We start from the raw sequence: 72,089 nt of genomic DNA, 5'->3' as shown, positions 1-72,089 counted from the left end.
AATTGCTCAGAAATAATCGTCAGGTTAAATTCAAACACATTATCATCCATTGACAGCTGTTTCGGACTGTAGTAGGTGGAGGAGGTTTGAATGGCTAATGCTGAGAGTAGAAGTAGAGGAGATGATCCTCTGTGTGTGGAGGCCCTGGCTTGACCCCCGGTTTACTGGGGTTGATACGGTGCATGGCCACTCATGCCCCTGGACATTATGCCACTCTGTTTCTACAGGATGCATTCTGAATTGATTGATGTTTGCAAGGACTGTGTCCACCTTGCTGCTACTCCAGCCACCAGAGTGCATAATTTTATGACCTTTCTTCCACCGAGGCCTCACTCAATCAAGTCCAAGGGGAACCTTTTGGGGGTGCTTGTGCAGGAAAAGCCTCATGTAGAAATGCCATCAGGTGGTGCAATTGCCAGTGTCCACTTGGACAAATGAAAACAAGGTGAAGAAATTGGAAGAAGTGATAGAGACTGAGACGATGACCTTCAAGCAGACAAAAATCTTGGTAAACCTTCTCCCATGGAGCAGGGTCAGGATGCAAGTCAGAATCTAAAGTGCCGATAGAAGGCACAGACAAATGGTGTCTTAGATTTTTGCGGCCCTGAGGGCTTTTAAGTTTTCTTCTTTTTTAAACGTTGATACCTTAAATCTGTCTAAAATCCAATGTGCCCTGCTTAGTGTTTTTTCAGGGGCTCTTCTCACTGACACTGGGCCAGCTGGTATGATAAAAGTCCTTCTTTTTGAGGACTTAGTTGAGAAGATACAGGTGGATATAGTATTGGGGCTTTGCAAATTCATAACCAAGGGGAGTCTAGTAACCATAATATTGCTCATGTAATTGTAGATTAATGATACCAAAAAAGAAAAAAATAGATGTTGCTCATATTGAAAAGTTAAGTCATCCTCTTTAGGAATGCAGACCCTCCTCATGATGATGATGACAATCTCAGTTACCAGTCAACGTTTACGAGTGCAAACTGGGTATTGCCACCTGCCGCTGTACAGAGGAGAACATTGAGTCTCACGCCAGTTAAGTAAGCTAGTAATAGCAGAATGAAGATTCAAGCTTAGATCTTGATTGATTGATAAAGATTGGCTATCACAGAGGTTGATACAGAGATGGTCACATGACCCAAGCCTGGCCATTGGAAGTTTTTAGGATTAATTGGTAAGAGAAATTTTCTCCTGGGAATCCTGAAAATTATGTAGCCTAAACATTCTGTGATAAACTCCTAAAAGAAACTTGTCTAAGAATGAAGGCAAAGAAGAGGAAAACACAAGAAATAGAGAAAACTGGATCTCTGAGGACTTCAGCACCTGGATATAGCTATGCCTGAAGCCAAATATCCCTGGGTTGTTTAGTTACATGAGACAGTATATTCCTTTTTTTGGTTTAAGGCTCTTTGTTGAGAAAGGTAGTCTCATGAGCTCACGTCGGCAGTCTTTCCACTGCCTGCTTGGCTGTATGAGAATGGGTCTTGGGCCTGGAACATTTCCTTGCCAAGAGACAGAGTCCTCAGAGCTGGTGCTGGGCTTATCACCTTGTGTGGGAATCACTTTTTCTGTTTCAGATTTGATGTGTACCCCTTTGTTCTGCTTAAGCGTGTATCATATGGTGCCTGGCAAACCTTACTATATCTGTCCTCTTTGTGGAGGGGACCGAACCCTTTTACTGCAGCATAAGAGGGGTGCATGCAGGCCAGTTGCCCTGTACCTTCTGCCAGGAGGGACCTGCTAGCCATGGGGACTCACACCCACTATTGGAGATGATCTTGCTCTTTCCCTGCTCTGTGCGAGTAAAATGTTGTTCCATCTAGTGCTTGACCAAGTTTTGTTTTCCTGATGACACCAACACCAAGAGGCAGTGGACAGAAGTATTTGGACTTCCGCTGTTAGTGATAGGCAACAGATGCCACTTGCTTGACATTCTGAAATAGTTTTACGTCTTGAAACTGAAAACTGAAAGGATCTTGACAATTCTGTCTCCATTGCCAAACTTACTCTGAGTCCCCCAGGTAAACCCAGTAATTTCTCCTACCCTTCACTCACAGCTGAATTGACCACCATTATTGCACCATCACAATAGATGGTGGTTGCTTTTTTTACATTTCTGTCCTTCACAAGATTGCAAAAATCCTGTAGAGCAGATAGATACAATGTCTCTCTTCCTCTTCGTGTGTGTGTGTGTGTTTAAATTCTTGCCTTTAGGCCCAAACTGACTCCAAAAATGCAAAGTAATCTATAGTATTTAAACAGGAAATTCTTTAGTTAGCCTTATGCATCAAGGTGCAGGTTCTCTAACCCCTCCCATGCTTCTCAAACCTTAACGTGCAAACAAATCATCTAAGGGTCTTGTCAAAATGTATATTCTATTTCAGAAGGCCTGGGGTGGGGCCAGATATTCTCAATACCAATAAGCCCTTTGGTACTTTGAGAAGCTAAATATCGGGAATGTGTCATGAGTTCTCTCTGGGAAGATGTCAGGTCAGAGCATGCCGGAACATTCTGATAAATCCCTGACTTGTTAGATGGTAAAGATGTCTTTTTCAAGAGCTAAACTCAAATTCTAACTACTCCAACAGAGATTAACTTAATTAAATAAGACTTGAGGCACACAAAGCCATTATTTATTATTTTCTTAGTCAACCAACAAGTACTTTTTGAGCACAGGTTTTGAGCCTTACCTAAATTAGCCAAGAGCTCTTGGCTAAATATCATGGCATACAAAAGAAATAGGGGACTAATTCAGTGGGACCAATCTTTTCTTTCCCCATTGCCTTGACAGTTTTTTTTGCTTGACACTGTGGGACAAAAGAAAGTTCTGGAGCTTGTCATCCATTCACATCTTGATTTGAATTAGTTTATTCTGCTTTCCCTTCTCTTACCCATAAAAGACCTACCAAATATGGGAATGGTGATTTGGCTCTGGTGGCGGAGCCAATCCTAGAGCAAGGGGATAAATCTAGGGGAAGGCGGTGGTGATTCCTGCTGGGCAGAGTTCTTATTGCTAGGTTTCCTTAAGAGGATACTGTGTGCGCAACCGTGTTGCTCAGTAGAAATGTCACCAAAAATAAGATGACATCTATTTACTTTGAAATTTTATATTTGGACCTTAAGGATTCCTGAAATGTTAAATGATTTCAGGGAACCCTGTGATCACTTGGTCCAACTTATCACTTTATAAAGAAGGATACTATATTGCTGCGAACACACTTCTCGTGAAGTGTGGGACCAATTCCTCCCCGTCATAGTTCTTTTTATAGCCCAAGAAGCAGTGAAGCAGGGGTGGCTGTGAGCCCATGCTCTCCTGGCTGTCAGGCTGTTTGGGTTTGACTCCTACTTCTTCAATTGCTAGTGGGCTTTGAGTGGGTTTTTTAGTCTCTCTGTGCCTCTCAGTTTCCTCATTTATAAAATGTGAGTGGTGTAGTAACTACCTCAGTGGGCCTATTGTAAAGATTAAATAAGTTGATACAGATAAAGCAGTTAGAAAAGTACCTATCTATAGCAAGTGCCCAGTAAATATAAGTGGTTATTTTTGTCCTCGTTAGTGTTGCCTTCTATGATGTGATTTTAAGGCTACCAATAAGGTACCTCTGTTCTATTCTAGTCCTAAACCTAGAACTTCCCCTACCCACTTGCCATTGCGTCATGCTCTATTATGTAAGTTAAGTCTCTCGCCATATGCCGGTTCCCACCCCCACCACCAAAAAAAAGTACACGGTACACAGTTGACAATGTGGCCTAACATTGCCAATATCCCTGAGAGAGGAATCATAATTTACTTCCTCCCTACATTAGGAAGACCCAACACTGCATCCTTTCCCAGGAACAGGTTTAGAAGGAAGAAAGAGCATAGGCTTTGGGGGCCTGAAATGTCAGGGTGGGAGGGGAAGGGGTAGCTCTGAAAGGCAGAAGGGATTGAGGGTACAGAGGGCCAAGCTCGTTAGCTCCGTTAGAGTAGTCAGGATCCATTCTCCGCCTTGTCCCCCCCAATTCTTTCTCTGTGACCACTCACATGGGGCTGTGTATCCAATCTGTGATCCCTTTAGCCCACAGAAGCCTGAAAAGCTGTTGATAACTTCTCCCCATGCATGTGGGAAAATGGAGCCCAGGGCTGCAGGTTCTGGAGCATCCCAGGGAGTGATTAGCTTAGGCTAGAGCTGCTCAACTTTAGCACCATTGATGTTTGGGGCTGGATAATTGTTCTTGCGGGGCTGTTGTGTGCACTGTGGGGTGTTTGGCAGGATTCTTGGCCTCCACTCACAGATTCCAATCGTATTCCTCCCCACCAGGTTGGGACAGCCAAAGATGTCTCCAGGCATTGCCGAGTGTGTCCTGGGAGAAAAACTGCTCCCAGCTGAGAATGCTTGGCTGAGGCCTCACGAAGACCTGTCAGTTTTATTCTCTCTTGGTCAAGCCAGACTCAATCCATGTCACTGGGGATTAAGAGTTTCTTGGTTTCTACCCTCCACATGGAGGGAGATTCTCTTCAATGCCCCACCTTCTTCTGGATAAAATCTACATGGGGCTCAACTTACCTGCTCAGAACACTCTCCTCTGATAGGAGAAGGATGTTTTCTCCTGGCCAGAGGTGGCCAGCTGAGATAGAGAAGGCTATGGTGGGTTGGGGGACAGGGGGAGCCCTTGGTGCCCACTGCCCTACTTGTCAGCTGGGCCCATTCAGATTTTGCCAAACGGACAGGGTCATTCCCCAGGCAGGGGAAGTTGGCTTCAGCAACCTGAGGTGGGCAGTGGAGTGGGGAGAACAGTATGACCAAAACAACAACGTTTGTAACATAAACCTGTAACACCTGCTCTCTAAGGACAGTGGAGAAGTTCATGAACATGAATTTATTTTCTGGGTTTTGTTTTTATTTTTGTTTTCAGCTGAGGTGGGTTGTAAAGTTGTTCAGAACGAGTCTTTTGGAGTCAGATACCTACGTCCAAATCTTCCTTTACTACTTTCTAGCTGTGTGATGCTGAGCCAGTTTCTAGACCTCTCTAAACTTCGGTTCCCTTGACTGTAAATGTGAATGATAATAATACCTGCCTCCAGGGTTAACAGTACTTAAGCCCCACGTAAAAGTGCCACAGCCTGGGAAATGAAGAGTCAGTGCACCTTAGGCTTCAGTCCACAGGCACCCATCGGCTTTGTTCCCGGATTGCCCCACAGTCTTTCTCTGCTTTTTAGCGCAGTCTCCCAAGTCTCTTCCAAACGTGTATTTCTCAGTTCTCCAGGGATTCTGGGCTATCAGTCCGTGGCTGAGCCTGAATAAGCACCTGGAGTGCAGGGATTTGATTAAGTTGCGTCTGGCAGCAGAGCCAGGCTTGGAGTGGGCTCGTGATGCAGCGCATCTCACAGGCCGGGAACAGGAGGGAGGGGCTCTCCTCTGGGCTCTTCCGGAGCTCACAGTCCCCACCACGTGGGTGTTGGAACAGGAACCCCTGGTGTCGTACAATAATTGGTGATCACCTTATCACAACTGCTACAACTTGCAAAGGGGATGTCTGGAAGGCCGTCACTGGGGCCCTCAGTTTGTATGAAGACAATCAGCATTTCAAGATGCACCATCTAGAAAATTCTCTCATTATATGAATACTGTAAATATTTATTTAAGCTTCCTCCATCTTCCCCGGCCATTTCAGAAGCAAGGAAGTTGTTCAAGAAGCCAGATTTTTACACATAGTATACATAAAGTTTGCTATGGGCAGTGAGAGAGTAAACATTGCCGCCCTGCAGTTTAACTCTTAGTTGAAATTACTTGTTTGTGACGGAGATGGCATTTCAGATTAGAAATGGAGAGTTATGGCCTTTAATTTTCCCAAAGTCACGGTTAGTAAATGACATTGCAGTCAGATAGAACTTGGTTTAAATCTCAACCCTGATGGTAGTTATTTGTGCAATTTCAGCATGTTGCTTAATGTCTCCAAGCCTTGATTTCTCTTTCTGTAAAAGGAGGACAGGGTTGTTGTGATAATTAAATGAAATAAGGAATGTCAAGTTCTGAGCAGAATGTCTGGCGTGTAACATGGGCTCAGTAAATTGAGTTATAATCATAATTATTTGGTTACCTAGATTATTGTTTTACAACTCTTATCTGTTCTCATGACCATTCTTTTACCTATTGGCATCAATGGACAATAAGCTGTCTGTGTCCAGTCAATACCTAGTAAAATGCTTGATATTTGGGGAATTGGCCAAGTGTTTGAGTGAATGAATGAATGAACAATTGAATAAGTGATGAGATTATGACACAGGAGATTTTCATTGATCAGTGAATTTTTAAGTTAAAGTGCTAGGAAAATTTGTTGAAAATATCTGAGGCTACTGAGTTGTAATGGTGAAAATTAGATTTAAAAAGGCCCTTGGGCAGGAAGGCAGCCAGGGTGCAGGGTGTCTGACCCACATGGGCACTGTATGCAAGAGACTGATGGCAAACCTCGGCTGGAGGTCAATCAGAATGGTTCCATGAGTCGGTAACTTTCAAACCAGGCAGTTTGCAAGGAATTGGGAGGTTTCTTTCACCCTCCAAAATCTGTCCCGAGTTGAGTTTCTGTCATTAGAGAGTGATTCCTTCGGATTAAGTAGTGTTTAGGGTAGTCTGCAATTAAAAATACACAAAATCAAAGCAAAGAAAAAAACCCCAAAGACCCAGTGTGCATATTTCTTTCTTTTTAACCACATTTGAGGGCAAATCTGCATAGGTGGTCCTTTTCCATTAAGCCATTCAGGGACCTGGGTTAAGGCGGTTTGTGGAATCACCCTGGGGATTATCTCCCATCTAGCCCTCCGAGTGAGTAAAGGAGCATGGAGGAGAGCTGTCTGGGAGCTGTTCATGAGCCAGACTGCCACTGATCTTACCACTCTGTTGCTGTCTCATTGGCCAGACCTCAGTCACATGCCTCACCTGACTGCAGGGGAACCTGGGAAACAGAGTGTCTGGCTGGGCAACACTTTCCCGAAACAACTGTGCAATATAAGCAGAGGAACACAGACTTATTTGGTGAACTATAAACTCCTTGCCATGCTTTTAAGGAGGCACTATCTCTGGGAAGTGTAAATTAGTTTGTGCCAGAAAAAGGAGATCCTCCACAGGAGGGTTTTATCCCAGAAAAGGTTGGGGAGCAGAGAAAGGTTCAGTGCTACCAAGCTGAGCTGTTCAACTGTGGGAAAGATAACGAACAGGCCTGGTCTCTAGGGCCCTAGACTCCTGGGTGGGAGAAGTGAGGCTTTAGAAGGGAATAAGAGAAATGTTAGAGACAAAGAATCTCTGAGGTCACAGTTCTGCAGAGGGTAAGAAATGGCTGCCCTACAAGGGAGGTGAAATGGTGCTTGTGGGCGGCCTCTTCAGTAAAGCGCTTACAAGCCATTTGTGGGCTTCGCTCAGGTGCCATGAACGGTGGAGGGGGAGTAGGGACATGCTTCCCCCTCACTGCTTTTCCCCCTCCGAGGAGAGTCAGGCTCATTATGTCTCTAGGTAGATTTTATAGTTCTGGATTTGAGCCTAAAGTTGCATGTGGTTTTCAAAGACTTATTTTATCACACTCCATGATTACTTCCATTATGTGTGGCTAACATTTGAGTCTTTTCAGATTTAGTAGGGATATAAAAGGTTTAAATAAGTCCAATATCAGATGTGTCTGGGATTCCATTTCTTGCATGCAGACTGTAAATAAACGCTGATGAAAAATATTTCAGTTCCAATTTCTGCCACCCCAAATCCTACAGATACGCACATTAAAGCCCCGTAATCCCATAAAAGGCTTTTTACTTGTAAATAACACTATCTTGTTTTCCATCTCAAATTTCTTCTCCTGTAATTACACAATATTTGGTTTCCCCTTTTTAGGCAATTCAAATTAAAACTTATTTCATTTCATAATTACAAACATTCATTTTGAGTAAAGACTAATCTAACGGGAATTTGGTTCCCGTGATAGTGTAACCCAGACTTGGAATAGCAAAGCAATCCATCTCTTTACTAATGTCTTGGAATCTTTTAAGACTCTATTCCAGCTAAACATTTGCATTTGGAAAGTTTTATCCTTTTTTTCCTGAAATAATAATGCTCTATTAAGAGCACTGTGTCATTTGATTTTTTAAAAAATAACAATTTAAATCAAAGGCTTCAAGATATAAAGAATTTAAAGGGTGAGCCATTTTACCCTCTTAGTTCTGGGTTATTTTATAACTCCCATGAGTCCTGGAGTAGAGTGTTGCTTGGAAAATGTTCATTATTAAGTTCATTTTCAACCATTTCCTGAAAAAGGAGAAAGAAAATATTCTTTGGGTATCATGATAGGTGGTAATTTTGAAATATTAGATAAAATGTATGTTATTATTATTCTGTGAGTGGAGAGAGGAGAAAAAGAGCATACTTACTGGACACAGATGGGTAGTTAATACCTAGAAAAACACAGTGTTTATTAACTAAAAAACACACTGAGAAAATGCCAGATGGAGTGTTTGCAGGGTGATCACTCTTTATCCACTGCAGGGTAAAACCCAGTCCAAAACACAATGGTTCACAGCAATGATTTGTCATGATCTCGCACAGTTCTGGGGGTTGGTGGGCTCAGCTGGGCAACTTTTGCTTGTTGGGGTCCTGCATGTGATTGCAGTCAGATGGTGGCCAAGGCTGGAGGCATCTGGAGGCTCCCTTGCTCACACTTGCAGCTCTCAGGCTGGAATACCTGTGGGCGTTTTTGGCATCTTTCTTGCCAGCAGCCTCAACTCCAGTCCAGCTCGGGCTTCTTCACAGCATGGTAGTCTCAGGGTGGTCAAACTGTCCACACGGCAGCGGGTTTTCCCCTGAGCGAGTGCTGCCGGAGACCCAAGCAAAGGTGGCACAGCTGTTCCTAATTTGGCTTTCAGTATCCTGCAGGATCAGGGCTGCCTCTGTCTGTTGGTTGTGAGTGAATCATGAGCAAAGTCCAGATTCAGTGAGGTGCTTACTGGAGGTCTTGCATAGGGGGAGGTGTGGTTCTCTGGGGGGTCATCTTTGCGGACTGCCTACTACCATCACCAGGTCATTGAGGAGTTTGCCTAATTAGGTCATTTTGTGAAATAACCACACCCCATCAGATTTGAGTTGGTGAGAGCCAGGAGGCAGGGGGGCTGAGGGAGGCTCTTTGTTAGGAGGGCTTCACATGGTTTCAGTGATGAGTGTGTGGTGTGTGTTTGGGTGGTTTTGGGATTACCCTGGTTATCTCTGCAGTTTGATTGAGGCTAAGTTCAGGACAAAAGAAATATTAATTGCCCACTCTATGCCAGGTTCTACACTACATGCTTTAAACATTTAATATCGTTTTTGGGAAGCTATTAATGTCGTGGTTATGTTCAAATCCTTGGTGGCTTTGCTACTCACAGACCATGAGATTTCCAAACAAGGGCAAGTTACTTAACTTCATTAGGCCTCAGTTTTCTCATGTGTGATATGTTTGAAGGTCTTTGGTTCATCAAAACACTTAGCTCTCTTTGTAGTTTTATAATGTCCAATTTATTAATCTTATGAATTTACTAATCAATGAATATTTAAAAATACAAAAGCTTATTACTTTACTATTCACACAATGAATAAAAAAGTCATGAATTTAACAAATGACATTTTAAAAAACATGTAAACTGATTACTGGTTAAATCTAACGTTCTGCAATATTTAAAATTACAAGTCTCATTTGTCATATTCTTATAAACGCTTAAACACTTTAGAAGGCAGACAATACTCATACAGTATTAATGTGTTTATAGTACTAATCAGGACCCTTACACCAAAATCTGGCATAAAAATGGTTGCAACTCTATTTTTATTCTATTTATTTTTTCCCTGGCAGAATGATTTGTTGCGTTTACTCACCTGGAGATTCAGAGTGACCTCAAAAGGTTGAGGATACACGTTGACATTCTTTGTCTCCCACCCCCCCTTCCCTTCCCAGTCCCTCCTCCTCCAGTCTAAGTTCCTAATTCCTGATTTTTATTCTACATAGCACTTTTCATCAGCTGATATGCATATTGCACTTACCTGTTTAACATCTGTGCACCCACGCAGATTTTAAAAAATCTGTTTTGTGTTCAGACATGCTTTGTCTGTTTTGTTCATTGTTGTAGTCTCACTGTCCAGAACAATACGTGGTACATAGGTGTTCCTTCCAAAGAATGAATAGATAATGAATTCTGGATCAGGATATTAATTAGCCTGTGAGACTCTGGTGTCTCTGATGTAGAGATTTTGAATTGGCTGTCCTGTTGACCAGGCTCTGTGGTTATTTCACAAAATGACCTAATTAGGCAAACTCCTCATCTATTTTATGGTGAACTATTGAGATTATTAGCTTTGACCAAGGTAATAGCTTTTATTCTTCTTGATCAAGCATTCCTTCTGAACCACACTGGTTTGTACCTTATCTTTATAGAACCTGGTGAGTACATGTTCGAGTTGTTTGCTCTGAACTGGGGCCTAGTCCATGTCAGTCACATCTAAAGCTATGGGTCAGTTTGGTGTCCTAATATGGCAAGTTTTGTTCTCATTGACCATTAAGACCTACACTATTAAAACCTGTATCACAAGGTTGAAAGGATTAAATGGGGGTAATCCATATAAAGTGAATAGTGTAGTGCCTGGCACATATTAAACTCTCAGTACTATTATTATTATCAATAAAGGTATTTTAGTTATTGTCCTTGCTAAAAAGAGAGCCATTTGTTTTCTCCACCTGTGTTTATGTGGAATTCCTTTGTCCCAATTTGAATGGTGGAATATGTGCATTGTATATTTGCACCTGTAAAAACAAGCACAGTATCTCTTATAACAGATTTCAGCAAATATGGGAAAATGAATAATGAATACATCCTAGAGTAGTAAAGAGTTATCTGCTACAAACTTTACTTCCTTTCTGCACATCTCCTTGACCTACAGATGGTTGGAGCACAAATGCAGAGGGGACTAATATTTGTTGAGCACATAGTGTGCACCATTAATTTTGCTGGGTGATATACAAGTATTGCTTATTTGTTCCAACCAGCAGTCAGCTGAGAGCTGATGGTTATTTTTTTGAGATATCGGGTTTTTACATGCATTTTTTGGATATGAAAACTGAGGCTTAGAAAGGTGAAGACACATAGTTAGCAAGCATCAGGACAAGAATTTGAAGTCACATATGACTAATTCCAAACTATTTTTGTTATTAAACCATGTTTTAAGGTGAAGACACATAGCTAGCAAGTATCAGCACAAGAATTTGAAGTCACATATGACCAATTCCAAACTATTTTTGCTATTAAACCGTGTTTTAAGGGGAGGACAGCATTCCTGAACAACGTGATAATGGCTTCTTTGAATGATTTTATGACTTCATCAGTTGAATTATTTCCTCAATTCCATTCAGTAAGAGTTTATTATTGAGCCTTTATTCAATTTTTATTGAGTAAATTTTCCAAATGAAAACTTGAGTCCAATATGGCCAGATACCTAATGTCAAATATGTGGAAGCAAATGGCATTTATTTGTTGACTCTAAAGTTATTTAAATATAGTAACTGTCTATTATGTTACCATAATTATGTTAGTATTTCAAGAAGGTACTGTTCTAGAAATGGAAATTATAAGTACATATTTTAAAATTAAATGGATATTGTAAAATCATCTTCCAAAATGATATTGTAATAATTTATACCTCAGAATGTTTTTGCTTATATAGATGTCTTCAGCTTTTAAAGTTTCTACTAATATTTTAGGCAAATATTGCTTCAATGTGCATTAACTTGTTAATAAGTTTGTGTCTTTTTTGTTCTTTCTTGGCTACAAAATTTCATGGTTCTGTGAACTCTTATTCATATTTTTTGCCCATTTTTATATTTAATTTTTTTCTTATTTATTTGTAGGTGAATTTGTACTAGAGATATTATTCCTGACCAACATATGTGTTACAAATATTTTTACATATCCTGTCATTTGTCTTTCAACTTTGACCACATTATTCATTTTCCTAGCAAAAATGTTTGGTAAATGTCATCACAAGTGAGAATATAATCTGTTAAGATTGTTGGTCTGATAATAATGGTATTAAATAAATGTTTAGTGAGTGAAACAATATTCACAGAACTAAATTGTCCTCTGGAAAAAGACAGGGTGGAGAAGGATAGGTATGGTACAGGAATGACAGGTGTTTTAGGAGGTTGGTTAGAGAACGTCTCTCTGAGGCAGTCAGCCAAGGCATGCTAGAAGGTCCTGGATCAGGTTAGAGAGCAGCAAGTGCAGGCGGATGTGTGTGCAAGGCAGACAATGCCTCAAGCTCAGGGTGGAGAGACAGCACCAGGCTAGATCCTGGAGTCTACACCAAGATCTAGTCTACTCTCTGGGCCACACCAAGGAGTTTGGATTTTATTCTACACACAAGGCAAAACCACTGGAGGCTGTTAAACCAGAGAATTTCCAAACGTTGAGAAGATCACTTTACTGCTCGGAGAATGGGTTGGAGGGTAAGAATGGAGTGGGGGAACCAGGACATTAGTCAGAGGAGAAAGAATCTTTATTGAATTATGACCAACAGAATTTGTTAGGTACTAGGGCAGACACATAAGCTCTTCATCTGCATAACTCCCATTGTGTCCCTGGGGTCTCAGGGTTCGGGAGGAGATGCTATTTCACCTAATTGTAGGATGACAGTGTTTATTTTGGTGATTTTGAGAGTTGAGTGGAAATGATCATGAGAAGCAGGCAATCATATTGCGATTTAGTTCAGCAGAACTGTCCTAGATTTATCCATGTCAAACATCTGCAGTTCTGGGTTTGTATTAGTTTACGGGGGCTGCCATAGCAAAGTGCCACCAGCTGGGTGGCTTAAACAACAGAGATGCATTTTCTCGCATTTCTGGAAGTGAGGCACCTGGGTTGCCTTCATCTGAGGTCTCCCTCCTTGTCTCGTAGAAGGCTGCCTCCTCTGTGCCCTGGCCTTCCCCCTGTGTGTGTTTGTATCTTCATCTCCTCACCAGGACACCAGTCATATGGGCTTAGGGCCGATCCTAATGACCTCGTTTTAACTTAGTCAGCTCTTTAAAGGCCCCATGTCCACACAGAGGCATATTCTCAGGTACTAGGGGTTAAAATGGCAACATACAAATTTTTGGGGGGAGGGCACAATTGAGTCATAGTAGTTTCTAAGAGGAAATCTGTGTTTGGGGAAATCAGGCACGATAATGCAAGTCAGGATCTAGTTCATTACTTCTGGCATGTGCTGCAGTGGTTGCATTTCTCCCCAGTCTTAAAGAAAAAGACTTGGTTTCCGGTTATCATTAGTGCCAACTGTGATGACTTAAACACCTCCTCAAAGACTGTTTAGCACATTCACTAAGCCTTGGTTAGACCCCCGAGTTACCTGTTTTTAATATTCATGTGATTTGTGCCCTGTTTCTTTCCGAGTAGTATTTTAACTTCTCTTCATACAGGTAATTTTTTGGGGAAAAAATGTAATAAAAACAAATACAGATACTGTTATTACTTTGCAATGTGCGGTCATGTGCTTTCCGCATTTTCTCTATGTTATCTAATTATGGGAGTTAATTTCCATGCACATTTTGTAGCTGTGATGGTTAGAGGCATTACTTTCTCAATTCAGGGAACCAGGGAACAAGCCACAAGTCATTCTAAAAAGACCAGCACCTCTCTTTCTGGACACAGCTTGAGCACACAAAAAGATTTGTGGGGAAGAGGTGGTCAGTGAGAAAAGTGGCCCAGGTCAGTGAAGGATGGGGAAACCTCACAAGTCTTCCTGGCCCCTTGGCTACATGCTCACTCACAGGTAGCAGTTTGGACTTTTCTTTTCCTTGCCAGGGTGAGAGATTCATCCCTGGATGGATGGAGTTTAGTTGGCATCTTGATATTAAAATGTCTTATGCAAAGTTTAGATAAGCTGGTTACAAAGCTTTGAGACTAACAAGGCACATGCACATTTATGAGTCTGTGTGTAATACGGAGTCCCAAACCATGAAAAAGCTCTCTGTCCCCTAGGTGAATTACCATGATCAGAACTCAGAGTGACAGTTGGCAGCTTTAGGAATCAAATTTTGAAGCCAGAGGGTTTTTGCACCTCGGTGTTGGGCCAAGCTCTAGAGAGACCCAGAGATGAAATGGTCTTGCCAGCCCATCAGAGAATTTCATCTGGTTACTTAGAAGTATGTGGGACCTTTAGCTTCCACCACCTTAGGCTAAGCAAAAAAGAAACACGGCTTTGGACTCAGACACTGGCTGGATCACTGTTAATGTGTGACCACTCTGTGCCTCAGTTTCTATACTTGAAAATAGGAATAACAATTCTTAAATGGCTTGGGTCATAGAAGAACTTGACAAACACTCATGGACTGAATGACTGACTATTCCTGGCCATACCTCATATCAGCCCACCTCTTTCCCACTTCCTTATCCTCTTTATCAGCATGTCTTTATCAAAAGCATTCCTTAGAGATGGTTTTTAATATGTTGATATATCATCAATGAATCTGGGACCCTGTTACTTGTCTTAGGGCTATGTTTATGCCACTGTTTCTAGGCATGGAGAGAAAGTTATATGACCTCTTAAAGGTGTTTGAAGTATTATTAAGTGGAAATAGTTGGCAAGGCATTGGTGGTACCACTGAAAGTATGCCTTATAGGTGGCCACATAGCTCTGCTTGAGCATGACGATAGTGTTGGCTGCTATCATCATTAGCATCATCATAATTTTCATCATCATAGTCATGTCATCATCATCTCTTTCTCTTCCTATTTCTTCTTCTCAGTCATGATCATTTGCCATCATGTGTTCAAGTCATTCTGTTAAGCAGTCACAGGGAATAAGTGAATGTTTATAAGGGTAACTGCTTTCAAAACCTCAAAACTGTTGAACTTAATAGGTTGGCACTGATACATTCCATATCATACCTGTCAGTCTTCCTGTCCCAATTGTCTACACTATCACTCAACCTTTGGAAATAGCTTGGTTTTTATATTCAGACAGAAACGATTCAAACACTGGCTCTGCTACTACCAGTTGTGTAATTGGACAAGTTCTTTAACTTCTCTGAGCCTCGGATTCCCTATCTGCAAAATAAAAGTAATATGCACATACAACATTGCCAGTGTGTTGAGGATTAAATAAAAAGAATGTTTAGAGCATTTGGTACAGTTCTAGAAACATGAAGTATTCAATTAATGGTATTTAGTACTGTTGTTATCAATTTTGATTCCAATTTCATGTAAGTAAAAGACCCTAATGGTTGTCATTTTTATTGTTACAGGAACCCTTTAAAACTTAATCTTCTATCCATCCCTGTACCTTTAAAAGAGTCTGAATTAACCAAGCCCCAGCTGCTGACACCCAGTAAAAATGAACCTTGAACCCACAGCTCCAGTATCAGGAGCTGCCTTGGGTCTGCCCGTTTCTATCTTCCACTTTGCACCCCCACATATGCTCTGTTCCTTGCCTTCTGGGTTCCTCAGTTTGGCATTGGGCTCCCAGCTCTGTGCTCATCCCTAAGACCTGGTCCTTCCATTCTACCTCCGGGGGAGTCTGAACATGACTCACTTCGTCTTAATGATTCCCCTGTGCCACCTCCATGGCTTCTGCTTTTCCCTTGCTTCTCTTGGGCTCCAGTCATCATCTGGATTTGATTAGGAAGTCCTTGATCCATGAAATTGCCTTCTTATCTATTATCTGAACATGTTCATTTGGCATGAAAGTCCATCCTAGGTCCTAAGTTCTCCTCCTTAGAGAAGATCCTTCTTCTCTACTAGTTTACTTGGCTTATAAGAGGATTCTAAGATCAGTTCACCTTTTTCCCATGGTCAGAAAGTTCTAGCAATCTACTATTCTCATAATATTGCCAATGTTTTGTCCATTCTGACTATAACTCTTTGGCAAGGTTGCTTTACAGGGCAGGCCTAACGATGCGGAGCATCATTAGTCCAATGGGTAGAGCACGCTGAAGCACTGCTGGCATGACCGCCCCGGGTCTCTGCCAAAATGTCTAGAGAGGAGAGACCACAGTTCTTGCCAAAACCCTAAGTCTCAGTGCTGGCCCATGAATCCCTCTAGTAAAAGATTTAGCCAGCCCTCATTTTAATTAAAAATTTGATTGTATGGTTGCTTAATGCCTTCACTATTTCTTACCAGCTTGAATTCAACAAACTTCGAATACCAAGGACTTCTTAATATATATATTTCGGCAAATTCTTATCAACAGAAGCCCAACAGCTAAACATTCAGGTTTAGCTTTCTAAACTGTGACCTTCCTCTCATACAGAGGCTTCCTGATAACCATAAGTGAACTGTGCTCATGTTGTTTGTATCTCTTGGGATTGCACGAGATTTTTTTATTCTGTGCAGAGAAGTGGACAGGTAGAAAGTTTAAAAAGAAAATGCACATGTGCACTTCAGGAAAAACACCCCACACTTATCTTAGGGTCATTTCATCAGGCAAAAAGGGTGCCTTTTAGCTGCTTTGATGCTTTCTGAAACCTTTCAGGCTACGAGGAGAGTAATTCTGGTTTGTGTGGCTGAAACACTGGAGAGGATGATTGGTTTCATTAGCCAGGGAGGAGTGATAATAAGCAGCAGTCCTTCTCCAGTTATTGGGCACTTTATATTAATAATTCATGATAGCTGGAGTGTTTAGGTGTATATTTCAAACTCAGTGTAAAATACCATGCCATTAAGAATTTAAACACATTCTAATTTAATTATGGCTGAGAGCTGGTTCCAAGCGATCCCACGTTTTTGTTGGCTAGTTTCAATATTGCAAATTTTGAGTATGGAAAGATTTATTTTCTTTTACTCTTTGCTCTTTTAATTCTGGATTGTTAAAAACTTGAATCATTTAAAAGAGCACACATTTGGCAAAGGAAGTACTGTTGAAGTTGTGGAAAATTCTAGTTTTCTTCAATCCTATTTTGTTTTCCATTTTGAAATGTGCCACATTTTTTCCTGCCCATGATATATTGATTACTGATAAGTTCTTTTTACCTTCTTTTTGTCCTTAAATGATTTTTCCTTTCCTTGAATGGCTACACTCTTGCCACATAATTTTTATATCATAGACTAAAATGGGGAAAAAAATCCACCAGTTGACAAATTCATTAGAGGCTATGCTTTAGTTACTATACAAGTCAACTTGGGATATGACAAATAGAGATGGTGTCCTGGGTCCTGTCTTTTGGGAACTCTTGTACAGTGACTTAGCTACGCAGCTGCAAGGGAAGGGGAAGGAGTTAGCATAGGACGACTGGGAGTAGCTAATGTGTGGGCTCATCTCATGTGTAAACTCAATCACATAAGACTATTTCTACCCTATCCCACAGCTCCAGCATCCTTCCACACACTCTTCAAGATAACACCTTTTGCTGGCCTTTGATAATCAGTTTAAGTAGATCTAGCTTATATGAAAGTTCTTTAAAAAAAAAATAAAGTGGAGGAGAGGAGGATCCTCATTGAGGGATTTGCACTGACTTAAATGCCCTGAATTTGTTGGTCATGACCCTTCAGCTTTTAGGAATAAATTCAATTATCAGTGATGTCTAGGAACCTGGCAGAAGACGTGAACCTAATGCCTGTGCATAGGTTATATGCCTGATGGCACTTTTAGAGCCAGTTCTCATTAACTCCTTGCCATCTCTAGCCATGGGCACCTTGTGATTTCCAAATGTAGTAGGTAATAGACTCCCTAAGGGTAAACCTTTAAAATATACATTTGTCAAAAGATGCAGGATTTTGAGGAATCTCTAGTGCTATGATGGTTTTGAATGGTGAGGAATCATTTTCAGGAAGTATGTAGTCAAAGGGCTGTCCCTGAGGAAATAAGGACTCTCTCTGTAGTCCTGTGCTGCCCTCTCATCTAATGTTCCCCTCTTCCTTGCCTGCCATAGGGCATTGGGGTTGGGCACTATACACATTGCAGGCTTCCTAAGACTGCTGAAAAGACCTGTAACATGTTTGCCAAATAATTTTTTTCCCAAAACCCATAAGCAAGAGATAAAAACATTACATTTGTATTTAATGATTATTTATTGGCATGTCTCCCTACCCCATTAGGTATTGGAGCCCTTCAAGACAAGCGTGATGAGCTAGTGCCTGGCTTGGAGTAAGCTCATAATCAATATTGAATAAATGAATTAATAAACAACTTTAAAAAGAGAGATACATAAGCCAGATGAAACTGCCCACACGTGAAGTTGCAGTGCTGGTAGAGAGAGGTCAGTACCTGCGAGTCCTACAGGCTAGACTCATGACTGGATAAAGGTGTATCCTGATAGTATAACACTCATTACCCACCTGTATTTTAACTATTTATACTATTGATGTAGAGGACATTTTATCTTCTGCTTTTTTCTACTTAGCCATTTGTTATAAATATTTTCCTCTGTGGCTTCAAAGTCTTCATGTTTTATATTTTTTTAACAGATGGATACTATTCCACTGATCTGCTATAGGTTAATTTTCTTAGACTTTTATGTCCATGGAATTATTTGCATGAGATTGTTGAGTAAAGGGAAATGGACACTGTGGTGACTATATCTATTAATTGCCTTTCTGTGTTAAAAAAAAAAAAGCTAGCACAAATTTACATGGCAATCAGTATAAAGGAGTGAACCAATTTCCAGTCTGCCTTTACCAGCAACCCCCCACCCCCACCGCCAGAAGCCACTTTCACAATCCTACCTCCCACAATGCACCCTCCCCTCACCTCAAACACCCACAGCCATTTCCCTAGGCTTGGCTCTGAAGAATACCAAAATATTCGGGGGGAAAGAAAAATGCTTCAAATGTTTCCCAGATGTCTGAATGTGTGGCATAATTTGGCATCAAAATGACTGAGTTTTTATTTTTCAACTAGATGTTTGGCAACATGCAAACACAACCTTAATATAGTCAGTACATTTCTCCTTTTCCCCTAAAAAGGTTAAATTCATACAGTATTTAATGAGCACTTACTATGAGTCAGTTACAATAGTGGGGCTTAGAGAATGCAGGCTTCAGTAAGTTATGGAGCCACTATGAAGAATTTTAGGCTTTTATGAAGGGTAAGTATGCATATTGCCTGTTCAGGCAAATGTCCTAAAACAAATACTCATACTTTCAAATGAGGAGATAGTGTTTCTCACACACATCTTTAATTTGCAAATTTGGTGAAATAATTCCACCTGGACAATGTGTCACTTGTCTACCAAAATGTTTTTCACAAGTGGGAGGAGAGAAAATGGAGACATAAAGGAACACACCTATGTTCACGAGAAGAGGGTGAGAAAGAAATGTGCTGCTGCTTCTCAGGAAATCATACTCCGTCCTCCGGGCTGGGAGAATAGACACTCTTGTTCTGTTGGTGTGGATCCATGTCAAGGAGATACAGAAGAAGATCACATCCCCCAGATCTCCCGGTCAGGTTGTCTAACTGTTCCAATCGCATAGTCTCGGTGATAGAGGCAGACCTAGCATCCGCAAGTAAGTACTTTTCAGTGCTACTCTGAGCAAGGCATGGCGCCAGGGGCTGGAGATTATGAGTCTGCACCTGTGACATAATACTTTAGGTTGGCAACAAGGTCTACAGGGAATAATCTGATTCAAATATAGGACCTTCAAGGGATAAGATGCTTCAGGATTAAATAGTCTCATATTTCTTTGAGGATGAAAATTCCGAGACTCCAAGGAGGAGAGTGATTGGTTCAAGGTGACACAGCTCATTGATGTCAAGTAATAAGCAAAACACAGTCTTTCCAGTCCTAGGTCTCCTAGGTTACTATTGTCTTTTCTACTATACAATATTCCACGTTCATTTCCCAGTGAGGAAGAGGCAGTGGATGGAGGGGAAGAAGTGAATGATTGTCTGGAGCTCATTCATTATGGAGCAAACACTGTTTCCCAGACTGCAATCCCGTAGATTGTGAAAACGGCCACAGGTCTTCACTCCTTCCTGTATCCTTCCTGTTTACTAAGCAACTTTGCAGCCCCTCCTAGCAGGAGGTGGAGTCCATTTCCACACTCCTTGAATTTGGGCTGGCCCTGTGACTGGCTTTGGCTAATAGATGTGGCAGAAGTCTCAGCATGCCAGTGCGAAACTTAAGCCTCAAAAGGCTCGTGTGCTTCTGCTCTTTCTTGGCAGCATCTTGGAAATAGGCCTAGAATGGCTGTGGAAAATAGAAACTACATGGCCCAGTCATCTCCATTACTCCAGATGACAGTTAGACAACTCTCAGACCTGTGACTGAGACTATCCTAGATTAGCTACCTTCCACCTGACCACAGACATATGAGCGAGCCCAGAAGAGGTCAGCCACATCTGCCCTATGTCAACTAGATTGCCCAGCTGGGCAATAATAATGCTCAGTTTTAAGCCAAAGAGTTTTGGGTGGTCCTCTACTCCACAGATACAACTCTAATGGTGTGTAGTCACATGATCCTGCCTTTGCTGTGGAATTCCAAGCTGCATGTTTCTCAAGTGTCTGTCACTTGAATGGCAGGAAATATCTGGCACACTTTAATCCTGGCTCAGCCAGTCTGTACTTATGCTGAGCCCATGGCAAGCTCTCAAATGCACAGAGCCTGTGGCACCAGCATGGGCATTGCCCTGGTGGGGGCACCTCGGGGGGAAGCTCACAAGAGGATACAGTTAGCAGCAGTGAGAACTCCCTAATGAGGGAGCAGGCGGGTGTGCACTCTCTGGTGTTCGGAACCTTTGCCTCGGGCATCCCCTGTGGACACCAAAGGTCTGGCTACTCAGTGCTGGAGATGAAGCTTGCTGTGGATGGAATCGTGTACCATCAAAACTTGTCTATTGAGCCCTAATCCCTAATATGATGGTATTTGGAGCAGGGACCTTTGGAAGGTAATCAGGGTCAGATGAGGTCATGAGAGACCCATCCTCATGGGATGGGATCAGTGCTGTTTATCAGAGACACTAGAGAGCTCTCTGTCCCTCTCTCCCTCTGCCAATGAAGACTCAGTAAGAAGGAGGCCACCTGCAAGCCAGGAAGGTAGTTCTCCCCAGCGCCCCACCACGCCGGCACCCCGAGCTAGGACATATGGCACCCAGGACTATGAGATCATACCTTCCTGCCGTTGAAGCCACCCAGCCTTTAGTATTTTGCAGTGGCATCCCAGAACGAATACACAGCTGTTTCTAGTTAGGCAGATGTTTGGCATTGCTTCAGGGGAAACTAATCTGAATGATTAAATGCATTTTTCCCTCCAGATGTTTTGGTAATGTGAAGATGTAGCCAATATGAGCTTGTGGGACAGCCCCATGACTGTCCTGGGGGGTAGCTTCTGGACAAAGGGGGAAATTCTGGGAGGGGCCAGAGGAAGCTCCCTTCTCTTCCATGCAGAAAGCACCCGTTTCTTTTTGGAAAGAGGGTACTAGGACTCCATATGCAAGCTTTTGGTCCATAGAGATTTATGAATACAACCCCTCCTTTTAGCTGCAAACAGACTGCATTAAACAAGCCCACCTGCTGGAATGCAACTGTCCTTGGCTCAGGTGCTGGAGGCCACTGTTGAAGGTGTGGTTGAAAATTGCAGAAAGTATATTCTGGGCAAGGTCAAATGAATGAGGGACAGAAGGTCTAAAGATAAAAGTGGTGACTAGCGCTTGTATTGAAAAGTATCCCCAGTAACCACTATACTGATAAAAGGCATATTAGTGCATAAAGATTAGGCATAGGATAATTGTGCTGTTATTTAAACTTCCTCCGCCTTGCAAAACCCAAGAATTCTGTTCATAACAATTCTAAATGTCCCACGTGCGACTTGGAGAGTCAGGTTTGCTGACCACAGAGAGGAATTCTCTTCTGCCGCTGGGGCAAACTTTTCCTGTAAACATCAGATAGTACATATTTTTGGTTTTGCTAACCATACGTGTTGTCACTACTCTGCTGTTTTCATATATGAAAGCAGTCACAGACAACTCTTAAATGAGTGTGACTGTGTTCCTAAAATACTTAATTTATCCAAAGAGGTGGCACGCCAGATTTGGCCCATGGGCTGTAGTTTGCTTATGTCTCCTCTATTGGGTTAAATGAATGAATGTGTATAAGGTGCTGTAAGCAGTGCCTGGAACGTGGTAATATCTTTGGAACTCTTGGCTACTGGTTTTCTTTGCCTGGCATAGAGTAAGGCAGCAGGAGGTAGCACTAAGGAGAAGAGGGTCACTATATAACAGGTTTGAGTCAAAGAAGAATAAGGATGGGGGTCAGTTGAGGGAAGCACACAGGCCCCAGGACCTGGACAGGATTCCCTTGTGCATCCTAGGCTGGCTGGTAACAAAGTGCCATAGACTAGGGAGTTTATAGGCAGCAATTTCTTTCTCACAGTTGCAGAGGCTGGGATTCCAAGATCAGGATGCCAGTGTGGTCAGGTTCTGATGAGGAAACCTCTCCCAGCTTGCAGACTGCTAACTTCTCTCTGTGTCCACACATAGCAGGAAGAGGGCTAGAGGGCTGGAGTCCCTTTTAGAGGATATTAATCCAATTATAAGTGCTCCATGCTCATGACCTACTTACCTCCCACAGGCTTCACCTCTTAATACCATGCATGGTATTGTGGGTTAGGATTTCAACATATGAATTTCAGTGGGACATAAATATTCAGTCTATTGTAGAGTGATCCTCTTGCAGTGCTAGGAAATTAATATGTCATGCTCCGTGATGGGGTAGGCCATTCTCCCTTTCTCTTCTACATCAGCTTTATGAACTAACAGTCTATGGATATTCTGCATGCATAATCTACCTTGATATCTTGTGCCCAACAGTGTCCGACAGAACGTGAGGCTATCATTGTGACAGGACAATGTAAACAAAATGCTAAACCCCAACTCAAAGTGTCATCTTGCATGATCCAGACTAAGTGTTCATACTAACAGCATTCCTGCATGATTTACAAATCTTTTCACTCCATCCTGGTTGCATTGGCTTTTCCATTGTTATATCAGCTCAGTACAGGTGTGTGAAAACATTCGAGCATGATGAATTGTTTCTCCAAGAGCCAAAAGGTAAACGATGAAAGAATTGAATAAGAAACATGTTAACAAGATATTTTATATTAGCTCCAAGGCGCTAGATCAATTACTATGATGTGTTACATGTTCAGAAGTCAGGAAATTCTAAATTATGGTTCCCAGTATGAACGTAACTCAGCCTCTTTGCACATGCAATATTTTATATGACTGTATATGGTGTTAACTTTAATGCTTTAACATCTATGCTTAATGTGGCAACTATAAATTTGAATTTCTTGACTTCAGAGGTTATAACGTTTAACTGTACAGCTGCATTGACATACTTATTGCATTCAAATATTTCTTGGTGTAATATTTTGAATAATAAACCCCCTATATAGATAGGTCTGGTCTTTTTTGTTATCATGCAGAAATAAAAAAGAGTGTTTCCCTGCCACTTTTTAGCTCTATGGCTCTTGCTATGTTATTTGAACTAAGTGGGAGGTTACTGAACAATTTTCACTTTCTGTACTAAATAACATCTTGAGGAAGAAGGATTTTCCTGAACATTGTATCATTTATTTTAAGTTTTGTCATCCTAGAGACAGTGTGGAAAAAGTAAGATAAGTTCAGAGTTTATTCTAGGTTGCACTATTCCTACTATAATAACTGTAAGTGGAATACCCTTGAGTTTAAAACCTAACATGAATCAGACAGGAGAATTTATAAATGAAAAATTCTGCATGCCTGGGGTATAACCAATTTTTCCCATTAAGAAACTGGTATCAGGGCCACTTGTTCCTTCTAGATATATTTCTTTGCCACTGTGAGCACACTATTTAGGCAAAGACGTTTATCTGGCTTCAGAGAAATCCATCTCCTCTCCCCTCATCCCCTTACCAAGCAGGGTTACAACTTTTTCTGGTTTTAACAAATAGGTTGTGCAACAGCTGTCCAGGCCACTGCTGGCAATACAGGAGGGAGTCTGTGCTCTAAACTGCTTTGCTATTATAATTAGTCCCAAGTTTCTTGTTCTTGGGCCAGGTATTCATCACACATGCACCTATGTGTAGGTACAGTGAATATGGATCTTATTTCATAAGCTCAGGTGCACAGGAAATGTAGCTTTTAAAGAATTTCCTTTTAATGACTTAATTTTAACTCTTGGCACCCATCCTACCAGGCTATAGTATGTGCTGCTCACAAGAGCCTTATTTAAGTAGAAGGACACAGGAGTTGGAGGAAGATGGCAGAGTAGGGAGCCTAGATCCACCTTTTTCACCTATACACTGAATCTATACCCACACACAGATCATTTCATCCTGAAGAATAGAGATCGAAGTGAACACCTTCTCTCTAACAAGGGGTAGAAAGATCACATTAAACATAGCAAGAGAGAGACAGAGATGGTAGCAGTGGGAATCCCGTCACCAGCACAGTGACTGGCAGAGGGGAGGAGGATGGATATTACTGAGGGAGCCGCACACAGACTCCCTGCCCTAAGGTACAGAAAGAAAGCCTTGTGGTTTAAAGTGCAACTAGACCATAGTGAAAGAAACCAAGTTTCAGAACTGAGCATCTTCCGCTGGGCAAGGGAACCAGTGCAAGCACTCCAGGATCAGAGGAGCTGGCCAACACCATTGTTTGCTTTCCTTCCCACACACCTTAGTGTGACCTAGAGCAGGGTCTGGGCTCACATTCCAATTTCAGGTTTGATCTAGGCAACCTCTTGGCCCCCACCCATACCCAAACATGCTTACAAGAGAACCAGCCATCCTACCTTGCACCCCACAGCCGTCTACTGGCCCAGCCCCCATTAGCATGACTGGGAAGTTCCTGGCTTGACAGGGAGTTTACATGAAACTGCAGACCAGCACCGACCACGGAATTCCCTGGAGAAATCCAGAGTATGTACCGGCCTGTGGGTGAGTGCACACAGGACCTATTGCTGACCAACTAGTAGGACCTGGCTTGCACCAACACTAGAATTTCCTAGAGCAATCCAGAGGATGCACAGGCTTATGAGTGAGAAGGCACAGGGGACTCAGCTGGTGTCAATCCAGGTGTTATCTGGAGTGTGTACCTGGCCCCTCCCCTCCCCCCGCTGTCTGCAGGATACTAACCTTGAACCTAAAGACACACAGACGGAAACTGAAGGGATGGAAAAAGATATTCCATGCAAATAGATGCAAAAATAAAAAAACCCAACAGGAGTAGCAATACTTATATCAGACAAAATAGATTTCAAAAGAAAGAAAGCAACAAGAGACAAGGACTTTATAGAATGATAAAGGTATCAGTCCAATAAGAGATATAACAATCATAAATATCTATGCACCCAACATAGGAGCACTTAAATATATAAAGCAAATTCTAACAGCTTAAAGGGAGAAATTGACAGCAACACAATAATTAAAAAAAACACAAGTAATGATCACAATACAATGATAGTAAGGGACTTTAATACCTCACTTACATCAATGGATAGATCATTTAGGTAGAAAATAAATAAGGAAACAGAGGTGTTGAATGACACCTCTGTTAGACCAGGTGTTAGACCAGATGGGCTTAACAGATGTATGTACAGAACACTCTACCCCAAAGCAACATAATACACATTCTTCTCAATAGCACATGGAATATTCTCCAGAAAAGATCACTTATTAAGACACAAAATAAGTGCCAACAAATTTAAGAAGACTGAAATTGTATCAAGCATCTTTTCAGACCACAATGGCATGAAATGAGAAATCAATTACAAGAAGAAAAAAATGTAAACACATGGAGGCTAACCAATGTGCTTCTAAATAATCAATGAATCAATGAACAGATCAAAGAGAAAAATCAGACAATACATGAGACAAATGAAAACAGAAACTCAGCAGTTCAAAATATGTGTGATGCAGCAAAAGTGGTTTTAAGAGGGAAGTTTATAGCAATGCAGGTCCACCTCAAGAAACAAGAACAATCTCAAATAAACAATCTAACCTTACAACTAAAGGAACTAGAAAAAGAAGAACAAAAAAGGCCAAAATCAGTAGAAGGAGGGATATAATAAAGATCAGAGCAGAAATAAATAAAATAGAGACTAAGAAAACAAGAGGCAAAAAATCAGTGAAACTAAGAACTGGTGTTTTGAGAAGGTAAATAAAAAAGACAAGCCTTTAGCCAGACTTATCAATAAAAAAGAGAGGGTACAAATAAACAAAATCAGAAATGAAAAAAGAGAAGTTACAATAAACACCACAAAAACTTAAGAGAATTTTATGAAAAATTATATGCCAATAAGTTGGACAATCTAGAAAAAAATGGACAAATTCCTAGAGAGTAAACCTTCTAATACTGACCTGGGAAGAAACAGAAAATCTGAACAGTCCAATTACTAGTAACAAAATGGAATTGGTAATCAAAAATCTCCCAGCAAACAAAATACCAGGGCAAGATTGCTTCATGGGTCAATTCTACCAAACACTTAAAGGGCCAATATCTATCTTTCTTAAAGTATTCCAAAAAAATACAAGAGGAAATACTTCTAAACTCATTCTATGAGACCAACATTACCCTAATAGCAAAACTAAACAAAGACACTACTAAAAAGGAAATTCACAGACCAATATCCCTGATGAACATTAAGTGTATAAATCCTCAACAAAATGTTAGCAAACTGAAATTCAAAAATACATCAAAAGAATCATTCATCATGACCAAATGGGACTTATTACAGGGATGCAAGGATGTTACAATATCTGCAAATCAATCAGTGTGACACACCACATTAACAAAAAGGATAAAAACCATATGATCATCTCAATAAATGCTGAAATGCATCTGACAAAATTCAACATCCCTTGCTGATAAAAACTCTAAGCAAAGTGGGTATAGAGGGAACATACCTCAACATAATAAGGGCGATATGCAACAAACCCACAGCTAACACCATATTCAACAGTGAAAAGATGAAATCTTTTCCTCTAAGATCAGGAACAAGACAAAGGTGCCCTTTTATTCAGCATAGTATTAGAAGTCCTAACCACAGCAATCAGATAAGAAAAAGAAATAAAAGGCATCCAAATTGTAAGGAAGAGATAAAACTCACTGTTTGCAATGACAAAAAATCCTAAACACACCACCAAAAAACTCTTAGAAATAATTCAGCAAAGTCATAGGATACAAAATCAATAGACACATTTTTTTTGTATTTCTATAATCTGATAAGCTAACAGAAAGAGAAATTGAGAAAACAATTCCATCAAAAGGAATAAAATACCTAGGAATAAACCTAACCAAAGAAGTGAAAGACCTGTACTCTGAAAACTATAAAACATTGATGAAAGAAATTGACAAAGAGACAAATAAATGGAAAACTATCCCATGTTCATGTATAGGAAGAATTAATATTGTCAAAATGGTCATACTGACCAAAGCAATTTGCAGATTCAATGCAATCCTCATCAAAATACCAATAGCATTTTTCAATGAAGTAGAGCAAATAATGCATGATGATTATAGATAGCATCATGGAGAAAGATGCAGAGAAGAGAGGTATAGAGGAGATGAATTTAATATTAGATACCTCTTGAGGTGGCTGGTCAGCTCCCCGAATTCTGTCTTCTTTTTGAATTCCCTTGGGAACCCTGGAATGAGGACAACAAAAGTGGGTGATATGTGACCCTGACCCTCTGTCCATGACTGATTAACCCACCCAGGGTCTTAAGAACTTAGAATGGAAAACTGAAAATCACTGAAATGGGAAATCTTTTAACTGAGTCACCATTATGATAGATGTACTAGAGCACTGTTCCGTAACCTTTTGAGGAGACTTTTTAGACATTTTTTTCCCTAATGCCTCCCACCCCCACAAAGTCTTAATACCACATACATATATATAAATATATATGTGTGTGTACTATATGTATGTATATCTATGCCTTATACATAAAAGTGTAAGATTTTTTTTGCACTCTTTCCCAGGAATCAATTTTTGCCCTCTTAAGGGCAATATCACACCCATTGAGAATACAGGTTTTAGAGAGAAAATTACTAGTCCTATATATGGTCCCTATACTATCACTGTTCCCTGACTTTTTTTAGCCTTTTTTATCTGACTCTTCCTTGAAATTTTTCATGTATTGCTTCATCTAAAAACACTTATTTTCTGTTATCTGCAATTAACCTAAAAGAAAACAAAATGATAATAATAATAAGAAGGCTTTAAAGAAATTCTATCCTGTTTAGAACACCCAGAGGGCTACCTTAGGGACTTGGTGCCGGGAGACACTCTTTATCAGATATGTTTTCCTATCAGCACCTGCTTTTTTGTATGGAAAAAAGGCAAATACTGGTTTTTAATTCAAATTGAAGAAACTTTGAATACAACACTTAAATCTACATGTTTTCAAAAAGGCAACAGGAAATTGTTTTGAATAATGGAAAATACATCTGTGTCTGAATAATTTAAAGACACTGAAACTATTTTCATTTACATTTTTATACATGATACCAACCAGCCCACAAAATGCCAAACAACTAGGAGAATCGATAGCTGAATTTAATTTTGCACAGAAATTTAAAGGCTGGTAGAAATAGAGGATTAGAAGAAAGATTTAATCTCATCTCATGCACAATTATACCATCAAATCAAATCTGAAATTACTGTGGGATTTGTTTAAGAAACTTATTTTAGAAGTATATATTTTTTTTCTTGAAAATTTATTTTAAGTTCTTGATAGGACTAAAATTATGACTTTTAGATTAGATTTTTCTGACATTTGGTGTACAAGGTTTTGTATTGGCTTTTGTTAAAGATGCAGTTTTTTATAGTCTTTATACTTTGTTAATCTGATTCTTGATGATTTATTTCTTGTTATTTTTATGTTGTCATTCTCCTATACTTGATGAATCTTTACAAGTTTCAATTCCTGTCCATTTTGCATGTGTGTCTGTGTATACATGTGTGTGTATACACAGACACACATATATACACATATATATAGGTATACATATATATATCCTTTCCTTCACCACTTCTGGAGTTCCAATGATATCCTCTTGAGATCTTTCGATTATTTCCTTATTATGCTTGCTTTTAAGTTATTTTTCCCCTCAGTTTCAAGTGCTTCTTTATGTTACAATTGTAGTATTTTTTCTAATTTGTAATTGTTAACTACCATAAATAGAAAAGTCAAATCAAACATCTCTCCTCTTCCTACCTGGTTTTGTTATGGGCTGCGTTTGTTCTAGGTCTTGTCCCCATCACAACAAATAATTGAAAGGCAGAAGCAGAGGAGCAAAGCCGAGCAGAGGTTTATTTGAATGCACTCCCCCGGAAGGGTGGGCCAGAGGCAAGGCGGACAGAGGCCTCCATCTGTTAGGCGGGAGGCTTATATATTGCATTCTGGTTAGGACGCTCCTCTGATTGACAAGGTGGGGTTATTTGATTTACAGGTCCATCTATGCAGCCCCCCTTCTTGGTAAGCATGTCCTTCCCCATGAGGAGGTATGGTTTGAGCAGTTCTCAGTTCTGTTCGATTGTGCCCCCTTTGGGATCTAGTTGGGGAGGGAGTTATCTCCCTGCAAAGCCTTTGTTGTCTTCACATGGGACCCCCTCCCTGGGCAGAGTTTGGGTGGCTTTTTCTTTGAACCTTATCTGGAGGGCTTTCTCTTTGAACCATATCTTCCCTCTTCCAACTGATCATATCTATCTTTCTACCTAACAGTTTTACATAGTTTCTATTGGGACTCACAAATACTCTGCCTTCAGTGAAAAAGGTGGGTACCAATCCTTTATCAGCATACGAATTTAAGGAAATATGGCTGATTCTTCCTTTGGGTGGAAAAAGTCAACTTAAGAAATAACATTTAGTAATGTAATAGACAGACATCAAAGCCTGCATTTACTGAGCGCTTTCCTGGGTATGAAGCACTGTATACACTGTTTACATATGATCTAACTTAATCTCAGGACAATGTTAATATATAAAGTTATAACACCACCACCTCACCTCACAGGGTTGCATAAAGAAACTGAACCCTACAGAGGTTGACAGTAAATAAATGTCATAGGGCTGGAGAATGGTTGAAAAAAAATTCAAATGGACATAAGATAGAGGCCTATATAATCCCAAGGTCTAAACTCTTTTCACTCAGGTAAACATTTTTGGTAAGTTTAAAAAATACTAACTTAAAGGATAATAACAGGACCATGTAGATTTATGAAAGAACTTGGGGGTATTTAGGGGATACACGTGTGCCTGGAGCATACTTGCTACTCACTCCTTGTTTGATTTTGAATGGATGATTGTTTAATTCATCAACACATTTGTGATTTAGAAAATAAATTATTTCTTGGCATCTTTGTTGAGCCACACTTTGCACATTTGTGCAGCAGGTACTGCAGAGATGGTTCAGTTGAGTGATGAAATTCATGGTTTGTGTAGGGGGCTGGGATTTGACTAAAGAAACATTTTTGCCTCCTCTTTTTGGGTGTCTTACTCTGGCTCCCACACCAACCATACTAATGGCCAGGGCACCTGCAGTCTGTAGACTCAGTGATTGTTTTGGGGGACTGACAGCAGCTGTCAGCTGAGGGACCAGAGGGTTTCTCTCCACCAGTGATTAGATATTCTCATCATAAGGAGGGTGCTGGAATTTTGTCCACTTCCTGGGCAAAGGAGAGCTCTCTTCTGGTTAGGTTGTAATCAGGCGCCCTCTTCTAATCAAATTGTGCATGAGTCTTCCAGTTACACTGAGCTGGTGTCTGTGTGTGTCCATTGGTACATGGACTGGATGCAGGCCCAGGGGGAAGGGCCCTGTATTTCCCATTGAAAAGAGCAGAATTGGCTTCTGTAGGGAAGAGAGTCAGTTTTCATTTTTATTTCACAGAGCAAATTTCCAAGATTCTGCAGCAACAGGGAGGACTGAATAAAGAAGTCAGGAGGGAAGACTATGAATATGTAGGTATCTGAGTGAGTATTCTGGGGCAACTGTGGAGGAGCAGACAGGAACTATAGTTGTGTATCCTGGCCTCAGCCACACCCTGACAGGAATGGAAGCCTGGCTCTCTTCCTATATTGTCTTTTTTTTTTTTTTGGTATCACTAATATACAATCACATGAGCAATGTTGAGGTTTCTAGATTGCCCCCATTATCAAGTCCCCACCACATACCCCATTACAGTCACTGTGCATCAGTGTAGTAAGATACCATAGAATCACTACTGTCTTCTCTGTGCTATACTGCCTTCCCTGTGTCCCCCCACCCCCGCTACATTATGTGTGCTAATCATAATGCCCCTTATTCCCCTTCTTCTTTCCTCCCTTCCCACCCACCCCCAACCAGTCCCTTTCCCTTTGGCAACTGTTAGTCCATTCTTGGGTTCTGTGATTCTGCTGCTGTTTTGTTCCTTCAGTTTTTTCTTTGTTCTTATGCTGCACGGATGAGTGAAATCATGTCATACTTGTCTTTCTCTGCCTGGCTTATTTCACTGAGCATAATACCCTCTAGCTCCATCCATGTTGCAAATGGTAGGATTTGTTTTCTCCTTATGGCTGAGTAATATTCCATTGTGTGTATGTACCACCTCTTCTTTATCCATTCATCTACTGATGGACACTTCGGTTGCTTCCATTTCTTGGCTATTGTAAATAGTGCTGCAATAAACTTAGGGGTGCATATGTCTTTTTCAAACTGGGCTGCTGCATTCTTAGGGTAAATTCCTAGGAGTGGAATTCCTGGGTCAAATGGTATTTCTATTTTTAGTTTTTCGAGGAGCCTCCATACTGCTTTCCACAATGGTTGAACTAGCTTACATTCCCACCAGCAGTGTAGGAGGGTTCTCCTTTCTCTGCATCCTCCCCAGCATTTGTTGTTCCTAGTTTTTTCTACGTTGGCCATCCTAACTGGTGTGAGGTGATATCTCACTGTGGTTTTAATTTCATTTCCCTGATAATTAGTGATGTGGAGCATCTTTTCATGTGCCTGTTGGCCATCTGAATTTCTTCTTTGGAGAAGTGTGTTCATATCCTCTGCCCATTTTTTAATTGGGTTATTTGCTTTTTGGGTGTTGAGGTGTGTGAGTTCCTTATATATTTTGGATGTTAACCCCTTGTTAGATATGTCATTTACAGATATATTCTCCCATACTGTAGGATGCGTTTTTGTTCTGTTGATGGTGTCCTTTGCTGTACAGAAGCTTTTTAGCATGATGTAGTCCCATTTGTTCATTTTTTATTTTGTTTTCCTTGCCCAAGGAGATACATTCATGAAGAAGTTGCTCATGTTTGCATACAAGAGATTTTTGCCTTTGTTTTTTCCTAAGAGTTTTATGGTTTCATGACTTGTATTCAGGTCTTTGATCCATTTTGAGTTTACTTTTGTGTATGGAGTTAGACAATAATCCAATTTCATTCTCTTACATGTAGCTACCCAATTTTGCCAACAACAGCTTTTGAAGAGGCTGTCATTTCCCTGTTGTATATCCATGGCTCCTTTATCATATGTTAATTGACCATATATGCTTGGGTTTATATCTGGACTCTCTACTCTGTTCCATTGGTCTATGGGTCTGTTCTTATGCCAGTACCAAATTGTCTTGATTACTGTCGCTTATAGAGCTTGAAGTTGGGGAGCATAATCCCCCCAGCTTTATTCTTCCTTCTCAGGATTGCTTTGGCTTTTCAGGGTCTTTTTTGGTTCCATATGAATTTTAGAACTATTTGCTCCAGTTCGTTGAAGAATGCTATTGGTATTTTGATAGGGATTGCATTGAATCTGTAGATTGCTTTAGGCAGGATGGCCATTTTGACAATATTAATTCTTCCTATCCATGAGCATGGGATGTGTTTCCATTTACTGGTATCTTCTTTAATTTCTGTCATGAGTGTCTTGTAGTTTTGGGGTTATAGGTCTTTCACTTCCTTGGTTAGGTTTTTTCCTAGGTATTTTATTCTTTTTGATGCAATTGTGAATGGAATTGTTTTCCTGATTTCTCTTTCTGCTAGTTCATCATTAGTCTATAGGAATGCAACAGGTTTCTGTGTATTAATTTTGTATCCTGCAACTTTGCTGAATTCAGATATTAGATCTAGTAGTTTTGGAGTTAATCCTTTAGGGTTTTTTATGTACAATATCATGTCATCTGCAAACAGGGACAGTTTAACTCCTTCCTCGCCAATTTGGATGCCTTTTATTTCTTTGTGTTATCTGATTGCCATGGCTAGGACCTCCAGTACTATGTTGAATAAAAGTGGGGAGAGTGGGGGCACCCTTGTCTTATTCCCAATCTTAAAGGAAAAGCTTTCAGCTTCTTGCTGTTAAGTATAATGTTGGCTGTGTGTTTGTCATATATGGCCTTTATTATGTTGAAGTACTTGTCCTCTATACCCATTTTGTTGAGAGTTTTTATCATCCTATATTGTTTTGTATGTTTTGTGTTCACTTGTATTCAGATCAGCAATATTTGTACAACATCAACAAAGAGCAAGTCCTATGCTGGTTGATGTTGTGGGTCATGTGAGAGAAGAAAAATCCATGAACATAGTGGAAGGTACAGGCAGACAATTTTTACATGTATAAAACTTCTATGGCAATGTTAGATGACATAAATTGAAATGATCAATCAAGTACAGGCAGTCTGTGACACCTACAAGATGTCATGGCCTGCGAGTTCCATGAGGGCAGCCACTTTGGATTTTCACTGCTGTTTCCCCAGCACCTAGAATAGCACAGAGCTCATAATAAGGGCTTACATACCTGTCAAATTAATGAGTGCATTGGAACATCGAGGAAGTTTTGGCAGTGTACATGGCAGTTAGGAGACTGAGCTCTGGATCTCCATCATGGGTCTGCCTCTTGCTGTATGACACCGGGCTGGTTTCTTGGAAAGCCAGACCTCAGTGTCCTTATCTGTAAAACAGGGTCTGTGTGAACACCTAGTGCATAGTGTCGTTAGGAGAATGGAATGAAATCCCCATGAAAGATTAGCACTGTGCCAAGTTTATACAAGGGCACAGTACATTTGATCTAATTTTGATGTTAATGGCTAGAGTGTCATTTGGAGTTGTTTTATTTAGAGATGAAATTGATGGATTAAGGGAAGACCTGGAATCTACTCCCAGCTCTGCCACTAGCAAGATGGGTGAGTTGGAGCAAGTCAGTTCGCATCTCCAGATCTTCACTTCCTCTTTTGTAGAAGGAGGCAGTTGGAGAAGATGGTCTCTGAGATTGTGTCCATCATTTCCAGTTTGGGGTGGGGTTAGAGTAATGCCTTCAGGGGCCGGGCAGGTAATTGTCACAAGCCAAGAGAGCTAAGTCTAAGGAAGGTCTGACTTCTGAATCTGAGGATAATTGAGAGGGGTGGAGACTTGATAATGCAGGCCCTCCTGCTGCATGCTGGGGAGCATTTGCTCAGCAGTACCATATACTGAGTTTTCCAGAGGGGCTGGGGATCCACATTTTCTATGAATTCTCACAATTTTTGAAAGCTAACAACTACTTTCCTTTTTTTTTGGTACTTTGTTCTAAATACTGTTTGGGCCACTACTTTGAGAGCCAAACAAAATATGCGGGCCACTGGTTTGCTGCTTCCTGGTTTGGGGCCTGGAAGATAAGAAACAATGGTTCGAAAAATGAGCCTTCAAGGCAAGTTTTAACAAAAGCAGAATTACTTCCCTGACCCTGGGATAGAGTGGCTTGCCACCCACTTTGCTTATAGAGGTTTCTAGGAAGGATGACCTTTGTTTCATAGGGTGACCTATGCCCACTAACTCAGAAAATGACCTGCAGGAAGTGAGAGGATTAAAATTAAATCCCGTTCCTAATTAAGTCACAAATTTGGAGGTCCTCCATGTCTCTGGTATTTCCAGCCACTTTCAAGCTGTTTTTAGTTGAACGTGGAGCATGGCTCAGGACTCCTCAGAGGCAACTAAAGCTGATACACCCACATGCCACTTCTCATGTCCGCTTTGAAGTCAGCTCTAAATGGGGGTTCTTCATCTGGGCCGGAAGATGGCCTCTCAGAACTTCTGTGCTGGTGGAAGGCGTAGTATGACAATGTCTCTAACCCTAGGGGTTTTTGATGTGCCGTTTGCAAGATGAGAGCAGGAGACCGGGGATTTCCCCACCTTGCTGAGAATCACAGTTGTGTGTGGGTTGAGGTCTTGGGAAAGACAGAAAACCTCACTGAGTCCATTAGCCCAGAGTAGGTCAGTCAAGGATTGTGTGGGGCTCAGGCTGCTGGTCTGTTGAGAACGTCCTTCTGGATGTGTGGCAGTCAGTTTCTATGGATAGAAAATTCGTCTTTGATTCAACTGACTGGCTTCGGATAGGCATCAGCAGTAGTCAAACTGAGCAGGATGTGGGCTTTAGATCATCCTGTAGCTGACCAAATCAATTGATTTTTTTGTAACTGCAGCTTTTCATTTGGCATCATAAAGACATAACCTAGATAAAGCATTAGCCTCTAGAATGTATATAAATTGAATTTCTGGATACTTTGGCATATATCCAGTTTTAAATAAGTCCTGATCTAACTGTATTTAATCTCTAATCAAACGATCCCAGTATAAGGAACATTCCCATTGATAATGATACCTTAGACATCCATTAAGTCTAGACATTAGTTTTATGAAATTCTCCAATGTATCTCCATTAGAATTTCTTTCAAGGCAAAATCAGTAATAAAAGCTTTTAATAAATGTCATAAATATCTATGCTCAATCAGACTATAATCCAAGTGAAAGCCAGACCAAAATAGAAAATAGTTACTTCTGCTAAAAGTCATGACCTTCAGAAGACATTTTGAAGAAAGAAATTATGTGCTCTGTTATTACTCAAAATCTGTTACAAAGAATAATTAGTGGGAACAAATTCTAATTATTTGACTACCGTGTGGGTTCCTTAGTTTTGCACACCTGGAGACTCATGCAATAAGCTCTATGATCTTTCCACATTGTGAAAATAGGCTTTGCAGCCAGGAATGTCAATGTTTGAGTCCCATACTTGTCTCTGACAAATTCTGAGATCCTGAGCAAGTTATTTACGTTTCTTAAGCCTTGCTTTCACTGTCTTCAGAACGGGTCAAAAATACCTAGTAGGAGCATGTGAGAATCAAATGGGATCATGTGTGGAAAGCATCCGGTGCTGCACTTGTCCAGAGGTAGTGCTGAATAAGCGGAATCCATTATTGTTAATTTCCAGCATTGAGGGGGAATTAGGTATACAGGTTTTCAGAGGGTGGCAAAGAAGGTTATTAAGGAGTCAGTGCTGGCTTTTGTTCTTGTTGATAGATCTAAACAAATATAGACCCTTTTCTGTTCTTCTTTGGCTCTTTCTTCCCTATATTCTTGGTAATTAAATTAGAAGTGACAGTGGGATGGAAATATGTATGTGCTACAGTCCTTTACTTTCCATTTAAAGCTTTGGGGGCAGAGTATAATTACAATACAATACTTGTCCCATTTGTCCTGGCCTTATGTAACACAGTAAAGCCAATCCAGCACTTAAGAAATGTGGGTGGTAGGAGTTTACCTGGAAAAGTGAAAAGACAGGATGCAGAACCAGACTGACAGGCTCCCAGCTGCCTGATGGGTGCTCACTTGCATTGAGTTGTATGGCCAATACCTTTGTCCTCAAACTTCAGGCGTCTGGCCCCTGAATCCTTTGTTTCCTGACATATCTGGCTACCTCCTGAAATCCTTCTAGGTCGGTGGTTATAATTTGGAAATGCACAGAAGTCATCTAGTCAAGGAATTTTCAAATTGTTTCATGAAGACAGTGGAACCCTTTCTTTACACAAAATCTTATGAGGAAATGTAAATGAATAAACAAGATGAAAATACGTAATTGCTCAGGTTTTAGGCAAAAGTGGAAGAGGTAGGGATTTTTCTGTTCATCCTTTGCTTCATTCCCCTGCTGTTTCCAAAAATAACAGTTAGAAAACCATTAATTCTAATTTGATCTTCTTTGGAAATAAATTCTGAGATGATAATTGATCTGCTCAAGGTCACATAGTTAACTCATGGAATAGCGAGGCTAGGGCCCAGGTGTGCTTACTTGAGGTGCTGCATGAGGATCATATTATATTCAGTGCTTTTATTGGACCTTAACATCAGAAGCGTCTTTCCTCTTGGTCCCTGTTGCATCGCTTACCACATCCCTGATACAATCTCAGGTGATGATGCTTTGATACAACAGAAGGTATGGTTTACACATGTAAATGCAGGTGTGAGGAATGGATGCTAATATCAACAGTGGCATGGCATGGAATAAGCAGTCATGGATTTTGTTCTGAGAGCCCTTTATTTCAGATGCCTCAAGCTCTATCTGCCACAAGACAGGATTAAACAAATTTTTTTTAGCCGTTTTAATAATCTGAGACCTCTCTAACCTTTCTCCGGCTCCTGCTTGCTTATGTCTGGCTCAAATATAGCTCACAGACTTCTGCGAACTTGGAAAGCCCTATCTTTTCCCTGACTCTTCTGGTTCTAGAAACAACTGGCTTATCTGTGGGCAGGTCTGTTCAGGCAGAAGTCCTAACAGAACGTGTTGAGTCTGTGTTACAATGTAAAACCTTCGGACTTTACAAACAAGACTAGATTTGGCCTATTGCAAAGTATAAAACGAGAAAATTTAGAACATAGAGCTAAATAAATGGAACAAAAATAAAAATGATTATATTTACTATAACCCAACATTTTTAACATTTTGGTATGTTTCTGTTGTCATTTCTTTTTTGTCCTTTTTTCTTTGAAAAACAAATACAGGATTCATGTATTAAAATAGTTTAGTATTATAAAACAGTTCAAGTTTCACACTTTTTTCCTTTCATAAACAATGCTGTTACAAACACCCATGCATCAGAGTCTTTGTCCATATCCCTGAATATTTGCTATTTGGGTCATTGGAAATCTGTAGTTTTAAGGCTTTTGATATCTATTACCTATCACATAGTTTCGGTTTTTCTTTTGAAAGGTATGGTTCATTCAGTCTTTTCTATGAGACACTCTTTTTAACCTTCACCAATGCTCGTAGTAATCTCTTTGTCATATGAATAAACTCTTGTTCTGATCATAGCTATAAAAATTCAAGTGATGTATTGCTTCAATATGAACATAAGGAAGATGTCTTTCAAGCATAGGCAATGAAAATGTTAAAACAATTTGAATTATAAAACTAAACTGTCAGGCCATTTGCAGCATTCTTCTTGTTTCATGTTTGTTCTTAGTGTTATTCTGGGTTGTAATTATTGAACACTTGCTCTGGGAGCTGGGCCCTTTGCTGAGCCCTCTATAGTCATTATTTGTTTTACTCCTCAAAATAACAATTCCCATTTGACAGATGAGGAAACTGAGATCCATCAAGATTGTACTTTGCCAAATGTCATTCAGTAAATGTGGCTGGCAGAATAATGACTCCCAAAGATGTCCACATTCTAATCTCTGAAACCTATAAATATATGGCAAAAGGGATTTAGCAGATACAATTAAAATAAGGATCTTGAGGAACAGATTTTTCTGGATTATCTGGGGGTGAGGGTGTTGTGTAATCACAGAGGTCCTTATAAGCAAAAGAGGGAGGCAGGGGGGGTCAGAGTGAAAGATGGAGATGTAGTGATGGAAGCAGAAGTCAGGTGATGTGATTGCTGGAAGGGGCCATAAGCCAAGGAATGCAGGTGGGCTTGAGAAACCAGAAAAGGCAATGAAACAGATTCTTCTCTAGAAGCTTCAAAAGGAGAAGTTAAATAACTTTTTTAGGATCATATAACTAGTGCACCTGTCACCAAGATGACCCCGAAGCCTGTGTTCTTTTTACTTCCCCCATGCTGCCTTCCAAGACCATTGTGGCTCTTTATGGGGAGCCAAGAATGGTCTTAGCCAAAGCTGCTGCTTAAAATGAAGTTTTGAACTCTTTGGGTGAAACTGGGTTGGCTAGACAGCCTTGGCTACCCACACCTGCTGAAGCTGATCTATTGTTAGAAATGTGTGATTGTCAACAAGAGTGGGGGCACAACTGTCAAGCTCCCCTGCTGACGTGACAAGTGGATAAGATCAGCATCCTGTGTCTTCCTGGCTGATTTCAACTGTTCTTTTGGTTGGAGTGAATACAACTTTTGTTCTAAAGTTGATAATGATAGCCTTCTGTTGCCCCTTTTATTTCCATGAGAGATGTATCTCTACATTTAAAAAAATGTCATTACATACACATCTGTGGTTACTCTCTTATTTTTCTAAATGTAATTACCCAGCTAGGCTAAATTATGGAAAAGAAATTATAAAAATCTTTTCCTGCCAACAATCTGAATCTCGCCAGCACATTCTTGGTGGTTTGAATGTTGGGTATAATTTCTTTTTATTCTTTCACTGCTTCCAAAACCCTTTAAAATTTCCATATGCCTTCTAGTCTGACTGATACTTCTTAAGGTGGTTCCTTGAGTGGAGCCTTATTGCCCAGTAGTGTCTTTGTCCATACTTTGTAGGGATAGGTATATTTTAATTTTCATATGAATTTTGAGTTATTGTGATATAGAAAACAAAAACAGCCATGATGGCTTTTGAGTTATGCATAGGATGAAGTCACATTTAAAACCATAACTGGGACTTGGAATGCAGTATTAACTGGCCTATGTAATGTATAATCTATTTGTAGATTTGTATTAAAAAAATTGCAGCAATTGTTAAGAAAGTTGGCTTAACCTAAAAGGGGTTTAGGCAGAAGCATGGCAATTAAAGAATAAGGGATTCTAAATTGTTTTCAGTTATTCATTTTTGTTTGGTTGCAGTCCCTGTTTTTACTCCTGCATCGTTCCTTTCCAGGAATGCTTACCTCCTCAGAAATTTCACTCCTGATTGGACACCCCAGAAACTCTTGCCAAAGTTCACAAGAGATACATTCAAGGGTGCTTCCTGCTTGCCTGGGGCGGTAGCAAGAGTTGGAAGTAATCTGGGTCTCCGTCACAGGAGGAATGGCTTTGTAAAATCAGTTCTGTGCTTTCGATGGAACACAATAGTCAGAAGCAATGTGCTCTATTTCCAAATAGCAACATGGAGGCCTTAAAAATAGTTTTGTGAGGACAAAAGCAACAAATAAGAAAGTGTGGTCTAAAGGAATACACATTCAATAGCAAGGCAAAGGCTCCATTATTCACTTGCTCTTCACCAAGAGGCAGCTGCCGGAGCCGGCCGGCCTGGCATGGAATTCCAGCTCTCCTAGTTCTGTGATTTCCTCCTACCTCTGTGACTCTGATCGAATGCTTTAACCTCTCTGTGCTCCAGTGTCCTGAACTGTAGAATCAGCCTAATGCTATTACTGACTTCCTAGGACTCAATGAAGCTTAAATAAATTACTATATATAAAGTGCTTAGAACAGTGCCTGGCCCATGGTAAGTAGAACACTGTTAACAGCTATTGCTATCCATCTATCTAGCAAGTGTATTAAATATAAAGTGTTCTGAGCAATACACATTCAAATAGGAAGGGAGGAGCCAGAAGAACTGAAAGGATGTGTACTAGGGTCATATACCGTAAGAGTCTACAGATTGGGATTGTCACTAAATAGCAGCATATTAAAGCAAATTTGGTAGTAGCTTTACTTTGATTATACGGTAAGTTTAACACTGAACAGAATGCCTAACTTTGACTTGAATCGTACTAGCTGGCTGGAGTGTATGGCAGAATACTTCTTTGGGGTTTCATGAAAAATAGCAACCACCCATTTCTATATCCTGGCTGCATCCATGCACCTGGTTTTCTGAATTCAAAGCTTCTTGTCCCTGTGACTTTGCTCCCAGGCTCTTCCTACCCAAGGAACGCATGTGAGACGGCAAAGGTGGGTGAATGGTTGGGGGGACCAAGAAAAACTGGAAGGAGGGTTAATCTTGGACTGTCTCAGACCCTACAAGGAGGCCTTATGGACTTTGATCAGGTGTGGTCTAGGGAGCTTGAAATCATTTTTCTTGGGTGCATAGAGCCACAGAGGGATCCTCTCCTACATTTCTTCTCAGTATGTTCTCTTTTCTGGGCTTGATTAGAAAGGTTCATTCAAGCCTGGTCCAGCCTGTGGAATCCTGCATAAATTGTGTCAATAAATAGGCTTCCATTCAAACAGCAGAGGGTCTTTTTATCTCAGGGGAGTGGCTGGCTCCCAGATGTCATTGGGGCTTAGTTTGTCTCCATCCCAGCCAAGTCACAGGAATGGAGTGTTTGACCTTAGTTTCAAATCTTTTTCCTTTACCCTACGTAAGTAAACCAAAGGTTCTCAAATATGGTGGCACATTACGATTATCTGGGAGCTTTAAAAAGTCTTGATGCCTGGGTCCGCCAGCAGAGATTGGATTGAAATGGTCTGGGGTGGGACCTCACACTGGGAATTTTTAACAGTCTTCTGATTCTAACATGCAGCAATGTGTGAGAACTACTGCCTTCAACAGTGACCCATGTGGGCTTCTCTGTGGAGGTAACCATGGTTTCATTTCCATCCTAATTTAAGAGAGAATACAGCCTTGAATACAGTTCATGAGTGTGAACATATGGTGTAGAGAACTTCCAAGAGCCTCACATTAAACTTCTGAGGCTGCTGCAAACTTTGGTAACTTTTACCAAGTACATTGTTCCCATCACTGGGGACTGCGGAGACAAGGTGAAAATCAGGGTTCCTTTTGAAGTACAAATAATGAAACCTATGTCCTAAGGAAGTCTACTGGCCCATAACTGCATGATTTGCTTTTTCCACTAAAACTCTGTTTAGAAAGGGTCTTATGGATGTTTCCCTTGAGTGGGAAAAGTCTTTTTTTTGCTTTTCATTAACAGATAAAAATTACAATGGATATAAAATTATATATAGGAATATATCATGTGTAAGTTATATATGTGTGTGATAACTGATCTTACTCAGTTTACAATGGGGTTACATGCAGATAAACCCATCATAAGTTCAAAATATCATAAGTCAATGTATATTTTAATACACCTAACCTATTCAACATCATAGCTTAGCCTTGCCTACCTTAAACATGCTCAAAACGCTTATATTAGCCTATAGGCAGGCAAACTCATCTAACACAAAGCCTATTTTATAAGTGTTGAGTATCTCATGTAACTTACTGAATATTGTACTGCAAATGAAAAATAGAATGGTTGTCAGTGTACTGGTTGTTTACCTTTGTGGTTATGTGGCTGACTGGGAGCTGCAGCTTATTGCTGCTGCCCAGCATCACGAGAGTTTCAGAGGGCATATCACTAGCCCAGGAAAAGATCAAAATTCAAAATTCAAAGTATGGTTGCTGTGGACTGCATATCGCTTTTGCACCACTGTGAAGTCAAGAAATTGTAAGTTGAACTGCCATTAAGTTGGGGGCCATCAACACACACACACACACACACACACACACACACACACACACACACACACACACACACACACACACACCCCTAGAGCGGAGATCACACACACACACACACACACACACACACACACACACACACACACACACACACACACACACACACACACACACACACACACACACACACACACACACACACACACACACACACACACACACACACACACACACACACACACACACACACACACACACACACACACACACACACACACACACACACACACACACACACACACACACACACACACACACACACACACACACACACACACACACCCCCTAGAGCGGAGATCAGGAACAAAGGCCTGAAATGGGTGGAGGCCGAGTGCATTTCTATTTACCCCTTACAGTGCATCTTTTTAAGAAGGTTAAGAAAACCAGGATATTGCAGGGATTGTTGGAGTTGTGGAGGTGGTTAAAACCTCCTGGGCCCTCAAAGGTTCTAAATGAACTGTTGCAGGCAGTTCAGTTCATGTAGATTTCATTTAGCAAATTGCCTTTCTTTTAGTGTTTTTATTTTCCTGATTTGGTATATTCAAATACTATTCCATCTGTCAAAGGTCACAGATCTACCCAGGCGCCGGCGAGACTTCCCCTTGAGCAACCGAATTATTGATGTCCTCTGTAGGGGGTGCCCTGCCTCTGATGCTACAAAGTCAATTACTGGAACTAATACCAGAATCACCATTTTGTCATTCTGCAGCCCATCAATACTGCTGCAACTTCCCAAAATTCTTTGAGGGCCTCCTTAGATAACGTTAGCCCCATGTGGTGTCTAATGCCCATCCTGTTTTACGTATACACACCAGGAAATCCAGAGATGTAGTTTGGAGAGACTTTGTACGTCAGTGTGTGCTATTTAAACACTTTGCAGCATTATCCAAACTCCTGTCTTACAGATGCTTACCAGAATGTGTCACCAATTAATCATTATGGACTGCAGATTTTAGAATCACTAAACACATTTGCATTGGCAAGACAAGTTTTTATTTTTTGTTTTTTTCTGTTTTTGGTATGGACACATTTGAAAAGAAGAGTGATCCTCTTGAATGAACAGATAAACTATTTGAGAAATGGGACTTACTTTCTGAAGTCAGAAAGGTTCCATGTAATCCAAAATGCATATTCTTCCCATCTTTATAAACTTATTTCCTCCTAAATATTATTTCTATACTATTGATAGCATTCAAAAGGTACAGGATAGTACCCATGATCCATGCATGGATTACTGGGAGATTGAATAGAGCATATCATCCAATGGCTTAATTCCATTTTTAGTGAAATTAACTATTAAAATAGACCAACAGTTGTTATTTCAAACCCTGGCTTTGTGTTTAAGATCAGCTTTCATTTAGAGAAAAGTTTCTTACAACTATTGAGTGGGGAAATCCTTGAGGTATGACTGTGTCTGACCTAGCTTAACCCCTTTAAGAATCTGCCCTAGCAATGACTTCTACAGTGCCTAAAAGGAGCAGCCTTGTGGAACCTTCACATTCCAGGAGTTAGTTCCATAGCTATCTTGTGTCACCTGCTCATACGTCTTCGTCTTTTTTTTCCCCCCGAGTCAATACCTTTCACTTGTTTTCTGACTCATTTTCTTAGAGCTTTAGCTTTATGGATTGACCTCCTACCATCCAGTAGCTTCCAGGCTGGGGCTATCTTTTTTGGTTTCTGAGCTAATTACTACTCCCTGGAGTTAATTATTTTCTTCATGGTGAGAAAGAAAAATACAGTCCTGACTGCGGTCAGCTTGGAGCTGTCTGGCTCTAACACACAGCTAGACCATGGAGTTCTGTTGGACATAAACAGTTTCACAGAATACCAGAATCAGACAGTATCCCTCTCTGATCATGGGTGGGCCAAGACAAAAACAAAACCGCAAACATGTCTGCGCCCCATCAAAAGCAAGAACACTGTCCAAACCCAAATGGTCAAACAATCCCCTTTCTGGGCTCACATAAGTAACTGTGCTGCTTAACCGCTTACAGCTTTAGTCTCGCTGTTCTCCTGTCCACTAGAACAGAGTTAAGATACCCAGTGATAGAATTATTCCTGCTTTCTGACAGCAACCAATTCAAAAACAAAAGCATGCATCCTTGAACCTGCCTTCAAACTACCTATAGTTCAAATCTTAATACAAGTTCATCCTAAAACCCTCTCACTGAGATGTCCACCCCATGGTCTCCATAATGTGGTATGTTTTTCATTGCAACGAGCCGGTAAACCTAACTCTGTTGGATGTGGGTGTACTTTGGGTGGTTTCTTGCTGGAGGGCATCGTCAGTGGAGGCTCTATCTCTGTGAGGTATTCATTCAATGACCAAAAGCTTCTTGACAAGATCTACAGCTTCTCAAAGAGGCAGCCCCACCAGGATAGCTTTGTCTATGCACAGATCTGGGCAATCTAATAGAATTTCTCCAATTTTCAGATTAAACAACAAAAGCAAGCAAAGTTGTGATTTTTTTTCTCTCTAAGGTCATCAGGTAGGTAGTGGCAGAGCCCTGATTAGCACCCAGTCATCTCACACCTGGTTCTGGGCCTTTTCTGCTCTACTTTGCTGACTATTTAAGGAAGTACAACTCCAAAGTATAATGCACCTTTGAGCACAAAAGTCAATTCACTATCCATCTCTATTTAATTGAGTTTGGTTTCCATTCTCTCCTTGGAAAACATTTTAACCTTCAATTGCTGGGCTCTGTCTAATGCATGGCTACCCACAGTCACATTTAACTTGATTTTAAAAGCTCCTATGGGTAGTTTTGGTGGGGGCAGTAATTTTTAGGTGAGAGAATCTTATTTAGTGGCTCACTCTTGCCAAAGCTGCTGTTTTCTTTTCTGTTCAGATTTGGCAGTTAGCTCTGTAGAGGAGCTAACCAACAAGAGGTTTACAATCTTTTTGTTTTTTTGTTCTTGTAAGCTCTCACTTTCTATAGTTAAGAGAGAAATCTTCAGAAAGAAAAAAACTGAAACAAAATCTAAACATTCTCTCACCCTGAATTCCCTGCATCATTCTTCTTGTTGAGGAAATGCCTGGTGAGACAGGCTTCTCCTTCTCCCAAACACGATTCCTCACTCCAGCTTTTGTATTTCCCTTTATTTTTACTTTCTAAATTGTCTACATTGAAAGAGAACTCTTTAAATACATTGTAATTTTGCCATCTGGATTTATATCAGAACCACATTGCCTCTTGAAAGGACTTTCTTAAAACATACATCTGAAGAGACATAATTGTTTACTAAGACCACAAAAATAAAATCATGGAGTTTCTAACAAAAAACGGAACCCCATTATCAGAATAAAACTATTATTTTTGTATTGCAAGTGACGATGCTCAACACAGTTGTGACAGAGGGTAGGTAGTAATTGATATCTTATTTTTCTTTTAACATTGTATAATAAAAGTAACTGCATGTTTTCAGATGGTTTACATTATATGTAATTTCAAGGAAGAAAAATATAGTATTATGTTAATTACCATAAACCTATTTTGGACATTTAGTTTCCAATTTTTTAGTTTTTAGTTTGTTTGGTTTGGTGGTATAGACAAGACTGTAGTAAATATCTTTGTGCATGTGACTATTTGCTTTTTCTGAATTCTTTTTTTTAGGTTAGGTTTCAGAACTTAGATGAGGGTGTTGTTATTCAGAGGGTGAGGACATCTCTGGTTATATATCACCATATTGCTTACTGACAGGTTGTAGGCCACCAGCACTGAGTATTCAAGTGTCACTGAAACCTCACCAGAATTTTATTTTATCATCAAAACATTTGCCCCTTGATTTTGGAACTGTAAAATAATCCCTCTATTTTACTTTATTTTGTGTTCTTCTTTCCACTATAAGGGAAAATTATTTTCCATCATATGTTTGCTACTTTTTGCAATGGTAATTTCAGGTATTCATGCTGACCTCAGGTACATAGGTTATTTATGTTTTGTTCCACTTCTAGAGCTATGCACTCTAGTAAAGTAGACTTTTTACCATGCTGGGAAAAAGCCAGACTTCTCTGGGATTTGGGAAAAAATTAGAACTGAGGAGTAGAGATGGTGTAGTCTGTCTAGTAAAGGAATCAGGATCTCTGTCATACTTGTCTGTACCCAGAATTGTCATTTTAAGACCTATTTTTCCTCTTAGTCTTTATTAGAATTTTGATTTTTTGATCCTGTAATACTTTTCTCTCTTTCCGGCCTTCTCTGGCCATAATGTTTACATTGGGCACTTGCCTTCTCTTAAGTTGGGAGTAGTGTATATACAGTATAGTGTATATGCATATTTTTGTTTTCATTTGAAAGGAAGCCAAAAGAAAAATGTTCTCTCCCTCAAGCAACTGGGAATAACCTTTAGTTGGAAGAGAAATTTCACTTACTCAAAGAAACCTATATTATATTTTCTACATATTTAGCAGTATTTGCTTCTAATTGAGAGGACCATAATGATTATTTTCTTTAAAAAATTAATCTATTATGAAGTGATAATATTCTGTAGATAGTATTCTTTGTTTTCTAAATGAAAACCATGATTATGTGGACGATGGAATAGATTATTGATAAGTAATACTGGCTGCCTGAGAAAACTTTAGATACCATATCACTCTAACTATGGGCTCTCTACATGTAGTCTTTGAACTAGAAATGTAAAAAACACAACTTTATTTTCCACAATTAGCCTCATCCTCAGTTTCATTGATGGGGGAATGGGGACCTTGTCAATTAATGATGATGCAATCTGTGGCATTTGGCTTCATGCTCATGTCTTATTTTCTCAAAGAAGCTAGCACTTTTTACAGCATGTGCTCTGAAAATCAGCAAGCAGCCCCTTCCTCTGTGAGGACCACCTAGACCAGCCTGGGAGCTTCCATCCCTTCCTCCTCACCCCGAGGTGGAAGGGAGCAGCGAAATACCTCCGCCAGGTCTGACTTCTTGTCTCTCCCTCCTCCTCTCAGTATCCCCCCTCCCTCTCCCACCCCACCAGTGTTGGAAGATCTTCGTATTTCCCCTTCTTTTCTGACAGGAACTGCCCTACGGTGTAGCCTCCTCTTTCCCTAGGTGTTTATGGCCTCCTCTGTCTTTAGGCAATAACAGTGGGACAGTTGTCCTGAGAAGGGAATCAGGTTATTGTAAAGGGACATCTATCAGAAGTTATGCCCAAAATATCATCTCCATTTTAGAGTTTTAGAATAAGAGGGGAACATAGGAGAGACAGGGAAAGATATGGATGGGAGAAATGAAGAATGAATTGCATGATACACATTTTGGAAAAAAAACAGACATCTGCCTCGAATATTTAACAAGATGTTCGAAGGCTGCTTTTATTGTTGTCTACCTGTTTTCAATAGTTGGCATTCACACACACACACATACACATGCACAAACACATACACACATGGCATCTGCCATTCTGTAAAAAACTGGGAGGGCATGGCCACACTATTTTTATAATCAGAAAGATTAACATGGTTCTGAGTTTTAAAAAATTTGTGTCTTACAGCTAATTGTACACTTTCTCTATGTCTCAAGTCCAGTTAATTAACTTGACTGATTTCCCCATTATCTCCTTGATTGCTTGAGATCTGAAAAGCAATAGCATCACGTGTTTGGAGTGACTACTGTGCACTGTTACTACTCCTATTACTGACATTATGCTTCCTATGTAGCAGGCAGTTCGAAGCCCTGTAATTTATTAACTTATTAATCCTCCAACAACCTTATGGGGTAGCGCTAGTGTCTGACTGTTGTGTCCCTCCCCCAAAACTCCAATGATGAAATTCTAATCCCCAAAGGTGATGGAACTAGTAGGTGGGGCCTCTGGAGGGTGATTAGGTCATGAGGGTGGGGCCCTCATAAAAGGGATTACTGCCCTTATGAAAGAGGCAGAAAATCTCTCTAATCTTTTCCACCACATGAGGACAGTATGAGAAGGGCCCAGCTGTGAACCAGGAAGAGGGCCCTCAGCAGATCAATGCACTATGCACTTACCAGCCTCCAGAACTATGGGAAGTAAATTTCTGTTGTTTGTAAGTTACCCAGACACGTGTATTTTTAATAGCAGCCCGAATGAACTAAGACAGGCCAGAGATGATTCTGAGGCACAGTTTTTGGTTTCAGAAAGACAGTCTCTGGAACAGTCTGAGAATCTGGAATGCTCTCTAGGAAGGTGAGCTGCAGACTCTCATGCTGGCTATGGCAGGGAGTAGGCTCTGAGCTCCCCTTTGCTTGCCCCAGAACACACATGGGTGATGCAAGGGAGGGCTGATGCCAACTTTAGTTGGGGCCTATCTCTGCCTATGCAGAGAGTCTTCCTACTATAATGCATATTCCTTTTGATGAGTAATACAGGGATTCTTCTTTAAGTGACAGATATTCAAGATTGCTTCTTTTGCTATGGGAAATCCTTAAAGAGTTTGAAAAAGACCATATGTGCTTTGGGATGAATAGTGGGAATTATTTGCATATTGAGGTGTAGATGAATCCCTCACTTCTCTACCACTGTGACACCTAATTGATCCATTCTGCAATGACTGGTTATCCTTTTGGTGCTACAGTCTCAGGATGGTTAAAATGCTTCCTCCTAGTTCTCATTTGCATGGACTTCTTCCCTCACCTAGAATACAAACTATTCCAAAGGGTAGACTACGGACTATTAATTAATGATCCTTGATGTTCATCACAGGGCTCATCAGCACTCAAGTATTTGTTGAGTAAATGAATGGAAAAAAATCCTTCCTGATTCTAGAACTCATTGCTTTTAGCTTATACACTGATGCCTTTTATGGACTTCTCTACTGTAGAAATTCTAAGAATTTGTGTATGTGTTTGTGTTTCCTGAATAACTGAAGTTCTTGAGGACAGGAACCTGAGCCTTATTAATTCTGTCCTTCTTCATCTAAATCCAGCCCTTTGTCCAATGCTAAGCACAGAGCAGCAGCACCCAACATAAGTCTGTTGAAATTAGATAAAACAAAGGCAAGGCAATCTGATGCTTTGGCTGGCCATCAGAGAAATCACCCACTGTAGGAGGAAAAAAAAACACATGAAGGGAGCAAAGGTTACACTCCCTGAGAGCGATAAACTGAGAAGTGATATATAAATCTGCATTGCATTTCAAAGCAAATTGAGAAGACCTATGGGCCACAAGATCATTTCTTATGATTGGTGTCATTCCTTGGTGAAATTTCCAGAGGCTGCCCTCACCTACAGTGGTCTGTTCTTTCCCTGAGCTCCTGTGTCTCGTATTAACTCCTGTTTGGTATTGGTTTCCTGTTCTGTGCTATTAACTGGATCTTCAAATGTTTATGTTTCATCTTTCCAGCTTGATCAGGAGCTCTTTGAGGGACTTTGGTTCTTGGTCTTTCTGTGTCTTCCTTTCCCACAGATCTGGGAGCAGCTCAGTTCCCTTGATTGCCATCCCTCTCCCACCCTGGGGTGAGGCTGTAGATGTTTCACAGCAAACCTCAGGGAAACTCATCTTCCAGCACCGTCCTCCCCACCACTCTGCCTGACCTCTGGCCTCTTTCCTGTTACTCTCTGGTTTATTCCTGTCTTTTCTTTCAGGCTGAAGCTTTGGTTCCATAGCCTGCTCACTTCTAGTCTCCAGCTTTGCTCTGGATGGAAACCCTTTGGATTCCTCTCTCCTAAAACTCTGGTCACAGGCCAGTCCTGTCTCTTCTCTATTTCTCCATCCAGTCCAACTCTGATGGCTTTTTCCAGGTTCATGGCCATGAGCCTTGGATTGTCTTGGATGAGACTTTGAACAAAGTAGAACACTAAGATAGCAGTTAACAGATAAAAGATTCCCTTCATGGCTCTTTCTCCCATTAATAGAGCTGTTACTATTTTTTAATCGGAGGAATTATTCATTATTCTTAAAAAGATGTAAATGCTTATTAGGTTGTTTGATTCAGTCTGATAGCTAGGAAAACATGAATCACTCATATTTATATGTGGATGTAATATTTTGATGCCTCTTTATTAAGCAAGACTTGGAAAAGATCACCCAGACCGTTATCTTGGGCAGGTCATTTACCTCTCTGAGCTTGGTTCTTTTCTGTAAAATGAGAATAGAAACAGAGGTGTAAGTATGGCATAGAAGTTTTGCATGGCTCAATTGATTTAACATTTGTTAAAAAGTTGGGAAACATTAAAGTATTATGCACATAAAGGCATTACTGTAATATGTGATTTAAACTGTAGCCAAGTGCTCTAAAAGGAAAATTTTCCTCTTGTCCAAGATATATCAAAATTGAATTTAGTATTTTATTACAACTAGCTAAAACAGTTAAATAACTATGAACTGGAATGCTCCTTTACGCCAGTCCTTACTGGATCTAACTGAAAACTCTTTTTACCCATGTACAGTAGGACGTTTGAATAATCCTGTACACGGCACGGATGTACTGACTGATTCCACCCTGTTCAGAGAGCTAGTTTAACATGACCAGTATCAACATCTTTGCTGGTGCTTAAAACCTCCTGACTTCTACCTCCCAGCTACTTTGGTGCATTTCTTCACTGGTATGTGTTTTCTTGCCTGGTAACCAGACTCGTGTTTTTAAGAAATTATATTTATTATTATTAAACTCCCGTTGACTTGTTTTAATTCTTTGACAGTACTACCTACCCCCTGCTGGCTTCACCTCTTAGTGCACTAATCTTTGGTTTCCTCTTGCTTTTACACTCTCACCATCTAATAAAGTGCTATGAACACTTCCAGACCAATCTCAAGTCCCACCTGCCTCTGCCATGAATCCTTTGCCTATTAAGGCCCCTGGATTTCCCCCTGTTGAATTCCTTTCACAGCAATTGTTGGTAAAACATATTTTCCATCTTTGGTTAGTCCTTCATGCAATCCTCCTTCTGAGACCACCTCAGAGACCTTTTGGGAGATTACTCGTTGGGTGAAGTCACAGAGGAATGATAAATCAGAAGGCTCTGTCCTTCCACATGAGAGGCTAAGAGGTGCTTAGCCTCTGCTTCCACCAGATCTTTCCTATATTACCCCAGTATTGCCTTCCTATTGCCAAAGGGACAGTATTATTCTAAGCTAAGCCAATGGGTTCTCTCCACTAGGGCTTTGAATCTTGAACAGAATCATGGAGAGGCTAAAAGAAATGGTTGGCAGTTGTTTGTTCATTCCAGCAATGGTAGCTGGCTAGGCTTTCAAGAAGCTGCTTTTAAGAAGGCACTTTGGAGCTTCTTGCTCATGCAACCTTCTTTTTATCCTCTGGCTTGCCATGTGCTTACATTGTATTTCTTTTCTGCTGTATTCACTGTTGCATGCAACAAAAGAACTCTAAATGATACATTATTTCTTCCACTCAATTATACCTATCATTTCATGCTATGCACTGGGATTTAGTGTTTTCTGGGTGTTTGTCTTACGTCGTCCACTAGATTCTTCCATGTGGACAGGAGACGTATCTTACATACCTCTCATTGTCAAGTCCTACATGTCCATGAATTTTTGTTTATTGGCAGACAGCTGGAGCTTCATAATCCCAGACTTGCCCATCTGTACCTTTAGAGCAATGCACTCTCAAGGGCTGTGGAGAGGAAGCCAGATGCACCGCTGCATCTTTGTGTGCTCCTGGGCAAGTTATTAGATCTTTTCCTTGAATTTGTCTTTGTTTTCCCTCCAAGGGGACAGTGAGGTGACTAAATGGCCTGCATCAACCACACAGTGGTAGTCTGATGCAGACTTTAATGTGCAAACTTTGGTTATGTTTTGAGCTTCTTAGAGGTATATGCCATATATATACTATGTGGATATAACCAGGAACATTTCTTTTTAATCTTATGGGGAATTATTTTTGGACAAATATACTCTTCATTTTTCTCATAAACCTTTGTTAAAGTGTGTACTTATTAATCTTCCCCAAGATATGTTTCAATGAGGAGAGAGAAACCATAATTTGGCACAGCACCTATTTCTTCTCTCTTCTCTTTTGTATACAGCATAGGCCTTCACCACACACAGACATGACATATGATAAATTCTATTTATCCGACCAACATATCTAAGTATTTACTCTGTGTGGGTCACTGTACTGGGCTCTGAGAATACAGTGGGTAAAACATTGTCCCTGGTCACTAGAAGAGACAGACAGATATGTATTCATTCATTCAATCAACAAATACTTAGAGAGTTGACGATGTGCCAGGCACTCTTCTAGATTCTGGGATACAGTGTTAAATAATATAAACAAGTATCTTAATTCTCTGGTACACATACTGCAATATAGGCGTGTGCAGGGTTCAGTGAGAATGATTTCCCAGGAGAGCAGTGCAGTGACTGAGCCTTGAAGGGCATACGTGGCAGAAAATCACAGAAGTGGAAGAGAACACAGATGAATTTTTGTGGGCTGTGGGGACTGGAGTTCCATTTAATTCTAGAAGAGCAGAGAGATGTTAAAAGGAACAGATTAAGGACCAGGAATCTGCAGGTAGGATGGCTTGATTATTTCATGAATCTAAAACACATTCCTGATTAATCTGAAAAAACAAACAAACAACAACAACAATATACTTTTATCTGGTTGGAGCTTTCTATTTGATTTAACCCACTATTGGGTGAAAGAAAATTCAGTTGGCTCAGGTTGCAAGAGGCATTTGATGTTTATGATCCAGTCGTTCTGTGGAACAACCATTGCAAGACTGGCAACTCTTTGCATTAAAGGCAGCAGCTGCACAGCTCGGTATTCCTGCATTTCTCTTGTAGGCAGAGGGCATTTGATTATTTTGAGATGCACGCCAAGTATTATCAGAAGGCATAAGAGCTTGGGAGTTCCCAACATTTTAGATGATTCACAGGCAGACTGTTACAGACTGTGACATCTTGATTTAACACTCCCCTGGCTAAAAAACAAACACAGCAACTTAAAAAACTGTGCTCATGACTATGTTCAGGTCAGTTTTGAATCACTTGTATGTAATGTAGGATTTACTGGATTTTTTTTTAGCACTGATATATTATTCCAAGCTTAACAGTTGCTCTGTAAAGGATCAAATATTTATATATTTTTCCAAATGTATTTATTATTTACTGTACAGTCTATGAAATATTTACACTGATTTTTAAGAAAAGATATGCATTATTTATATTGCCTTGAACTTTCCCTTGATGCAGGTAAAATGACAGCACAGAAGGCTGAGAGACTCTCAGGTTTGTCAGTGACCACATGGAAGCTCTGTCTCTCAGGAAAACACCCGGCAAAATAATTATGTAATTAAAACCTATGCTATGCTGGGGACCACCTGGATTTCCTTGTATCCCTTACTTCCTGTTATTTCTTGAGTCTCTAAGGGCAGGGGGGAAAGTTGGGACAGTTCCTACCAGTGCCTCCCTGGATTCTCCCATGTTTCCAGGTGTCTTTCTCTATAGGACAGGCAGCAACCTTGATTTTTGTCTGGGACCCAGAACATCCCCAGCTGCAGGAGGAATAATTATTTTCTAGGAAAATAGAGTTAAGGTCTCTTGCTCCAACTAATCATCAAAATCAATTTGGTGATATTGTTAATAATATATATTCTCAGCCTCCACTTGTCTTGGAAGATTCCAAATAAGGAAGTCTGAGATGCTGCCTGGGAATATGTATTCTTAAAAATGTGTTTATTGATTCTTATTATCAGCAAAGTATGAGAATATTTAGAAGAGAAACTTATTTATGTGTTTTTTCATTTGAAACACACTTGGATGGTCCTCAGTCATCTAATTGTCTAGACCCACTCTTACCTCATTTGCAGATGTCTGAAATCCCCCTAGTGAGTCTTGCTGTATAACTTCTCATCCCTATTTAAGATTGGTTCTTGGTAAATTTGAACATTTCCAGGCCTATCCTTAGCACATGAAATTCAGCAAAACAAAATGGATTGTTCTCTGGGTTATGTGAATTGTTCCACTTTCTCTATAACTGTCATGCAGTTTTTTCTAGAAGAGCCATGATCTCTTTGGGCCAAACAAAATTATTTTATAGGTCAGAAATATCACTGGAGGAACAAATACTCGTATTCCTGGGCAGATGTCCTCATGATTAAATGATTTCACAAAATGGTCCCTTAACAGCTTTATATTTAAAAATCACTCCTAAATCTTCTCTCCTGATTATAAGATCTTAGATCTGTGCTGCCCTGAGTCACATGACTTCCATCAGCCTTACATACAGCTGCTATTATAACTCTACCATTCCTGGTTTCTGGAATTGCCATCAGATACTCTTAGGGTCTGCCTTGAAAAACCCTGACTGTTAGCTTGATGACTTAGAATGACTAGACCTTAGTCTCAGGGAGCAGTCTCCTTTTGGGTCTCAGCTCTAATATTGAAACTGTTAGGTTGCCCCAAGACAAGTAGAAGATACTATGTATCCAGGCCTGCGATTATTACTAACAGATACAAAGAAAGGTAGTGCTTACATACCAGTCAAGAAGATAAAGCCAACATAAATATATTTGTCAGGATAGCTGCAGTAACATGCCTCCCCAACCTCAGAAACTTCAAACAAAATATATTTCTCATTCAATTACATTGATGCAGCCTGGATGTCAGGTTTAGGTAGCTAGGGACCTTGTCTCAACACAAATGCTTCCAGAACCAATGACTAGGGCTAAGGAAAAGAACTGCAGAGGGTCCCTCACCAGCAGTGAAATGCTGTGGCCTGAACGTGGTGTGTCACTTCTATTCACAGCTCATTGATGAGAACTGCCTGTATGGGCTCCCCAGATTGGAACAGCAAGGAGGGTGGGGATGTACAATCCTTCTCTGTGCCTAAAAGGAGAACCATGTACCATGGTATGAAGGGACCATTTTGTGGAATCATTTAATCATGATTAATATTTCATGGCATGAAGTAGATATATATGTGCTAAGTGCTAACTATACTCACACACACACAGATACACGCAATGGTGTATGTATACATGTTCTATATATAATCTCAAGTGCTATGTATATTATATACAATCATGTGCTGTATATGTTATATATAATCACACACCATAGCATGACAAATACTAAATATGTCTGTGTGTATGGTCAAGTGAAGAGTGAAACCCACCCATAAAAGAGAACAGTGAAGGGAGAAACCATCTGGGAAATATATTGGCTGACCTGGGCTTTTATTGGCTTGTAGGGTAGGCAGAATAAACCAGTCACAGTATCTATTTATCGTGAAGTATATGCCATGTACTGTGAGAAATGGGGCTAAAATAGCAAATCATTGTTCAATGTAATTATTAGAACAGCTCTCTGAGATGGATACTTTTTTTATACCCATTTTATAGATGAGCAAAGTGAATTTTCCCAGATATCAGAGCTAGTGAACCATGGAGCCAGGGTTTGAATGAAGAGAATAGTAGGTTATCATAAAGGATGGAGAAAGCATGAGTAAAAGCAAGATGGAAATGAGCACGGCATACTTGTTTGTGGTATAGGAGGAGACCGCCCCGGCTCAAGCACCAGGGTGGTCTGCAATTAGTAGAGCGCTAACATTAATTTTATTTCCAGTTCTACTTACAGTACAAGCAAATGTCCAGGACCTTTAGGGGAATAAGCATGTTTGTGGTCTTAAAGGAAATAAAATTAGATGGCTGCCCTTGGAAAATAACTCTCGACTTTTGGAGATTTGACCTTTAGTTTTTAGGTTGCTTTAAGGCATTGCTGACCTGTGAGATTATGTGAATTTGCTCCCATCCCCGATTATTTGCAAACCTCCCCTTCCCTTGCCAGACTTTAATGGTAGTGAGAATGACTGAAACTGATGTAGATAGAAATTTGGATTCATGATTTTTTTCTTTTTTTGAGAAGATCATGAAGCTTATTTGTGAATGGAAACAGATTTGAGTGATGGACACATATGGTGATTTGAAATAGTGAAAACTGCCATGTCCATCAATTTTTGAAGTATTTACAGAGGATGATTATCTACTACTGTGGTTAAATTGGAATCCCTGTGGACTCACTGTGTGTGGGTTACATGCCCAGAATTCCTGGGCACCTGCATTACTGGCTACGTCTTCTCACATAGAGTTGAAGAAAATTGAGGGAAGGAGCAGTAGACTTCAGATGAAAGAGTAACACAACACAACAAACTCCTCAAAAAGAGGCCGAAAAAATTCCTGCCAAGAATAAACACCAAATAGCTCTGAAAATTTAACTCTTGAAAAATATGGGTATGAATTGACTTCACTTTAATTACTTAGCTAATAATAATACCTAACATTCATTTATTTCTCACTCTATGTTAGAAACTTGGCTAAGCAACTTTCTAGGCATTTTCTTATTTAACTGTCACACTGACTCTATTAGATGATATTTTGTCTATTGTGATCGTGAAGAAATTAGGACTTTGATGGGACAGCAACCTGTTCAAGGTAACAGAACAAAGACATAATGAGGTGGATTTTATATGTTTCAGTTTCTCCCTTTAAAGATAAGCCTTTCAAGATAATCCATGCATTCAACCCATATTTATTAAGCTCCTAGTGTGAGGTGAGTCAGAAGCTATGCAGGGCTTTGGATAGGTAGACGAGTAAGACACAGTCCCACACTTCTCACAGTGCTTCAGGGAAACACAATAAACAGATGACAATAAATGAACCCGATTGAATGAGAGACCTGTATGCAAAGTATTATGGGAGCAAAGAGAAGGAGAGGAAATCTGGAAGGACAAGTATTACAGGATTAGATATTAGCCAGGGGGCAGGCAGGGGAAGGGATTCTTGACAGGTGGAAGAACTTAAGCAAAGGCCCAGAAGTGGGAACAACTTGGGGTATGTGGGGGTGTCAGCAGAGCTTACTTTTGTTTTAGTGTACAAGGAGTTAAAGGGTAGTAAGAAACAGGTTAGTCAGGGTCACCGGTGCCCTTGTGTGCCAGAGGAAGGCCCTTGGCACTTATCCTGGAGGTGAGGGAGCCTTTGAGGGATTTTAAACAGGAGTGACATGAGGATGACTTCAGTGTGCAAGGTCAAGGGTTATAGCGTTTGAGTTGATGAGACCAGTATTTGGAACTTCCTGATTGCTGTCTTCAACAATCTGTTCTTTCTTATCGCGTTCGCTCCTTGTGGCAGTGACGACAGCGATACGTACACAGACCTGGTTCACTTCAGTTCTTTATTGTTGCTCGGAAGGTCGGGAGAAGGTGAGTGAGAAGAAGCAACAGCCGGAGGGAGAGAGTGAGAGGAAGAATGAGAGGAGAGAGAGAGAGAGAGAGTGAGCTTCTCTTCCCTGCTTATGCCTTATATAAAGGAAGCTGGCCTATGGTGATCAAGATCATGCGTGACCTTTAAGCTGATTGGTAGCATGCCTTCTGCATGAGTTGAGCACGAGCGCGGAAGCATGGGGCAAGCCTATAGGAGCAACTTCCTTATGCTAATGCCACCAAACCAGGAAGGGTGGCGCTCAGGAAGCGGGCACCATCTTAGGGCGTTGGTCAGCTACAGTGGAAGGGCGGTGTTCAGCCATAGTGGGACTCAGCCTCGGCCGTAGGCCGGCCCCTACACTTTCTCATGTTCTATGATGTTTGAATGGCATCAGTATTGACACTCCTTCCCTTGCTTACTCAAAAACAGGGTATGTGTCATCTTGATTTTGTGTTTTCTTGCCATACCCCATGAGCACATGCCTGTGGGAACATATTGTACTTGCTTGTGACATAACGTCCTCATCTAGGCGAGTGAGTTGAGCAGTTTTGAGGCAGCGGAAGGAAGGGAGGAAGCTGAGTTGTGGTTATGCCATCCTAACCAGCAGTCCCCATCTTTTTCTAATAGCAAGGTACACACTGTCCGTTGGCACAATGGAATTCAACAAAGGATCAACAACAGAATTGATGAGAGGGACAGCATTCCTAAAACCAAAATCCATTCTACAAAGTCACAGATATATTTTATTATGAAAAAATAAGTGTAGTACCACTTTTTATCAGGATTCAAGGGCTATAGTACAGCATGTCCAAGAAAGAGGGAAGCCAGTGATAAGTTTAATAGCATTATCTGAAGTAAGACTTGATATTTTTTTCATGAAAGAATATAGTTCTTCATCCTTAAGTGAGATTTTTTTTTCCATATAAACATAATAAAAGGTTTAGTGAATTTGCAAAGAAAAAGCATTGTCTTACATTTGCTCCCGGAAGGTCACATAAACCATTTCTGTAAACTGGTCCTGAATGAACTTAGGATAATCAACCACAAATTTGCTAGAATAGCAAAATAGACTAGTTTCACTCAATAAAAGTCTATTATTACAGCAAAGCTGACCAGAAAAAATAAATTCAACAAGCCCATAGGAGATGTCAGACCTGTAGTCATAAGAATTGTGGACACTTCAGATTTTGACTGAGAAGAAATTCCAGTATAAATATTGTGATATTGAGGTGAAATTTTATTGTTCAAACTCACATATTTGCAACTGAAAAAAAGCCATCATTTAATCAAGCACTGGGTCCAAGTTTTTGTTCATGATCATAAAAGGAACAGTTTCCTGGTTTGTGCATGGAAGGCGTGCATGTACACACACACACGCACACTCACACACACACTCTGTCTCTCTCTTCATACAAAGTCATTTCTGATAATCATGCTGTGTGCTATTTACAGAGAAAATGCCTGTCCTACTGTCCTTGCATGCTGAGTTGGTCCAAATTCTCCTGAGTGCAGAGGTTGTGTGAAGAGAAGCACAGATGCTGTGTGCTGAAAAGCTGGACTGCTCTGAATACAGGAGAGGTTGCCTGGCCTGTAGGCTTGCATTTTAAGGCCATGAATTCACTACTCTGAATTAGGAGTCACAAAATTGTTGATAGCAAATCACCACCATGGCCGCATAATTCTTGAGGAAGCCTGAAATTGTGCTGCTATGGCTCTGGCGCCATGTTTCTCCCTGCTCTGCTGCTTTGGCATGTAAAGAGTTCAAGGGCAATTGTTCCATTTAATCAAACTGCAGCAGTAATGACTTATCAGAGGCAAAATGAAACCAACAAAGATGAAAACACCTTTCATATAGTTTTTGAAATGAAAATGTATCACAGAAAGTTAAAAAAAGAAAATGTAAATTAATTTTGTCTAGGCCACAAAAGCAGCCATTCATGTTTTATAAAGAGCTAGCTTGTATCTATGGGGCACATTATCTGATCTAGCCTGTATATATATTTCTGACCAATTTTTCTCTGTGTAAATATTTCTTTGGTGCATGTTTTGAGGTTGGGGTTAAATCACGCCTTTTACCAAATGTATTTGGATAAAATGCATTTTCTCTTGAAGCCCCTCAAATTTCCCATTTACTACGTGGGAAAAATAATGATAGCAGTCTCCTAGAGTTGTGAGGACTAACTGAGATAACACAGTTCTGTGGCCTGAGCATGTGACATAGAATGAGGAATGTATTAATATGGTTATATCTGTTGATATTGTTGTAAAATGCATCCTAATGGGTAATGAGTAACAGTCCGCTTGAAAGTCCTTTAAAGGATTGTGTAAGAAAGTAAACAGTTGTGGTTTCTTTTATAATTATAAGGTCAATCAATTTTGACTAATTATGAGATGAGAATCCACTAATTCTAGAATGTTCCTCCTCCACTGAATGATAAGCTCCATGACAGCTCTCAGCTCACTTATAAACTCTCAAAAAGCCTAGCATGGTAATCACGATTTGACCTTTTTTTTTAGAGATAGAAATATGTTTTTCTCACAAGTTTATAAGGGCTTTTTAGCCCCTTTGATTACCATATTGTTGCAGATGCTCCCTCACTTTTTTTTCTATCATTAATATAAAATTACATGAGCAACATTGTGATTACTAGATTCCCCCATTATCAAGTCCCCCCCACATACCCCATTATAGTCACTGTCCATCAGTGTAGTAAGATGCTGTAGAGTCACTACTTGTCTTCTCTGTGCTACATTGCCTTCCCTGTGCCTCCCCACCCCTGCTACATTATGTGTGCTTATCATAATAATGCCCCCTTTCCCCCTTATCCCTCCCTCCTTTATCCCTCCCTTCCCACCCATCCTCCCCAGTCCCTTTCCCTTTGGTAACTATTAGTCCATTCTTGGGTTCTGTGATTCTGCTGCTGTTCTGTTCCTTCAGTTTTTTCTTTGTTCTTATGTTCCACAGATGAGTGACATCATTTGGTACTTGTCTTTCTCCACCTGGCTTATTTCACTGAGTATAATACCCTCTTATGCTCCCTCACTCTTTTTTCTTGTCTTTTATGTTTAGAAAAATCATTTGCTAACTGAATATCAATTAAATATTCCTTTATAGTTTTTTTTGTTTTGATTTTTACATTTATCTCTTTTATCCATATGGAATATATATTGATACAAAGTGAGATATCTCACTTGACTTTTTTTCTTATTTTTCTGGCATAATTTATTGGTGAATTCATTGTTTATTCCTTTCATTTATGGTGCTTAATTATATACATATATTTATACACATATCTATTAGACTCTATTAAGAAATATACATTTATATGTATGTGTATGTGTGTGATATACATATGTGTATTCTTGATCTAACTAGTTTATTTTATTTTGTTAAAGTACTAGTAAACTGTACAAAAGAAAATGCAAAGTAAAGGAAGTCTTCTTCAACTCTACAATACCAGTCTTCCACCCAAGAAAAAACTTATACCATTAATGCTTTCTTCTGCAAAACTTTCCCTGTCTAAACAAGTATTTGTGTGTGCATGTGTGTGTGTCTGTGTGTGTGTACACTGAATATCCTTTTTACTTACACAAATGGAAAAATCCTACACACACTATTTGACACCTTTGTCTTTTCTTTACCATCTTTCATGGAGACAGTTCCCCCAAAGCTGTATATCATTCTTGAAATGATTGTATGGAATCCCATTATGTACATGTTCCAAAAACTATTTAATCAGTTCCCCTTTGATGGCAGTTTATTTTCTTGTATTTTGCTACCACAAACTGTATTTTCATTTGGAGTGCTTCATTTGTTAATTTTTTTGACAGCTCTTACTGTTTAGCCTGTATTATTTTTATTTCATTTTTATATTGATTTTCTCCTATAATTTAAAATTATTGTAACTTCTATTTCTTAGTTTATCATCTTTAAATATTTTTATTTATAAAATATGAGAAAAGTAATATTTATAATTCTTCCTATCTTTCTTCCCTTCATTCTACAACTGAATTTGTGTTGTTTATATAATTATTCTTAGTTTCTCTGGAGGTTATTTTGTACTTTACATATTATACGTAAACTTGTACTTCATCTGCTTGAAACTGCATCTTTGGACCTCAACTCTGAAAAAGGAGATTAACGTGTTTATAGTATTTTTCTGCCTCTTCCTTTTTTAATCTCTCAGTTTTTTAAGATATAATATTTTTACATTGCCATGGTTTATAACATTTACATTCTATGCCAACAGTTATTTAGCCTTAATTCTATATTTAAGCTTAGTCAGTGCTCAGAATCAGTCTTTTTACTATGGTTTCTCCACTCTTGTCTTAATTGGTTGGGATTCACCTTCAAGTAATTATTTCCCATAAGCAATGTCTATGGGTACTACACTACTTGAATTTTGAAATATATGAGGATGCATATCTTTGGTCTTTCTAGTACCTTGGTTAAATATAAAGTTATTGGATTGCATTTCCTTTCTCAAAACTTTCTAGGCAGTTTACTACTCTTTTCTAGCATTGAACATGGCCATAGGAAAATCTGAGGTCAACCTGATATTTTTTTATGTTCATAGTTGACTTGATGTTTTTGACATGATGCCCACAAGAATCTGGTAACTTAATCAGGGAAAGTTTGCACTGATCATTCAGTATTATCCTTCCTTGGAACATGTGATATTTTAATCTATGGATTTTGGTCCTGTTTTATTTCAGGAATATTTTCTTCTCTTAGATCTTTGGGAAAAAAAAAAGATTTCCATTTCAGATTTGCTAGTATCTTCAAATGCCAATTATGTGTATGTTGGATCTTTGCCTGTTTTTCAAATTTGTAATTTTCTGTCTAACTTTATTTAACTAATCTCTATTTTCTTGTCCCTTTCATTTTGCTTCATCTTTCTCATTTCCTCATGGATTATCCTCTATGTTTTTAATCTTTTTAGCAGCATCCTTTTAAAGTTTGAAGAAATTTGCTTAAAATACTTCTTGAAGTTTGTTTTGTTGTTAGTAGTCACTGCATTTTGGTATCTATTTTTGAGTACTGTGTGAATCTATGAGAGGGGAAACACACCTGAAATGCTTTGCTTTGCTATTTCTCCCATTCAGAATTTATTCTTTTACAAATATCTCTGCTTTCCATGTAGATATAGCATCTGTCAGATTTCAGCAGAAGTCTTAAATATCTATTTCCTGAATCCCGGTCATGTTATGGCAGTGATTCCTTTCTCCATACACCAGGTCATAGAAAATTTATGTTCACTTAGTATCAGTGAAAGGAGCAGTGCATTATCTTTATCTTACATGATTAAACATTGATCACACATGACCAGTTTAACAGTGCAGGCTCTCATTTACTCTTCAATAGATAACATGAGGGGAGGTAGGTCTCCTCTTGCCATTGCTCTTGTACACCACTAATAGAACCCATACAGGCTCAATCCCTTTGAATTGAAAGCAGTTACATTTAGTGTTTCTTATCCTTGTATATACTACCAACTGAAAGAAAATCTGAAGATTTTTCTTAGAAATGATAGGTTGTTTCCTTTTTTTGGGTTCTTAAAAATTAGCATACTCAAATTTTACTTAAGTTTATTCAAGTGGCAGATTTCATAAGTAACTTTTGACTTGAAATAGTATTTGTACTGTTTATCAGCCTAATATTTTCACTATTAGAGTAAATAAGCCAATCAACAAATTATGACTGAATGACCATTTTGTAGAATGCATTCTGTCATGCAGCATAATTACACTTGTAATTTTCCAGGACATATAATCTCTATCCCTGAAAAGGGTCATCATCTTACTTTTAAACAATTGATTGACTGTGTGGTTGACCTGATTTAGTCAATAAGATGACAGAAAAGTCAAGCAATGACATCTGAATGAATCAGACATTCAAAGGCAACAAGATCTCCTCCAGATAGGTTTGCTCTCTTGGATGGCTTACTTTTTGTTTGGATTAATTGTGAAATGAGGTGTCTGTCTCCATTTCTTCCTCTCTCCCTTTGTTCTTCCTCTTTTGCATTTGTCTGGTTTGCTGTATAATTCTAGATTATGTTGTTATGATGTTTTTGCATCAGTAAAATACACAAATAAATACTATTGGTTAATGTGACTGACAAGTTAATTCTGCTAAGTGAAAAATATTAATGTAGGTGTCTTTTTTATTTGGTGAGGGTATAATCTTTATCTGGTCTTTCTCTGCTGAACTTCATGCCTGATAAGTGCATTTTATCAAGTTAGTTTCAATGGGGAACCAGCATCCAGGTGGCCATATAACTCACTGGACTGTTGAATATATTCTGGCTTGAGTTTGGCTGAAATCTATGGGTGTAGGTTGATACAGCCAAATTTGGAGACATCTGTGTCTGACATAGCCTTCTGGTCAGTTTTAAGGTCTTTCTAGAGACTTAAGTCTTTGGCCAAATGTTCCCAGGATTATAACAGGGCCACTGGTGGAGTTAAGCCATCAGGGACACCCTGTGAATGGCTCAGTTGCATTTAGCACCAGAAATGTCTTGGAATATGTTTAAGAAACCCTAGAGTGGTTGCTGCCAAAGGAAACACTCTTCCTGGAGTTAGGATGGAACCCATGTTAATAAAATCAAATTTTTATACCTGACCAAATCATATAGCTGCATATAGCCTCCTCAGATTGAGCCTCTGTTTGCATTCCTTCTGAGCCATTTTGAAGGAAGTACTTACACACATACAAATAAAAACTGAACCATAATTAGACATTAAGAGTGGGTTGAAGCAAAGCAGTAGTGTATGTTGATAGAAGCTGGTCTTTCATTCATTTGTCTTTCCCTTGCTCTATCCTTTATTTATCCTTTTGTTCTCCTTTTTTCTATGAAATACTCTTTTTAATAAGTCTATTTTCAATAAGTTGACAAACGATTGTTATTTGCAATAGACTATGAACTCAAACTGTGTTATTGCTCCTTTTACAAGAAATTTTGACATCAGCAAGTAACATTTACTTGTTTTATAGGAAGAGGGTCTTCTTTATACCTCTGGAAATCATTCAACTTCAATAGGTCTTCTTCTGGCCACATGTGTGATAGATTCAGCAGAGGAAGTATCCTTTCCTGCTTCTAGACACATAATACACATCATATCAGCAAACGTTTGTTGTATATTTACTATGTAGCAGTTACTATAACAAGTGTTTCATGTAGATTATTTCATTTAATGTTAGCAACTGCATGAGATGTTGGTGCTATTCTTATACTCATTTTACAGTTGAAGACATTGAGACACAGAGAGCTTAGTTAATTTGACCAAAGTCACACAGCTAATAAGTGGTAAAAGTGAGACTGAACCTGGGCAGTCTAAAAGGAGAGCCCGTACTCGTCACCCTCACTATTCCTCTATTACCACAAACCCACCACACAAAGATGATGATAGCTAACCATGTCCTAGGAAGGAAGATGGAAATCTGAGAAGAAACAGAGTTTGAAGGTAGGAATGGAAATGCCTCAGTGACAATCCAATTCAGTCCCCTTATGTTATACATGAAGTAAAAGAAGATCAGAGATGATCATTCATCTCTTCAAGTCCATCCAGAATTCATGAGTGACTAGGATCTGTTTCTGCACATCTCTCTCTACTCCAAGAGTTATAAGGATGAAGGCTCATTAAAGATTCATGTTCTATAGATAAATTTCCCTGCAGTCCTTTATTTAATTTGGCTTAGTGCATCTAGAGAATTGACTAATGTCACTGTAAACATAGAAGGCTCAGAATGCCAAATATGGGAAAGAAGGAAATCATTATTGATGAGTAAATTGGAAGAACTGAGCCCCAAATTGCATAGTAACACCCCAATGTCTCCAACTTCATGTTTGAGCTGAATTTGTGGTATTCTTTAAAAGCAAATGCATCCTTGATGAAGATGCAGATTTCCTGGTTTGAGTTGTAGAAGCAGTTACTATTCCTTATCCTTGATGTCAGAACACAGCCAGCAATGTGAATACCACAGTTGAAGGGAGCCCCAGAGTCTTGTCTTTTCTCGGAGATCTCTTGTATTATAGAGATACGGGCTTCTTTTCTTCCTTTATGAAGGCTCTTATGATGGGCGTTTTTAATTAGGACACTTTGATGCACAAACGGGATCTGCTCCTGACAGCTTCCTTCTCAACACATGTTTTCCCTCTCATTCATCCATCTTACTTGTCAGCCTTCTTTCCCTCTGTGACTATGTTTGAAATGCTGTCCCACACATCCTTCCATTACCGAAAGGAAATTTGACACCCGGGGAGGCAATATTTCCTCTTACTCTCTAGTGTGGAGGGCTTGCTGGCTATTTCTCAAAATAGCACAGTCGGCAGTATTGAGAACATTAGTGCTTTGTAGAGGAAACCAAGGATTTTTTTCTGATGAGATGCAAATTGTACATTCTCTATCTCCCATCAGCGAGAACCTCATTTTGCCTTGAATAGTTACACAAGCACCTACAAATCAATTAAGGCGCTGGGATGACACTGCTTTGACATCCCATTAGCCCTTGTCTTTAGTTATGTGTCTATTATAAGCAGAAATAAAAAAGTGATTTCGCCAGTCAGAGGAAGGATTTCAAATATCCTGGTGTTGCAAGTCAAATAAAGAGTCATGAATTTAGGTGCTCTGTTTGTTCTATGGCTGTTTGCCTTAACAGTTAATATTAAGTTAAATTTTGGGTTCTGTGAGGGCATCTGTCATTACTGTGACACTGTGGTCCCTAGGGTGATGTCTTACTCATAGTAGAATCAGATTATAGATTAAATTCAGTTGTTTATTCACGTTTACTCAAATATTTAATGAGTGGTTATGACATGTGGGACTTGTGCTAGGTGCCCTTCTACCTGAAAAGAACTTTATCTAATGTAATTCTTACCATGGAGCCATTTGTTCAGCAACACATTATGGAGCATTTACTATGTGCCTGACGCTGTGGTGTGCAGAGATTGAAAAGACGTGGTTTCTGGTTGCAAGGGGATTTCTAGTCTAGTGGAAGAAAATGAGTTTCAGAAATGTCCAGTGTCATGCCCAAAGTTAAACACATCACTATAGAGACAGGTACCAGACTTAGGTTTCAAAAACTTATGGCTTATTTGAGGCTCAGCATAATAGAAACATGGGACTAGAAGCCCTCATCTGGGATTCAAACTCTTCAACAACTGCTATAATACATATTTGTTACATTGAATATTCATGGTGTATTGGACAATGGCTAGAATGTTTTAATTTATGCTTATAAACATTTATCAGATGAATTGCTTTTAGTTTTCTGCTTACTAAAGAGAATTGGACCGATTTTAGTGTGGTTTAAGTGTAGTAGAGATCTTACATAATGGCAGAATCAGACAGTTTATGTGGTATAATCTGAGAGCTGCAGAAAGGGCTCATGAGTCTAAAAAAACCCTCTTTACCTATATACCAGTGTGCCTAAAATCATACCATTAATAGATTGCTTTGGTTTTCAGTTTGAGGAGGACTTGACTGAAGGTAAATCTTGTAAGGGAAGTAGGTAGGGGGCAAAATTGTAGAGAAAGGGTAAAAACTCCCCACATTTAGAAGATAGTAGATGCTCTGTAATTGTTGCCTAAGTGATTGAAGTATTTTAAGTGGAGGTCATGGTACAAAATATTACAGAAGAGAAAAGAGGAAGGAACTCTTACCAGAGATGGAGGTAGTCCAAAAAGTGACATTTTGAACATTGATACGTTGAGTTTTAATAGCAAGAAATTAAGGGGGAAGAACATTCTAAAGAGAAGACATGTCGCACGCAAGGTATGGTTCTCAAAGTGTGGTCCAGGGGACCCCCTCCCCCTTTCAGATGTCCCTTCAACCTTTTCAGGGGGCTCCATGAGACCAAACCTCTTTTCATGGTAATATTAACATGTTATTTGTCTTTTTCACTTTCATTTTCTCATGAGCATATAGTGGAGTTTTCTGGAAGCTACATGATGTGTCATATTGCAAGAGACTAGATGAAGAAATAGGCATGAGAATCTACCTGTCCTCTATTAAACTGGATACTAGAGAGATCTGTAAAAATGTGTAACAAACACCACTCTCTTCACTCAATTTTGTTTTTTTTAATTTTGGAAAATATGGTTTTTAAAGTGATATGTTATTTATATTAACATACAATGGATTTATTATTATTTTTAAAGAATTAGTTAATGATTCAATATTTAAAAAATTTCTCAGTTTAATTTCTAATATGGAAAATACTGATGAATATAACTTAACCATTATCTCTGGGGAAGATGTGTTGTCTATTTCTCAAAACAGCACAGTCAGTAATACACAGCCATTACACTTCATAAAGAAAAGCAAGAATTTGGGGTCCTCAATATTTTTCATATATATAAAGGGGTCCTGAGACCAAAATGTTTGAGAATTACTTATCTAGACTGAGTTTAGGGTAAGGTGTGCAGTGTAGAGGAAAATAAACCTATAAAGCCAGGGTAGGGTCTTGAATGCCATTAAGAGAGTGTTGATTTTATTTTGCAAGCAAAGAGGAGTTTTTGGAGGTTTTTGTGCAGGAGAAATTAGCATGATCACAGTTGTTCTTTGGAGGACAACTCTGGCAAGTGTATGGAGGATGGATTGGAGGAGGGGAAGATTTGAAGACCAGAAATGGCAGGTAACAAGCTCTGGCAGTGCCCAGATGAGAAAGGATGAAGACTTAACCTGAGGTACTAGCACTGGGAATGTAAAGAAGGTAAAGGAAATTTTTAAGCATTCGTGAACTTGGGGATTGCTTGAATAAAGGGCAGAAGTAGGGGTCAAAGATGACTCCACATTTCCTTGCTATGTCCACAAAATGATCAAACACATTAATTGATGTTTTAAGTGGGCTAGGTGCTATCGTTAAAATGCTGCACTGCCTGATTTAAAATCCTGGCTCCAATGGCCCCTGTGTTGGGCAAAGTTACCCCTTTATGCTTCATTCTCCTTATCGGTGACATGGTACTAATACTAGCACCTCTTTTATAAGGCTGATGTGAAGTGCGCTGTCACTAATGAAGTGCTTTGAAGGGTGCCTGGCTCACAGTAAGCTCTTCATAAATGTTAAGGGAAAGATGGGGTATAGGGAGAGGAGGATGGAGACACTAAGCTCGAGAGGAGTCCTGCCGGAGCATAGAATCACAGGCAGGTAAGTGTATCATTAAAGAAGCTGGGGGTGGGGGCATCCCACAGACCCCCCATACTTACATATATCTGACAATTCCCCATACTTACATATATCTGACAGAAGGTGGGGTTGGAGAGATTTGCTGTTACAAATCCCAGTTAAAATTTTCAGTAATTTGCTTTTGGTGACTTAAAGTGGCTTTATATTCTATCTTTAAATTCATATGAATTTTTCATTGAATTCTGTAACATATGTAAGTTTATTTTGGTATATAAAGATGTTTTAAATTACTTACCATTAAGGAAAAAATGGTCCTTCAGAAAGAGGCCCCGTGTTTATTGAGTACCCCCAGCACACTGCCGTACCCCCCCCAGTGGTACTCTGATTTGAGCAGCACTGATTTAACCCAATTATACAGCCCCAGTAGGGGAAAAAATTTCAACTCTGTGTATGCTTTAGTTCTTTGCGGGAGAAACAATGAATCATAAAGATTAATCGTGTCTTTTCTTGCAAGTTTAATAAATAATATCAGTTTACAGGAAGGATGAAAAGTTGATATATGTAATTAATGCTGAGTGAAAAATGTTATAGTCAAAGATTTGTACAAAATGCTGTCTTTTAAAATATATGGAGGGGGTGCTTTTATTTTAAAATTCATGAAGACTTGAGTTTAAGATCAGCAACATTTTCTGCAGAGGCAATTGTAGAACACTCCCCCATGCAGTCTCTCTCCTCCCCACAAAGAAAAGGATGGAGAAATTCTACAAATAAACTACTTTTTATTTAATCGGGTTAAATCCCAGGGAAAGGAATTTAACTTGGATTTCAATTATAAATAAAATTTCAAAAATTGCTTGAGTGAGTTCCTGTTCATAGAAGGGGGAAAATACATGCATATACAACAGACAGGTTATCTGGTCACCATGTGGATCATGCAGTTTATCTTGGTGTCCCCGGTGGTGGACATGCCGACATCTGTGTCTCCTGAAAGGATACAATATGAAGTAAGAAGCATGGCCTAACAATTACTCTCAGAAAACATGTTTAACCTGAATCTTAATCAAGCCTTTAGGCCTAACTTCTAGTTTTCAGGATTTACAGGACCTGGGGGAACAAGTTAAATGACACTATGAGGAGACAAGTGGACAAATCTAGAACACAGAACATTCTGTAAGACAATTGAACTGGTTCTTCAAGACCTCAATGCAAAAAAAAAAAAAGAAATTGTTTAAAGGTATGTGTGTGCCCTGGTGTGTGTGTGGGGGTGGGGGGGGGTGGCTGCATGTGTTGGGGGATGTTTCCAGAATCTTGATTACATACTGGTTAATAAAGTAAAAGAGTTTTAAGTGTTAATTGGGGAAACTTGAATAAGGTCTGGACAATGGAGAATAGGGAATTATTGCTAGTTTATTTAGTCTGCTAATGGCACCAAAGTAATATAATACATATTTTTAGGAGATGTGTGCTGAAATATTGAAGGGATAAAGTGTCATGACTTACCTTCAAATGATTTAGCAATAAAACTAGAGGGATAATGGAATGAGAGAGAGAAGCCTTTCAAAAATGGCAACGATATTTACAATTGCTGGATGTAGGTGGTGCATATATTGTTCATGGTACAGTTTAAAATTGCTATGTTGGATTTCTTTCATAATTAAAAGTTGGTAAAATTTTTCTGTGGACTAAGCTTAGTGATATGTGGATTAGTTTATTCAAACATTCACATATAATTTGCACACCCATGAATTACTTGTTTAAGCACTAGTTAAATGTTAGGGAGGTATTGGTGATAACAATGAATAGGATGCCCTTGCTATCATGGAATTTCAGTTCGAGTGGGAATACTATTAAACCGTGAGTCATGCAAATAAATGAATAATTGTATATATCACGATATGTTACAAAGAAAAACAGGAGTGTCATGAGAAAGTGAGAGAAGTGACAGAATTTGGATGAGGGTGAGGTGAGTGACTGAAAAGTCCTTTCTGGGGATGGGATTCCTTTCAGAGAGGCTCCTTGGGACCCTCTGGCTCTTAGCAACCTCTCGGACCTCAGGCTCTGGGTCTTCACACTGTTCCTTCAGCACCTCCTCAGGCAGCCTAGTAGCCCTTCACTCCCCGTGTATTTAAGCCTCACATCTCAAGTAGATGGTAAGCTCTTTGAAGGCAGGTTTTTCTGATTGATTCATCTCCACATCCCTCAAAGACTCATGGAACACAGGAGCTCATTGTTTATTTAAAAACTAATATTTGTGTAGTTCTTCATATCTTTGAAATTTCTTTCCTGTGGATGACCTCATTTGATGTGAACTTTAAAATAGCCTGTGATTGTTCATTTTTTGTGGCAACTTGACAAAGTTATAGTGTTCAGACGTCTGGTCAAGCACTAGTCTAGATGTTGTTGGAAATAATTAGTTTACAATCAGTTGACTTTAAGCAAAGCAGATTACTCTCTATAATCTGGGTGGGCCTCATCCAATCAGTTGAAGGCCCTAAGAACAATGGCTGAGGTTCCCCCAAGAAGAAATTCTGTCTCAAGACTGCAGCAAAGAAATCCTGTCTGAGTTTTTAGCCTGCTGTTCTGTGGAATTTGGAATCAAGATGACAACATCAACAGTTACCAAATTTGCAGAATTCTGGCTTGCCCTACAGATTTCGGAGTGGCCAATCCCCACAACTGTGTGAGCCAGTTCCTTAAAATAAATGTCTGACTGTGTATGTATGTATGCAGACATACTACTTTGTCTGTGGGTATGTGTGTATACGTATACATACACACACATATATATATATATATATATATCCTTATTCTGCAAGTTCTGTTTTTTTGAGAACCCTGACAAATACAAGCCCTGAGAGATAAGGTAGGTCAGTTACTAGTCCTACCTTAAATGGCTAAAGAAAGGCACAGAGAGGTTAATCCATTAACCTCCCAAGGCCTCGTGTGGAGTTTGAGAGGCTAGAAGGAAGCAAAGTCACCGACCTTCTAACTCAGCTTTTAAAATGGAAACAGTTGCTTGATCAAACCTGTGTCCTGTAGCCAAGAGCTCAAATGCCTGGGAATGATATTTTAATAACATTTTCTCTGTCTGGCACTGTATTGGTCTGGACGCAAAGCCAGATGACACTGAAGGGCTTCAGAGATCCACACATATTTAACAACCACTGTTTCAATGGGCTTGCTTCAGAGGGGATAAAAGCCTTCACCTGAACAAAATAATCACCTCACTGTAACTGTGTACAGGGACACCCAGCCCTCAGCAAGCTGAAAGATTTTTATCCTTTGCAGTCAGTAATGAAAGCCTGAAAAGGGTTTCTCTTGAGATATTCTGTTTTTGATGGATTTTCTTTGTTTACAATGAACCTGGGACTTAAAAATTGCAGCCTATCCTTGCTCGACTGAAATACCTGAAACCACAATATCTGAAACAATAACTTGGGTGTTATCTGAAGTCCGCTGGCTTGAGCCTTGACTCTG

Source organism: Manis pentadactyla, chromosome 6 (assembly GCF_030020395.1).
Source record: "Manis pentadactyla isolate mManPen7 chromosome 6, mManPen7.hap1, whole genome shotgun sequence".
NCBI lineage: Eukaryota > Metazoa > Chordata > Mammalia > Pholidota > Manidae > Manis > Manis pentadactyla.
Note: the sequence above shows the minus strand (reverse complement) of the source record.